The sequence below is a fragment of the Pleurodeles waltl genome, chromosome 1_2, assembly GCF_031143425.1.
Source record: "Pleurodeles waltl isolate 20211129_DDA chromosome 1_2, aPleWal1.hap1.20221129, whole genome shotgun sequence".
Lineage (NCBI taxonomy): Eukaryota > Metazoa > Chordata > Amphibia > Caudata > Salamandridae > Pleurodeles > Pleurodeles waltl.
The window spans coordinates 1,275,688,499-1,275,760,587 of NC_090437.1; the positions used below are offsets into that span (position 1 = coordinate 1,275,688,499).

Here is a 72,089-nt window from a genome sequence, read left to right on the forward strand (position 1 = left end):
CCATCTATGCACGTATGGTGTGCACACTGTGGACAGTCTACCTGTCTACACAAAGTTTACAGGCTAGCTGACAGAGTGAAGGTCAGCATCAAGGATGAGGTATCCAAGATGTTAGCTTTAGGGGTGGTTGAGACCTCCAGCAGTCCTTGGTCCTGCCCATTGGTTTTGGTACCTAAGGCTGCTGCGCCCAGTGCCATACCCCAGCTACAGTTCTGTGTAGAATACTGTGGGCTTAATGCCATCACTAAGACAGTGCCCACTGTAGGAAAGTACCATCTTTCTTAGCATGTTACCCCCAATTTTACATGTATGTCAGTATGTTTTTGCCTGTCTCACTGGGATCCTGCTAGTCAGGACCCCAGTGCTCATAGTTTGTGGCCTGAATGTGTATACCTGTGTAGTGCCTAACTGTGTCACTGAGGCTCTGCTAATCAGAACCTCAGTGCTCATGCTCTCTCTGCCTTTCAATTTGTCACTATAGGGTAGTGATTACATTTACCAATTTCAATTGGCATACTGGAACATCCTTATAATTCCCTAGTATGTGGTATCTAGGTACCCAGGGTATTGGGGTTCCAGGAGATCCATATGGGCTGCAGCATTTCTTTTGCCACCTATAGGGAGCTCAGACAAACCTTTACACAGGACTGCCATTGCAGCCTGAGTGAAATAACGCACACGTTATTTCACAGCCATTTTCACTGCACTTAAGCAACTTATAGGTCACCTATATGTCTAACCTTCACTTGCTGAAGGTGAGGTGAAAAGTTACTAAGTGTGAGGGCACCCTTGCCCTAGCAAAGGTGCCCCCACATAGTTCAGGGCCACTTCCCCGGACTCTGTGAATGCGGGGACACCAATACACGTGTGCACTACATATAGGTCAATACCTATATGTAGATTCACAATGGTAACTCTGAATATGGCCATGTAACATGTGTAAGATCATGGAATTGTCCCCCCATGCCAAATCTGGTATTGGGGAGCCAATTCCATGCATCCTGGGGGCTCCACTATGGACCCCCAGTACTGCCAAACCAGCTCTCTGGGGTTTTCTCTGCAGCTACAGCTGCTGCCACCACACAGACAGGGTTCTGCCCTCCTGGGGACTGGGCAGCCCAGTCCCAGGAAGGCAGAACAAAGAATTTCCTCCTAGAGAGGGTGTTACACCCTCTTCCTTTGGAAAGAGGTGTTACAGGCTGGGGAAGGGTAGCCTCCCCCAGCCTCTGGAAATGCTTTGAAGGGCACAGATGGTGTCCTCCTTGCATAAGCCAGTCTACACCAGTTCAGGGAGCCCCAGTCCCTGCTCTGGCACGATACTGGACAAAGGAAAGGGGAGTGACCACTCCCCTGTCCATTACCACCCCAGGGGTGGTGCCCAGAGCTCCTCCAGTGTGTCCCAGACCTCTGCCATCTTGTTTCCAGAGGTGTGAGGGCACACTGGAGGCCTCTGAGTGGTCACTGCCAGCAGGTGATGTCAGAGACCCCTCCTGATAGGTGCATACTTGACTAGGTGGCCAATCCTTCTCTGAAGGGCTATTTAGGGTCTCTCCTGTGGGCTTTTCCTCAGATTACAACTTGCAAGAATCCAGCAGTACTCCTCTGCACTTCTCTCTTCGACTTCTGCCAAGGATCGACCGCTGACTGCTCCAGGACGCCTGCAAAACTGCAACAAAGTAGCCAGCAGACTACTGGCGACATTGTAGCACCTAATCCTGCTGGCTTTCTCGACTGTTTCCTGGTGGTGCATGCTCTGGGGGCTGTCTGCCTTCACCCTGCACTGGAAGGCACGAAGAAATCTCCTGTGGGTCGACGGAATCCTCCCCCTCCTTTAGCAGGCACCAAACTTCAGCTTCACCATTACTCTGGGTCGCCTCTCATCCTGACAAGCGTTGCCCCTGAGAACACAGGTGGTGGACCCAAGTGACCCAGACTGTCCAGTGGTCCAACTGTCTGAATTTGGAGGAGGTAAATCCTTGCCTCCCCTCCCCACATAGTAATCCTGTGCACCACGTGATCTGCAGCTACAAGGTCTTCTTTGGACATTTCTAAGAAATTATGCATTCACAGCCGAGCCTAGGTCCCCAGCACTCCGTCCTGCGATGCTCAGCTCCCTCAGTTGATCTTCGGTGTCGTGGGACCTCTCTTTGCAGTGTTGAGACGACCACCATGTTCAGACTTCTTGAACCCATGTTCAAGGACTTCTGCGGGTGCTTCCTTCCTGTCCAAGGGCTCCCTACATTGCTGAGGGCCCCCTCTGTCTCCTCTCGCAAGTGGCGACATCCTGGTCCTTCCTGGACCCGGGCAGCACCCTTTTTCTCCAACCTCGACTCTTGCAACTAGCAAGGCTTGTTTGCGGTATTTTGCCAAGGAAACAACTCTGCATCCTCCAGCACACAGTGGGACATCTTCTGCACGAAGAAGAACTTCCTACCTCCTTTCATTGTTGCAAAACATGCAGCTTCTTCCAACCGGATGCAGCCATTTTGCATCTTCATCCAGGGTTTAGTGGGCTCCTGCCCCCCTGGACACTTTAGAGACTCTTGGACTTGGTCCCCTTCCTTTGCAGGTCTTCAGGTCCAGGAATCTGTCTTCAGTGCTTTGCAGTCTGTTGTGGTCTTTGCAAAATCCTTTATCACAACTTTAGTCCCATATTTATACTTTTTTAGCGCCACATTTGCGTAAAGTTTTTACGTAAAAGTGGCGCAAACTTACAAAATACAATTGTATTTTGTACGTTTTTGTAAGTTTGTGCCTCTTTTGCCTTAAAAAGCGGCGCAAATGTAGAGCTAAAAAAGTATAAATATGGGCCCCAGTGTTTTCTTACACTCCCAGCGACCCTCTACACACTACACTCACCTAGGGATCCATTTGTGGTTCGCATTCCACTTTCTTAGTACATGGTTTGTGTTGCCCCTAGGCCTATTGCATCCTATTGTATTCTACAGTGTTTGCACTACTTTCTGACTGTTTTACTTACCTGATTTGGTTATTTGTGTATATTTTGTGTATATTACTTACCCCCTAAGGGAGTATATCCCCTGAGATATTTTTGGCACATTGTCACTAAAATAAAGTACCTTTATTTTTAGTAACTATGAGTATTGTCTTTCTTATGATATAGTACCTATATGATATAAGTGGTATTTCATGAGCTTTGCATGTCTCCTAGTTCAGCCTTGGGTGCTCTGCTATAGCTACCTCTATCAGCCTAAGCTGCTAGAACACTACTACACTCTACTAATAAGGGATAACTGGACCTGGCATAAGGTGTAAGTACCCACTACAATCCCCAGAACTTGTGAGCTCATTGATCTGTTAGGAGCTGCCAAGTTCATCAGCACATTTGATTTAACATCTGGGTACTAGCAGATTGCCTTAACTAATGGGGACAAAGAGAGGTCAGCAATCTTAATGCCGGAGGGGCACTACCAGTTCTGAGTCATGCCCTTTGGGTTGAAGAACACCCCAGCCACCCTTCAGAGGTTGGTCAACCAGGTCTTGGTTGGGTTGGAGGATTTCAGCGCCACCTATCTGGATGAAATTGCTGTGTTCAACTCCAGCTGGGAGGATCACTTGCGTGACCTCTGGAAAGTGTTGAAAACCCTGCAGAAGGCAGGCCTCCCTATTAAGGCCAGTAAGTGCCAGATAGGGCAGGGGTCGTGGTATACTTGGGCTACCAGGTGGGGAGCGGCCAGGTGGCACCCCTATAACCCAAGATTGACAACATTTTGGCTTGGCAACCCACCGGGACCCAGACAGACGTGAGACCCTTTTTAGGTCTCACTGGTTATTACAGGAGATATGTCAAGGGCTATGGCACCATTGTTGCCCCTGACATCCAAGAAGCAGCCCAAAACAGTGATCTGGTCTGAGGCTTGTCAGACTGCTTTTGATGACCTGAAGGCAGCCATGTGTGAGACATCCGTGATGAGGGCACCCGACTTCTTCAAGGAATTCGTTGTGCAGACGACGCTTCCAAACATGGTGTGGGGGCAGTTCTAGCACAGCTAAATGAAGAGGGCCTAGACCAGCCTGCAGCCTTCATTAGCAGGAGGCTACTCCCCAGGGAACAGAGGTAGAGTGCTACTGAAAGGGAGGATTTTGCACTGGTCTGGCCACTGAAGAAGCTAAGACCTTACTTGTTTGGGACTCACTTCCGGGTTCAGACAGACCACAGGCATCTCAGATGGTTAATGCAGATGAGGGATGGGAACCCAAAACTTTTGAGGTGGTCCATTTCCCTACAGGGGATGGACACCACCCTGGCACCGAACACGCCAACACTGATGGTCTGTCCAGGTTCTTCCGCCTTAGTGAGGAGAACTCCCAGGAGGTTGGGTAGTTATCCCTCCTCTCAGCTGGAGGGAACATGTGTTAGACCTGGCATTGTGTGTGTTTTCCCAACCTTTTTGCTTTCTGACCTCCTGTTCTTATGACATGCTGGACTTCATTTTTGCTGGTTTCTCATCTCTGCTCACTTTACCACTGCTGACCAGTGCTAAAGTGCATATGCTCTCTGTGTAAATTGTGATTATGATTGGTAATCCCTGATTGGCATGTTTGATTTACTGGTAAGTCCCTAGTATAGTGCACCAGGTGTGCCCAGGGCCTGTTAATCAAATGCTACTAGTGGGCCTGCAGCACTTATTGTGCCACCCACATGAGTAGTCCCAAAGCCATGTCTCAGACCTGCCATTGCAGTGTCTGTGTGTGCAGCTATAAACGGCCATGTTGACCTGGCAAGTGCACCCACTTGCCAGGCCCAAACCTTCCCTTTTAGTACATGTGAGTCACCCCTGGGCAGGGTGTAGTGTATTTGAAAGATAGGACATGTACTGGTGTGTTGTACATGTCCTGATAATGAAATACTGCCCAATTAGGATTTCACTGTTGCAAGGCCTATCTCTCCCATAGGTTAACATGGAGATTGCCTTAAGGCATCTCTTAAGTGTAATTTACCATTGGGAGCAGGTAGAGGTATGGAGTTTGGGGTCTCTGAACTCACAATTTAAAAATACATGGCAAAGGTTTTTTTTAAGTTGCGAGTTTGAAAATGCCACTTTTAGAAAGTGGGCATTTTCTTGCTTAACTATTCTGTACCTGCCTGTGGAATCCAAATCAGTGTAGCTGACAGCGAGGGCCTCCTGCATACACTCTAGACAATCACACAAAAGGAGCTTAGGTGTGCCTTGCTTATCCTGATGGGTCTTCCTGAGCTAGAGGGGTGGGAGGAGCTGACACTGGCACCTGCATAGGGCTAGACCTGTCCTGCACAAAGAAGTCTTCCCCTCCTGGAGAGTGTCTGGGACACAGCAGGAAAGAACTTGATCTTGTGAGGAGAGGTGACTGCATTTGAAATTTGCCTACTTCAAAGGCCAGAACTAGTATAAGTAGTGGGGCCCTGACCCCAAAACTTCAAAAAAAATTGGAATAAGGAACCAGCCAAGAAGAAGAGCTGGACAAGCTGACAGGAGGGACTTCCACTTTGCTACGTTGGCCTGCTGTTTGCTGCTTCCGTCTTGGGCAATGAAAGGACTGGACTGAACTTTCTGCATCTTATTTCTGGAGTTTCTCCAGGGGCTTGAAGTAGAGCTTGCCTCCTGTTGGAAGTCTCAGGAACATAAAAGACTTCAAGTTAATCTGCCAACAGCACTGGGAACCGTGTGTTTTGTGCTGAAACAGAAGAAAAACAACTATGACGCCGCCAACTACATGGCTGCATGCACAGTGACCTAACGGCACAACATACAGAATCGCCCCACTTCACAATGCAACCCTGGTGTCACCGTCGCCGCTGCCTGATGCCATCACTGAGCCACTGCTTGCACCCTGACCTGTGGGCACCGCACATTGCTTTTTCTGGCTCCACACCGCAGCCCTGGTATCACCGACGCTGCCGCTCCACGCTGACGATGGTGCTGCTGCCTGCACAGGGACTTGTGGACACCGTTCATGAGGTGCACGAAGCATCGCCCTGTCCCACACCGCAGCCCTGGTCCACCGACGTCAGCGACATCGACTCCAGCCTGTTCAACCAACGCCGCTGCTTGCACCGCAACCTGTGGGCACCGCAGGAAGCATTGACCTGCCTCACCGCAACCTTGGGTCAACCGACGACAGCGCTTCAGCAATGATTGCACTGCTGCCTGGGACCTGTAGACACAGCACATCGAATTGCCCCTATTCACACCACAGCCCTGGTTTCACTGACGACACCGGATGCCATTACCGAGCTACTGCCTGCACGTGACCTGTGGGCACTGAACGTCACATTGTCCAACTTCGCAACACAGTCCTATGCCGCCGATGCCATCTTTCCTGACTTCACCCTCACTGAGTTTGATCTGAAACTCGTGTGACTTCAAGGGCCCAACGACTCCTGCACCGACCTCCTGAACCGCCCTACTGAACTGATGCCTGGTGACACTGGCGATGCCATAACTTTGGATCTCATCACAAGGTCCACAACGCCATGCATTTCCAAGGTACTGTTTGTGGGTCTTCCAGACATTGTAGATGGCCCGTGACCTTATGGTCGGCCTTAACTGTTGGATTTGTTGTTCATGACGCTGTGATAGCCCCAGACGGTGCTATTGACTTCAAGGAAATGTATTTTAAACTGATTCTTACAAAATGTGTATCTTTATTACTGTATGTTAGATTTTTATCATGTTGGTCTCGTTTTACACAGCTGAATATTGGCTATTTTTCTAAAACTGGTGTGGTGTCAATTTGTAGTGTTTTCACTGTGTTACTCTGTGTTATATGCAAACGCTTAACACATTGCCTCTGAGATAAGCCTGTCCGCTCCTGCCAAGCTACCAAAGGGGTGAGCAGGGGTTATTGAGGTGTGTAACTCCCTTTTCATGACTAGAAGGAAGGGTCCCTACTTGGACAGACAAGCCACTGCCAACTAGAGACTCCCATTTCTAACAAATATCAATATGAAAAATGTCCAGACATGTCTTTGTGTGCCATCTGGTATTGCTGTCCACTCTCCTGTCCCATAACTAGCACTAGGGCCCACATTTATACTTTTTTGCTCCACATTTGCGTTATTTTTTTATGCAAAAGCGTTGCAAACTTACAAAATACAATTGCATTTCATAAGTTTGCGCCGCTATTGCGTTAAAAAATCACGCAAATGCAGCGCAAAAAAAAGTATAAATATATGCCTGGATGCCCTGTAATTACCTCATCTTTGCCTTCAAGACAGCAGGACAAGCCCATTGGTCTCAGCCAGTAAATGTATTTTACACCTTAACAAAGACTTAATTACTGCCACTGGAAGAGGAAGATCTCATCATTACTGAATTAATTAGTGTCCAGTCTTAAAGGCAGATAAAAGCAAGTTTTAATAAAATCCTATTTAAAGCCTATTTAACAAAAGCCTAAGTTTACCAATGAATTAGATATTTGATGAACATTTCAACTATGTGGAGATGATTGATATAGCCATTTCATATCTCAGCTTATAAAATTGTGACTTTTGTTCCCAGGTAGGCTTACATTACATGAAATCCACTATTGCAAATGTTAAGCATGCCCTACATGCCCTGCAGGTCTTGTGGGCTTCCAGACACTTCTTAGAGATGATTCAGCCTATGTCAAACAGCCTTTCAGACATGTTAAATTGGTTAAGATAGACAGTGGGATAAGCATTGTTATCAGATGGATTAATAGCACAGTGAATTAAGAATTTGCTGTCAAAACCTGTGAAGAACACACACGTATGAATCTTGGTGGCGCTGACTCAGCCAGCTGTTTTTCATGGTTAATTGACCACAGACCAAATAATTTATCCGCTATATACAGAACGTCAAGATGTGTGGTAGTAAGTGCTGTATAAAATACAAATGATTATATGTAAATAAAAGTTCACATGAGAAACTTGCACACAACTCCTAGAAACAATCCTTAAGATCTCCGATATATATGACCAATAAGAAAACAGGATAAAAATGTCCAATGTTCTTATCTTAAGAATATCCCTTGACAGTCTGTATAAGATTCTAACCTGTTCTCCTATTGAAAATTCATAGCTTATTCCATACTAATACATGGAATTGTGGATTTGAACATAGAAGATACAGGTATGAGAATGGCTGTGACATACACCCTTGGGTACAAATATATTCTACTGACAACCAAGCTCAGATGTAGTCTACATCATAATGCCAGTGTCACCACACAGTAACAGACTCAACCACCTGCATCCCCAATCTCAAACCTGGTGCACCACCACAGATCTTGCGTGTGTCCCAGGTCCAAGCTTGAGTAACTCTTCTACTCCGGATTTTTCTTTTCATCCAAGTACTTGTGATCTTGATTTGATAATGAAGATGAAAGAATGCAAAGTTAAAAAACCTGGTCGAAAGTGGCCATTCATGTGTAGATCTGGGGATCTTGTGCTCTCAACTCCCACCTCCTAGGCACAACATCCGACCCACATCAGGCCACGAGAAACTTCTCTCAGGGGATCACAGAATGCGCTGACACAATCGCCCCTGCCAAGCCTGCCAAACCCAAAGTACCTGCCAGAAGAACAATACAACCACAGCACTCAGTTTAACAAGACAACTGACAATCATAAGGTCATATGAGTCTCAGACCAGACCTTCTTGTACTCCAAAATCTTCCTTTATTGTGAATTGTCAATCCCATTCATATTCCTATACAATTCTTCTTTTCAATTATTCACACTCGACAGCCAACACGTGTTTCGTCACCAAGTGACTTTCTCAAGGCTGCAAAGTACAAAAATGAACATGTGTACATAAGCCTAGTATATTTAATTTTCATCAACCAAATATATCATGTTTTGGCAAAAAGGTGGAATGCCTACAACAAGGGCGACCAAATATAATATTCCAACAAGATAGTCAAATGCTTACACCAAGTGCGTACATCAGCGTCATCCTATGTTTATAACTTAATAAACACCCATATTGCCAACTTTGCCAAAAGAATTGTGAGATCAACCAAGTAAACAGAATACCTAGATCCACCAAACCCCTGTGATATAGAGCAGAGTAAGAGTATCTCCAGATCCAAATTACTAACTAACTTACTAACCAGCAAATTGTCAAAAGACCATTATCATATGTTCACATCCATAATGTAGCCCCCCTGTACGTCAATATATGCGTAGAATCAATTATTTTTGAAAAGCGAGTCCAAAACTGTTTACCATCAAAGGAAATAGTGCCTCCAAAGTTCATAATTCAAGGGCCATGATATGCCCAGTGACCTGTCAATGAAAAAATGTGTATATTACTGACCACCAACACCTAACGTTAGCATATACTACATATCATAAACCCCAGAGTAACTGGTAACTGGCATGATTCTAGCAAAAACATAACCAAATAAAAAGCCTCTAGTAATGAGCAGAGAACCCCTATCATACAGTACATACACAAGTCATTGTGTGAGTTCGTGCGGCCCCACATGTATCTAAACATTAGTATGCTATCCTTCACATATTCTAAGCGTACAGATGCCCTGTCTTACCGTGTGTTAGTCTTCCTGTCAAGTTCTACCGCATCTTTCGGGAACCATTACAAACCAGGGTCCCGGTATGTGCTTAAATAGATTCATCCACTGAAATTGAAATAGGACTAATAATCATATCAAGAACGGTGGCCATCTTCAAGTGGGGAAATTACACACAGTACCATCAAAGCGTTTTCATTAACTACACCTGTCTTGGTGTAAACAACCAAAATCGTGAATGTGCTGCAAATTCTATTGCATTTAATTGCGAACCATTATGAACCGGGTCCACGAAGCGTACTTGGGTAAACATGTCTGCGGAAATTGAAGTAGGACTACTGATCATATCATAGTGGTGGCCATCTTAAAGTAAGAAGAATGTACAAAACATCACCAAACACTGTTACCGTAGGTGTGTGCAGCATGCAGTAACTAAGTGCTATATTATTTCTATACAGTGATGTGATACACTCCAAAGAAGTCCCAAGATCACTATACAGCATTATATATATAGATCTTACAAACTACAAATATGTCCTTGTTAGTGTACACTAAAAAGGGGGCACATTGTCACAATGTTACAAACATATTTCAGGAGAGCAATATCGTGGAGCATTATGAATGTTCACTTTGGCATATAAATATATTGACGTAAACATTAGCAATCCACTTAATTGCAAATTCATATACCTAAAACATAAGGTTACAAAGTTCACTCAATAATAAGGTTACAAAGTTCACTCAATAAACATATGGTATCTCTTGTCAGTTCACACTGAATAGAACTTTAACATTTTCTTACAATACTAGGGAGGTCCATCATGTTAAACAATTCATCAACTTCAACACTAGGTTTACTGTCTATTGTATTATCTGCCTATGCAGAAAAATATATGTGGGTAGCACCATCCGTCCACTCAAGGAACGGATTCAAGAACATGTAAGAGCGCTGAACGCTTTTCGGGACAGAGGAGGCGGGCAGCAGCTGTGTGCTGTCTTTCCAATTAGGGCAGGAGCCCTTTAAAAACCTGTGAGCGCTCCCGCTCCGCGGGACGCGCTGAACGCTTTTCGGGACAGAGGAGGCGGGCAGCAGCTGTGTGCTGTCTTTCCAATTAGGGCAGGAGCCCTTTAAAAACCTGTGAGCGCTCCCGCTCCGCGGGACGCGCTGAACGCTTTTCGGGACAGAGGAGGCGGGCAGCAGCTGTGTGCTGTCTTTCCAATTAGGGCAGGAGCCCTTTAAAAACCTGTGAGCGCTCCCGCTCCGCGGGACGCGCTGAACGCTTTTCGGGACAGAGGAGGCGGGCAGCAGCTGTGTGCTGTCTTTCCAATTAGGGCAGGAGCCCTTTAAAAACCTGTGAGCGCTCCCGCTCCGCGGGACGCGCGCGGGCGGCGCCCGGGCGAAGCCCGGGCCAAGGGCGGGCCCGTCCTTGCCCGTCATTGCCAGGAAGAGGCAGGGCAGGGCCACCCATCTGACATCTACTTCAATCTGTGGTCCCAGATAACCATTTTGCATTTGACTGCCCGAAGGACAAATTCAAGCTTATTTTTATTGCGTAGGGGTAGCTTTTCCCACCAAGCACCAGGCCTCCATCAAGCTAGCGGACAACTACCAATATTAATCAGCTTTTGCTCGCCCGCTGTGTTTCCTGCTGAATTTCCCACTAATTCCCCATATATTCTCTATCCGAAATATGTCTTTTGGTGGGTGGTAGGTGGTCAAGGGGTTGGAACCCACCATTCATTTCCCTCCCTGTGTTTGCTTGCTCATGATAAGTGGTTGGGCCAAACCACATATACATATATGCATTTGGGTCTTTGATTGCAGTTTTGTCCGTGAGATCCGCAATTAGCAGGGTTTGAGAAGTTTATTTAACGCTTGCTTGGGGTAGAAGTTGGGTTCCAAAGGCCTCAGTACTACTATTAATCAGGAGCTTCTTAAAGGCCCCTGGTTTTTAGTAAAATGGGCAGACGACGTGGGGGGGGCTTAGATGGGAAACAGCATTCTAATAAAACCCTAGACGGTTTTTTACAAAAGGCCGTTGGGGAACTCGAAAGAGAAATAGAATTAGTGCAACGACGCCTTGCTGCCCCTCCTTCTGCATCTATTAGTTTAGCCCATGATAGCCCAGTCTCACAGCCCCTCCCGCGATTAGAGCTTCAGTCTGTACCGATTATCCCTTCCCCTTCTCCGTCCAAAATTCCTCAAGAGATCCTAGACGATACTTCAATTGCAACTGCCATTTGTGCCGCACCTTTTTTGTTGGCCCAGCATCCTTCAATAGAAGGTTCCCTTACTTTAACTGAATCTAATACTAAAGGGAAAAGGAAGCGAAGGGAACCTGTTCTTAAGAATAAACGATCTAGGACCTTGAGTCCCTCTAACTCGGCCCAACCCTCTATTAAAGATATGGCATCAATTCCCTCACACAATACCAACATCCCCCATGCAAACGAGTTTATTAGGGATCTCATAAGAGATGAGCTCTCAAAACTACTTCTCCCTATTTCCAACCGTCTTCAAATAATCGAGGACAAACTTGATAGTCTTACGACCAAGCAAATACCAACAATTTCTTTACCTGTAGAAATTCAACCTAATCATGACTCTATTACTGCCAATAGACACACTGGCCAAATACCCAAAAATTTTCCTCCCATTCTAAATCACGACTGGCCCAGTTCTGCTAAAACTTCCAGTACCTTGATGAACAAACCTCATATGGCTTTAGCTTCCCTATCAAAAGGAACCGCCTTATGGAACAATCCAGCAACTATTTCGGGAGATGGCATCCCTATCAGGGAATTTCCTCATCCAGTATACCAAAAGAAGGTTATGAGCAGGGACTCCCGAGAACCAAAAGCGCTCCATTTACCACCAGAATCATGCCCTTATGTCCTCATCATATCAAATGTTCCTGAACTCAAACCTTATTTTTCTGAATCTTTTATCGAACTCAAAAACAAGGTTATTCACTGGTTGCATGTGAATGCGGGGTTCGCTTTTTCCATGTCATCCTCAATATTGATGGTGAGAAGGGTAGGGTGGGTGGGCCCGTGGGCCCTCTAGCGAAGATCGGTTCAGGGGACTGTATTGTCATTAATTTTAATTCCCCCGATCTTGTCCAACGTCTTTTTTTAAATGCTAACAGACCTTATCCTACAACGGGCAAAACTTCTCTTTGCAGGCTACAAGTGTTTTATCCACCTTTTATGTCGTCTTGGAGTACTCAATCGCCACCATCATACGGGGCTGGTCCGGTTACTCACACACTGCCTACCCCTGTAATTGGTCCTAGACGTCCTCTATCTTCTCTCTCTGAGGCAGACTGACTAGGAGATGCTTTTCCGGATGTGGTATTGCCTAATTGTGAAGCTGAGACCATTTGCCCTATTGTTCTTAACATCTCTATTCCTCCTGCCCCCCTTATCTTGGCAGATTTTGTTGTCCCGGGATCAACCAAAAATATAACATGTCAAGCGACTGACGAATGCATTTCTAATCTGTCAAACGCTCCCTATACCTTGGGGCCTATCCGTATGGTCAATCCACCAAACTCAAACACTGTTGGGGTTACATCCAGCGAGGTTTTAAAGATACAGAGCGAGAAATCTCTTGGCCCTAATCCACCCGAGGGAAGTTCCATGGTCTTTAACAGTTCCCCCCCTAGTACGCTATATTTCCAGAATAAAGCTGGGTCCTCATGCTCAGAGGATCTCGATAAGGTACTCAGCTGGAACATAGCTGGATTGGAAAGCAAATTACAAAGTCCAGGTTGGGGTAACCTTATAGATGATCACTTGATCTGTCTCTTTCAAGAAACTTGGGCATTGGAACCCAAATATAGACTCGGTTTCAAAAGCTATTGGGTTTCGGCCCGTAAGTCATCTTCTGGGAGACCTTCGGGAGGGTTGCTTGTGTGGCTAAATACTTCTCTCAGGTGCAAGATAGAAGAAATAGATACAGGTTGCCCGGATCTGCAAGCACTATCGCTAATGATTTCTGAAGGAAAACCTCTCCTTTTAATTAATATCTATAACAGGAATGCGAGTCCCCACTCCGAGTCGGACGTTCTGTCTAATTTGGACTATTTTCTAAAAAGTAATCCCTCCCTCCTTGTCTTAATTGGAGGAGACTTCAATGTTACTTTTGAACCTAATCCTCTAGTCCAAGGAATTTGTAAAGAAGAGGATGCCTATTGGGGCATCCCCCAGCTAGTCTCCAACAAAAAACCAAGATTGAATAAATCTGCGCGCTTATTGGCTGACATTGCACTAGCCCATGGCCTCCGAGCCTGTAATGGCCGCTCACACTCGGATGCTATTTTGCGTCCCACTTTTAGGCGCGGAGAACATAGTAGTCGCATTGACTACATATTTCTTGATATCCGTCTTTGGCGTTACATGGTAGATATGAGGGTAGATGAACAGCCCGTGAGCGACCACGACCCTCTGATTTTATCAACCAGAGGTCTTTTTCCTTCGTTCACAGCGCCTCACTCCAGGACAAATGCCTCCCAACTGGCCTTAACTAATAATAGATGCAATCTCAAATGGGAATCCGTTATCTCCTCCCCAAAACACCTGGCATCTATTTACAGTTTGCTCGCAAATCAAATGGAGTGTATGACTCGGTTCATTGAGTCTGAGGAGGGCGACAGCCTTCTTATAGCCCACACTGATCTGTTTCAATCTTTAAAACAACTTTTTACAAAAGAGACTCTTAACAACTTCAACAAAAAGTACAATGCCCCTTGGTTCAATAAATCTTGCAGAATAGCACAACTAGCACTAGCTCTCCTGGATGCAATTAAAGAAGGCCATGCTGTGACGTTGAGAACAGCCAGGGGGGCTTATAAGAAGGAATGTTTAAAGGCACGTAGAAGCTGGGAGGAGGCCAGATGGGCCACTATTTTGGATTCTGCCTTATCCAATAATACATCCAGGTTTTGGAAACTAATAGCTGATAATGACAGTGATTCCCCTGCCGCGCCTGGCTCCACAATCCTCTCAGCAACATGGGTAGAGCATTTTGGGCAACTTTATGGAGGTCCGCCTGAAGTTTCCTTGTGGCCCCCCAATGATTTAATAAACCAAGAGATCATTCCAATTTCATTTTCCCTATCCGAAACTCGAGTAGCTATAGACTCCCTGAAATGGGGGAAGGCACCTGGCCCAGACAAAATCCCAGGTGATCTATTTAAATCTAGACCTGACATATGGGCTCCTTACCTCAATTCTATCTGCAATGCAATTGCAGCGGGAGCTCCAGTTCCATCCACTTGGAAAGGGGCTGAAATTGTACCGATCTTTAAAAAAGGAAATCCAAACATTCCGGCTAACTACCGCCCCATTAGTCTCCTCGATAACTTCCAAAAAATCTATGCGAAACATCTTCTGTCCCATCTTGAGGAATGGATTATTGCTCTCTCTGATTTACAAGCGGGTTTCAGACCCGCAGTGAGCACAGTTGACCAAGCTTTAAGATTTATGTCAATAAAATGGAAGAATGTAGACCTGGGGAGGGGTAACCTTTATGTGGTTTTTATAGATCTAAGAGCCGCATTTGACCTGATCCCCAGGAATCTCCTGTGGTCAACATTATTAAATATGGGAGTGCCATTTGGCCTCCTGAAACTTATAGCTCAATTGCACCAAGATACCTTTGCCCAAATCAGGTGTGGACAGGGGGGCGAGCTGACTGATCCCGTAGCCATTAAAAAAGGAGTTAGACAAGGTTGTGTTCTGGCACCTACTCTTTTTTTGCTCTACATTAATAATTGTATCCACTACCTAGAGAACTGCTTAAATGATTCTCCGAAACTGGGTGGGATAAAAATCCCTTGTCTGCTATATGCAGATGACACGATCCTACTATCAAAATCGCCAATGGGAATTCAACATCTGATCAACCAGTTCTGTGCTTACTGTAGCGACTATGGCCTAGATGTAAATATCAAGAAAACCAAATTTATGATATTCACTACCTCCAAAAAACGATTGCGTGTTAATATCGAGATGAATTCGACCCCATTGGAGAAAGTAGAAGAGTTCGATTATTTGGGTTTCAGATTATCTACATCAGGCAAATGGAAGGCAGCTATTGACAAAGGGGCTCTAATCATAGGCCAAAGAGGTGGGGCCTTAGTCCGTAGATCTAGAAAGGCTCCGAGCCCCCCTCTGAACATTCTTGCGGAGATTTATAACGTTCAAATTAGAGCAGCGGCCTTATATGGAGCGGAAATTTGGGGATCCCACAAAAACCTGGACATTCTGCAAACCAAGGAAAATATTTTCCTTAGGCAGGTGTCCAGGCTTGGTACGGGTACACCAATGACCCCTTTAAGGCTTGACCTTGGTTTAAATAGTATTAAAACCATAGCGGCCTTAAGACCCCTTTCCTATTGGATCCGATTATGGAAATCGGCTGAACTTGAACCATATAGGCTGGCTATAAGAGAGTTGATAGCCGCCCCTAAGGCACTGGAGAAAATCCCCTGGCTGAAAGAGATGAAAATTGCCTGGGACAAAATGGGTCTTCCCCATTATTGGAAATACCCGGACCAAATCCCTGATAATGCTAGGAAATTTGTTATAAGCAGATATTGGGAGAAAGTTAACGAATATTCCATGCACCAAAAGGGGGCGGGTAGGTTAACAATGGATTTTCTTCAAATTAAGCATGAACCCTGGGCTGAGAATTTCCTGAACCTCCCTATCCCTCCATATGCCCGCGCTTTATACCTGCAGTTAAGATATGGTACATTGCCTACTAATGGTTTCACGGCCCACTGGTCATCTAACATCGCTTCAAACGACAGGTGTATCCTTTGCCAACACTGTAAAGAAACAATAGAGCATGTATTATTTTTCTGCCCTTTGTATAAGATACCCAGAAAGAGGTGGATTATCCCCCTTTGCAAAAATATGTCATCTCAGGATAGAGTGACTGCCATTAGAATCTGCACGCATGATTCCTCTCCCAGGGTAGCCATTCCAGTCACTAAATACTTATCGGAGGCCTGGTACATCCGTCGTAAGTCCATTGTACCCAAAGGCCCCTGAGTTATTTTTATATTAGTATTTAGAAGGATTTTAATCTGCTTTTTTTATCTTCTTTGCATTATTTTTAGCAGGAAATTTCCTTTAGGAACTTGTTGCTTTCTATATGATCACCAGAGATTGCATAAGCTTATAGAGTCCTTCCCTATAGCTTTTACTGTTGTTTTTTTGATTGGTATTCTGATAATGTTTCTTTTAGTCAAATGGGAACTCTATTTTTGTCTTTTTGTCTCCTGGTTGTGCACACTGGTCCTCTAAACAAAAAGTCTTATATTTTAGCTTTTATCTTCTTCCCTTTTTTACCATATCTATTCATGTTGTATTTATTGCATTTTTATTTATGATCAAATGCTTTGTCCTGCTGTTTTTACTGTTTCAATGTTCTGATGACTATTGGTTTTATATTGTCACTATGCTTTTACCACATTCCTTTCTTTTATGTACGATTGTTATTATTACGTCAAATGGTCTAGACTTCTAGACCGAATTAATCCAATAAATAAATATTTGTAATAACAATCATAATTATCCCACAGCTGTTCATCACAATGTGATGCATCAGAGTTCGGAAGTCCTTAACATTAGATTTCATGGAACTACACATGTTTCTGGCCATCCGAGAGCTGCTGACTGAAATAAGGAATTTAGGAAACAGGAAGCTAGATGGATTACTAAATTGCAGGCTGTGGATCAGGGGTTAAATGTGAATAGGGAATTGCATGTATTCCTGGAATAATTGATTGTGCATTCTGGACATGTGGGTTCCATATGTTTTTTGAGTGAACTTTGTAACCTTATGATTTGGGTATATGAATTTGCAATTAAGTGGATTGCTAATGTTTACGTTGATATATTTATATGCCAAAGTAAACATTCATAATGTTCCACAATATTTCTCTCCTGAAATATGTTTGTAACATTGTGACAAAGTACCCCCTTTTTAGTGTACAGTAATTGACATATTTGTAGTTTTTAAGATCAGTATATATAACACTGTACCGTGATCTTGGGACTTCTTTGGAGTGTATCACATCACTGTATAGAAATAATATAGCACTTAGTTACTGCATGCTGCACACACCTATGGTATTTTGGTGGTTAACACCAATATGGGGTTAGTTAAAGATAGTGTTTGGTGATGTTTTGTACAATCTTCCTACTTTAAGACGGCCATCATTATGATATGATCAGTAGTCTTACTTCAATTTCTGCAGACATGTTTACCCAATTATGCTTCGGGGACCCGTTTCGTAATGGTTCGCAATTAGATACAATAGAATTTGCAGCACATTCACGATTTTGGGTGTTTGCACCAAGTCAGGGGTAGTTTATGATAGCGCTTTGATGGAACTGGTGTAATTTTCCCACTAAACGTAGAATGACACTGATGTACGCACTTGGTGTAGGCATTCCACCTTTTTGCCAAAACATGATATATGGTTGATGAAAATTAAGTACACTAGGCTGATGTACACATGTTCATTTTTGTACTTTGCAGCTTTGAGAAAGTCATGGGGTGACAAAACACGTGTTGGCTGTCGAGTGTGAATAATTGAAATGAAGAATTGTATTGGAATATGAATGGGATTGACAATACGCAATAAAAGAAGATTTTGGAGTACAAGAAGGACTTGTATGAGACTCATATGACCTTATGATTGTCAGTTGTCTTGTTAAACTGAGTATTGTGGTTGTGTTGTTTAGATGTATCATGTATTTGTGAATACATGTTTCTACCTTTCGGTAGTAAAGTAGTTAACCACAGCACCACTGGTAGGCATACTGAAATAAGTCTGTCCGACCTCATACTGTTGGACACTTAGAGGAGGTGCATTTTGTTTCACCGTTGCTACCCTTTATTGGAAGAGGTACCTGCCAGAAGAGCCAGCTTGTTCACCACTGAATTGAAATCCAACAGAAGCAACTGCAGGCAACTTGAAAGAAAGTGGTGTGCAAGCAAAAAGACAGAAGACCACACCACCTTCAAAACAGCTCTCAATCAGTACTACTGTCTCATAAAAGAAACTAGGAAGCGTGCCCTGACAGACAGACAGCAAAAACCACAGCAAGGAACTTCTTGACATCGTAGAGGAATTCTCCAACTCCGCAGCCATTGGGAACAATATCAATCCCTCATACGAACTGTGCAACACCCTGGTGGACGTCTTCCACAACAAGATCTCAACCATCTACGAGAACTTCAAACCCCAACCCCCCACCCTCGACAGCATAAGCCTACTGACACCCACAAACATAAGCCCCACACACCTTTTCACACATTGGGACCCTCTCACAACTCAAACCACTATATCCATCATGAATTCTATACTCCAAGGAGCATCTACGGACCCACATCCCCACCACATCTACAACCTTGGGAGCAAGACAACTGACTAACAGATCAAGAAAGTCCTGAACGTCTCCATCACCATGGCCTCCTTCCCTGAGGACTGGAAACATGCTGAATTTAAGCCCCTCCTGTAGAAATGATCTGTCAACCCAGCAGAACCTAATAACTACCAGCCCATCTTCCTGCTCCCCTTTCCTGTGAAGGTTCTTGAAAAGGCAATCAACCAGCATCTCACCGAACACCTAGAACACCACAATCTCCTGGACCCCTTTCAATCCAGATTCAGGATTTGTGTTACTCCAGATTTACCAAGCCACACAGGGCCATGCAAGGTGGCCTTGCGTTGCTTGGTAATTCTGAGTTTAGTATTGCTTTGTCTTTGTGACACCATTGCATGACGCAAGGGCAATGCAATACTATGATAAGTCTAGCCCACAGTTTCAGCCCCTATGTGTACACTGCACAGAGACAGCCCTCATCACAGTCACTGACATCAGGACCCTCCTAGACCATAGCAACACAGCAGCCCTCATCCCCTTGGATCTGTCAGCCACTTTCAACACCATCTACCACCACATCTTGGTCAACAGACTTCACCAAATTGGAATCCAAGGAAACACTCTCAAATGGATTGCCTCATACCTCACCAGAAGAACCCAGAGAATCCATCTTCCATGGAACACCTCGAATCCCAAGAAAATCATCTGCGGCGTCCTACAAGGATCATCCTTCAGTCCCACCCTATTCAATATGTACATGACCCACTGGCCAAAACTGTCCGATCGCACAGACTCAACATCAACTCCTAAGCTGATGACACCCATCTCATCCTCTCGCTGTCAGAAGACCTCTCAGCCACTACAGCCAACTTCCACAGATGCATGATAAACGTTGCCGACTGGATGAATTACAACTGTCTCAAGCTCAATACAGACAAGGTTGAAGTCCTCATCTTCGGGACCCACACTTTGACATGGAATGATGTATGGTGGCCTCCGAAACTCAGACTGACCCACCCGACAGACAACGTCCACAACCTCAGCATTATACTGTACAGCAAGTTATCCATGCAGAAACAGGTCAATGCAGTTTCATCCACCTGCTTCCACACCCAACGCATACTGCGTAAGATTTTCAGATGGTTACCTACCAACAACTGAAGAACCATCACTCAGGCTTTCTCGCCAGCAGGCTGTAATACGAAAACACTCTATATGTATGAATCACTGCACACCTCCTGTTGAGACTACAAACAATACAATATTTCATGGCAAGACTCTTCCTTGACCTCCCCAGATGGACTCACATCACCTCTACATCTCAAGGAACTACACTGGCTTCTGATTGAGAAGAGATGCCAGTTCAAGATGCTGACCCATGCATACAAAGCCCTGCACAACGAAGGACCAGCATACATCAACAAACGGATGACCTTCCACCAACTGACCAGACACCTGTGATCTGCATCCCTATTCCTCGCAGACACCTCCAGGATCCACCAAGCCAACAGAGGAGGATGCTCCTTCTCTCACCTGGTGGCCAAGGCCTGGAACGATCTTCCACTGCACCTCAGGACCACCTCATTGCTCCCAGAATTCAGGAAAGGTCTCATGACCTGGCTATTCAAGTGAACAGAGCACAGACAGATTTTCCAGCGCCTTCTCGGCTGATTTGCTGCACTTTATAAATCCTGATTGTTTGATTGATTGATTTGATTGACTGTGGAATCAGTCCCAGCAATGTACCCCTGGCAATCACGGGACAGCAAATACAATAGAGTTCAGCTGAAAAGGGGAGGGGGATGGAGGGTGAAAGAGAGATGGCTCACAGAAAAGAGAGCACAGTGAAAGGTTGCTAAATGGAGGAATGTCAAAGAAGAATAGGAGATAAAATAGAAACTGAGTCATTTGATATTCCATTCTGTTTATTGACCCCACCTTCCTCGTCTGCAGGTACATTATGTGCTGGTCCTATTATTGTTTTGAGTGGATGATGTGTGTATTCCACTTATATTGGCGTCTATTTCAAGGATTTGTCCTTGATACAAGAACAATGTACACAGCATGTTGGGCGGTGAGTGGGCACACCCCAGGGGTCACACTGGATGCATTAAGACGTGTTGCATCGTGGACTTAACCCTTACTAGTAGATTGGTCAGTAGGATGATGGGGGGTGGAGGAGCTTCAGATCTCCCAACAATCATGCTGGTGTATAATGTCAAAATACATTAGACGACAAGCAGGGCACATGAGAGGGGCTAAAGTGGCAGTGAAAAAGGAGACAAATGCGGATTCGCAGGGGTGATAAGTGAAGAAAACAATATTTTGTCAAATAACCAACATTTTTGAAGACTTTCAAAGCAGAAAGGGAGAGAGAGTGTGTGCGCTTTCGTCTGTGTTTATGTAATAATTTCTTGTGAAATCCGACTGACACCTCACCAGCCCGACTGAAAGCACCTGTATCCAACTATTTTCTAGAAAATACATTTATTATGGGGGTGTAACACAGCAAATTCCCTCAACCCCGCCCCCACCCCCCCCACTGAAATTATACCCATGTGAAAACGCTTTGAAAACTCAGAGGGGGGAGGATCTAGAAAAAGTGCGCACAGGAAGTGAGAAAGGGTGTTGGGGACAGTTCCAAAGCCAACATCAGATTACTTTAGTTTGCAGAATGCTGGTCATCCTGTACATGAGCCAGCAGCCTCCTGCCATGATGGAACTGGAAGTAGACATCAGATGGTACCAAGAATATGTGGCCAGCCTGAGTAGAACAAGTGACACCATGAGTACAAGGAAGTACATGACCAGGGGCTTCGTTTCGGGAGGTGTTTGGGGTGTTTCACCCCCGTAATAAATGTATTTTGTGATAAATAGTTCGGAGCAGGTGCTCAGTCGGGTATGGTGAGCTGTCTGTCAGATTTCACCAGGAATTTTTACCCACAGACAAAAATGCACAAACACTATCTCCCTCTGTCTGTTTGGAAAGACTTAAAAAATGTTGGTTATTTGATCAAATAAAATAATGAGCTTTTTCTCACTTTGTACCCCAACCAACATGCATTCCGCTCCCTTTTCACTGCCCTTTAATCTTCTCTTGTGTGCCCTGCTTGTCCTATAGTGTATTTTACTATTATGGGCCATCGTGAAAGTTGGGAAGTCTAAGCTCACACCCCCCAGTCTTACTGACCAAGCCACGCCCCTGTACATGACACTTAGCAAACGCAAGGATCCACCTGTAGAAATCAGCAATGAATGCAATGTGGAGAGCGCCATACACAAAATGGCATGTCATTGTGAGTACACATGTAAGTATCTATGCGAATACACGTTCAATAAGTCGTCTTGCCGCTAATACATCGCTTATAACCACCAATTTGCCACACTCCCGCAGTATGTGTGTGTGTGCACATTAATGGGCAGATTTATCATGGTATGGTCTTGCCATTGCGCTGCACATGGTGTCACAAGGGCAACGCAATACCTAAGTTAGATTTACCAAGCAACGCAAGGCCAGTGCAAGACATTACTCGGCCCTGGGAAGGCATTCCACTGTGGAGCGTGGCAGTTCCCATCCATGGATTTTGGTGCATTCCAGGATTAACCATTAGTGGTAGACCTGGGAATGCATTTTTATGACAATATGCCAAAGTATCTTAGAGTGTACCCTCAGTGAGAGGATAGGAAATATACACAAGATATATATACACAATAGCAAAAATATGCAGTATAGTCTTAGAAAACAGTGCAAACAATGTATAGTTACAATAGGATGCAATGGGGAAACATAGGGATAGGGGCAACACAAACCATATACTCCAAAAGTGGAATGCGAACCACGAATGGACCCCAAACCTGTGTGACCTTGTAGAGGGTCGCTGGGACTATTAGAAAATAGTGAGAGTTAGAAAAATAACCCTCCCCAAGACCGTGAAAAGTGAGTGCAAAGTGCACTAAAGTTCCCCTAAGGACAAAGAAGTCGTGTTAGAGGAATAATGCAGGAAAAACACAAACCAGCAATGCAACAACTGTGGATTTCCAATCTAGGATACCTGTGGAACAAGGGGACCAAGTCCAAAAGTCACAAGCAAGTCGGAGATGGGCAGATGCCCAGGAAATGCCAGCTGCGGATGCAAAGAAGCTTCGACTGGACAGAAGAAGCTGAGATTTCTGCAGAAACGAAAAGGGCTAGAGACTTCCCCTTTGGTGGACGGATCCCTCTCGCCTTGGAGAGTCGTGCAGAAGTGTTTTCCCGCCGGAAGGACGCCAACAAGCCTTGCTAGTCGCAAATCGTGTGTTTGGCGTTTTTGGACGCTGCTGGGGCCCAGGAGGGACCAGGAGGTCGCAAATTGGACCTGAAGAGAGAAGGGACGTCGAGCAAGACAAAGAGCCCTCACTAAAGCAGGTAGCACCCGGAGAAGTGCCAGAAACAGGCACTACGAGGATGCGTGAAACGGTGCTCGCCGAAGTTGCACAAAGGAGTCCCACGTCGCCGGAGACCAACTTAGAAAGTCGTGCAATGCAGGTTAGAGTGCCGTGGACCCAGGCTTGGCTGTGCACAAAGGATTTCCGCCGGAAGTGCACAGGGGCCGGAGTAGCTGCAAAGTCGCGGTTCCCAGCAATGCGGCCCAGCGAGGTGAGGCAAGGACTTACCTCCACCAAACTTGGGCTGAAGAGTCACTGGACTGTGGGGGTCACTTGGACAGAGTTGCTGGATTCAAGGGACCTCGCTCGTCGTGCTGAGAGGAGACCCAAGGGACCGGTAATGCAGCTTTTTGGTGCCTGCGGTTGCAGGGGGAAGATTCCGTCGACCCACGGGAGATTTCTTCGGAGCTTCTGGTGCAGAGAGGAGGCAGGCTACCCCCACAGCATGCACAAGCAGGAAAACAGTCGAGAAGGCGGCAGGATCAGCGTTACAGAGTTGCAGTAGTCGTCTTTGCTACTATGTTGCAGGTTTGCAGGCTTCCAGCGCGGTCAGCAGTCGATTCCTTATCAGAGGGTGAAGAGAGAGATGCAGAGGAACTCGGATGAGCTCTTGCATTCGTTATCTGAAGTTTCCCCAGAGACAGAGACCCTAAATAGCCAGAAAAGAGGGTTTGGCTACTTAGGAGAGAGGATAGGCTACTAACACCTGAAGGAGCCTATCAGCAGGAGTCTCTGACGTCACCTGGTGGCACTGGCCACTCAGAGCAGTCCAGTGTGCCAGCAGCACCTCTGTTTCCAAGATGGCAGAGGTCTGGAGCACACTGGAGGAGCTCTGGACACCTCCCAGGGGAGGTGCAGGTCAGGGGAGTGGTCACTCCCCTTTCCTTTGTCCAGTTTCGCGCCAGAGCAGGGGCTAAGGGGTCCCTGAACCGGTGTAGACTGGCTTATGCAGAATGGGGCACATCTGTGCCCAAGAAAGCATTTCCAGAGGCTGGAGGAGGCTACTCCTCCCCTGCCTTCACACCATTTTCCAAAGGGAGAGGGTGTCACACCCTCTCTCAGAGGAAGTTATTTGTTCTGCCATCCTGGGCCAGGCCTGGCTGGACCCCAGGAGGGCAGCTGCCTGTCTGAGGGGTTGGCAGCAGCAGCAGCTGCAGTGAAACCCCAGGAAGGGCAGTTTGGCAGTACCAGGGTCTGTGCTACAGACCACTGGGATCATGGGATTGTGCCAACTATGCCAGGATGGCATAGAGGGGGCAATTCCATGATCATAGACATGTTACATGGCCATATTCGGAGTTACCATTGTGAAGCTACATATAGGTAGTGACCTATATGTAGTGCACGCGTGTAATGGTGTCCCCGCACTCCCAAAGTTCAGGGAATTGGCTCTGAACAATGTGGGGGCACCTTGGCTAGTGCCAGGGTGCCCTCACACTAAGTAACTTCGCACCTAACCTTTACCAGGTAAAGGTTAGACATATAGGTGACTTATAAGTTACTTAAGTGCAGTGTAAAATGGCTGTGAAATAACGTGGACGTTATTTCACTCAGGCTGCTGTGGCAGGCCTGTGTAAGAATTGTCAGAGCTCCCTATGGGTGGCAAAAGAAATGCTGCAGGCCATAGGGATCTCCTGGAACCCCAATACCCTGGGTACCTCAGTACCATATACTAGGGAATTATAAGGGTGTTCCAGTAAGCCAATGTAAATTGTAAAAAATGGTCACTAGCCTGTCAGTGACAATTTGGAAAGAAATGAGAGAGCATAACCACTGAGGTTCTGGTTAGCAGAGCCTCAGTGAGACAGTTAGTCACTACACAGGTAACACATTCAGGCACACTTATGAGCACTGGGGCCCTGGGTTACCAGGGTCCCAGTGACACATACAACTAAAACAACATATATACAGTGAAAAATGGGGGTAACATGCCAGGCAAGATGGTACTTTCCTACACAACCCCCCCCCAAACGAAGGACAATAAGACTAGCCATGACCTGATGAGTCTTCATTGTCTAAGTGGAAATATCTGGAGAGTCCATCTGCATTGGAGTGGCTACTCCCAGGTCTATGTTCCACTGTATAGTCCATTCCCTGTAGGGATATGGACCACCTCAACAATTTAGGATTTTCACCTTTCATTTGTTTTAGCCAAAGTAGAGGTTTGTGGTCTGTCTGAACAATGAAGTGAGTGCCAAACAGGTATGGCCTCAACTTCTTCAGAGCCCAGAGCACAGCAAAGGCCTCCCTCTCAATGGCAGACCAACGCTTTTCTCTAGGGGTCAACCTCCTACTAATAAAAGCAACAGGTTGATCCTGGCCCTCAGAATTAAGTTGTGATAGGACTGCCCCTACTCCTAATTCAGATGCATCAGTTTGGACATAGAATTTTTTAGAGTAACAAGGGCTTTTCAGGACAGGTGCAGAGCACATGGCCTGCTTCAGCTCCTCAAAAGCTTTCTGACAGTTTGCTGTCCATAATACCTTTTTAGCCATTTTCTTGGATGTGAGGTCATTAAGAGGGGCTGCAATGGAGCCATAGTTCTTAATGAACCTCCTGTAATACCCAGTGAGGCCTAGGAAGGCTCTCACCTGAGTCTGAGTGGTAGGGGGAACCCAATCAATAATAGTTTGGATTTTCCCCTGAAGTGGTGCAATCTGTTCCCCACCAACAAGGTGTCCCAGATAAACCACCTTACCCTGCCCTATCTGGCACTTTGAAGCCTTGATAGTGAGGCCTGCCTTTTGCAGAGCCTCCAAAACTTTCCATAGGTGGACCAGGTGATCATCCCAGCTGGAGCTAAAGACAGCTATATCGTCCAAATCTGCTGCACTGAAAGCTTCCAGCCCTTGCAGGACTGTGTTCACCAACCTCTGAAAAGTGGCAGGTGCATTTTTCAAACCAAAAGGCATTACAGTAAACTGGTAATGTCCTCCAATGGTAGAAAATGCAGTCTTAGGTTTAGCATCTTCTGACAATTTGATCTGCCAATACCCTGCAGTCAAATCAAAAGTGCTTAGATACTTGGCAGATGCCAGTGTATCTATGAGCTCATCTGCCCTGGGTATAGGGTGAGCATCAGTTTTGGTTACCAAGTTGAGACCTCTATAGTCTACACAAAACCGCATTTCTTTCTTTCCATCTTTAGAATTGGGTTTTGGTACCAGTACCACAGGAGAAGCCCATGGACTGTCAGAGTGCTCAACCACTCCTAGTTCCAACATTTTCTGAACTTCTTGCTTTATGCAGTCCCTGACATGGTCAGGCTGCCTATAGATCTTACTTTTGACAGGTAAACTGTCTCCAGTATCTATAGTGTGCTCACACCAAGAAGTGGTGCCTGGCACAGTAGAGAAGAGTTCAGAAAATTGTCCTAGGAGATTTATGCAATTATCTTTCTGCTCAGCAGTAAGACAATCAGCCAAAACTACACCTTCCACAAGAGCATCTTGTTCTGTGGAAGAGAAGAGATCAGGTAGAGGATCACTGTCTTCTTCCTGTCCCTCATCAGTTGCCATGAGCAGGGTGAGATCAGCCCTGTCATAGTAGGGTTTCAGGCGGTTGACATGGAGCACCCTAAGGGGACTCCTGGCAGTGCCTAAGTCAACCAAGTAGGTGACTTCACCCTTCTTTTCAACAATTGTGTGGGGACCACTCCATTTATCTTGGAGTGCTCTTGGGGCCACAGGCTCCAAGACCCACACTTTCTGCCCTGGTTGGTACTGAACCAAAACAGCCTTCTGATCATGCCATTGCTTCTGGAGCTCTTGGCTGGCCTGAAGGTTTTTACTGGCCTTTTTCATGTACTCAGCCATCCTTGATCTGAGGCCAAGTACATAATCCACAATATCCTGCTTAGGAGCTTTTAAAGGTTGTTCCCAACCCTCCTTTACAAGTGTGAGTGGACCCCTAACAGGGTGTCCAAAAAGAAGTTCAAAGGGGCTGAAGCCCACTCCTTTCTGGGGTACCTCCCTGTAGGCAAAAAGGAGGCATGGTAGAAGGATATCCCATCTCCTGCGGAGTTTTTCAGGGAGACCCATAATCATGCCTTTGAGAGTTTTATTAAATCTCTCCACCAGTCCATTTGTTTGTGGATGATAGGGTGTTGTGAACTTGTACGTTACACCACACTCCTTCCACATGGCCTTTAAGTATGCAGACATGAAATTGCTTCCTCTGTCTGATACTACTTCCTTTGGGAAGCCCACCCTGGAAAATATTCCCAGGAGGGCCTTTGCCACTGCAGGAGCTGTAGTGGTCCTTAAAGGAATAGCTTCAGGATATCTTGTGGCATGTGTAGGAGGCTGGACTGGCTTGTAGTGAGTACCAAGGGGTACTTGCACCTTGCACCAGGCCCAGTTATCCCTTATTAGTGTATAGGGTGTCTAGCAGCTTAGGCTGATAGATAATGGTAGCTTAGCAGAGCAGCTTAGGCTGAACTAGGAGACGTGTGAAGCTACTACAGTACCACCTAGTGTCATATGCACAATATCATAAGAAAACACAATACACAGTTATACTAAAAATAAAGGTACTTTATTTTTATGACAATATGCCAAAGTATCTTAGAGTGTACCCTCAGTGAGAGGATAGGAAATATACACAAGATATATATACACAATAGCAAAAATATGCAGTATAGTCTTAGAAAACAGAGCAAACAATGTATAGTTACAATAGGATGCAATGGGGAAACATAGGGATAGGGGCAACACAAACCATATACTCCAAAAGTGGAATGCGAACCACAAATGGACCCCAAACCTATGTGACCTTGTAGAGGGTCGCTGGGACTATTAGAAAATAGTGAGAGTTAGAAAAGTAACCCTCCCCAAGACCCTGAAAAGTGAGTGCAAAGTGCACTAAAGTTCCCCTAAGGACAAAAGAGTCGTGTTAGAGGAATAATGCAGGAAAGACACAAACCAGCAATGCAACAACTGTGGATTTCCAATCTAGGGTACCTGTGGAACAAGGGGACCAAGTCCAAAAGTCACAAGCACGTCGGAGATGGGCAGATGCCCAGGAAATGCCAGCTGCGGGTGCAAAGAAGCTTCGACTGGACAGAAGAAGCTGAGGTTTCTGCAGGAACGAAAAGGGCTAGAGACTTCCCCTTTGGTGGACAGATCCCTCTCGCCTTGGAAAGTCGTGCAGAATTGTTTTCCCGCCAGAAGGACGCCAACAAGCCTTGCTACACGCAAATCGTGCGTTTGGCGTTTTTGGACGCTGCTGGGGCCCAGGAGGGACCAGGAGGTCGCAAATTGGACCTGAAGAGAGAGGGGACGTCGAGCAAGACAAAGAGCCCTCACTGAAGCAGGTAGCACCCGGAGAAGTGCCAGAAACAGGCACTACGAGGATGCATGAAACGGTGCTCGCCGAAGTTGCACAAAGGAGTCCCACGTCGCCGGAGACCAACTTAGAAAGTCGTGCAATGCAGGTTAGAGTGCCGTGGATCCAGGCTTGGCTGTGCACAAAGGATTTCTGCCGGAAGTGCACAGGGGCCGGAGTAGCTGCAAAGCCGCGGTTCCCAGCAATGCAGCCCAGCGAGGTGAGGCAAGGACTTACCTCCACCAAACTTGGGCTGAAGAGTCACTGGACTGTGGGGGTCACTTGGACAGAGTCGCTGGATTCGAGGGACCTCGCTCGTCGTGCTGAGAGGAGACCCAAGAGACCGGTAATGCAGCTTTTTGGTGCCTGCGGTTCCAGGGGGAAGATTCCGTCGACCCACAGGAGATTTCTTCGGAGCTTCTGGTGCAGAGAGGAGGCAGGCTACCCCCACAGCATGCACAAGCAGGAAAACAGTCGAGAAGGTGGCAGGATCAGCGTTACAGAGTTGCAGTAGTCGTCTTTGCTACTATGTTGCAGGTTTGCAGGCTTCCAGCGCGGTCAGCGGTCGTTTCCTTATCAGAAGGTGAAGAGGGAGATGCAGAGGAACTCGGATGAGCTCTTGCATTCGTTATCCAAAGTTTCCCCAGAGACAGAGACCCTAAATAGCCAGAAAAGAGGGTTTGGCTACTTAGGAGAGAGGATAGGCTACTAGCACCTGCAGGAGCCTATCAGCAGGAGTCTCTGACGTCACCTGGTGGCACTGGCCACTCAGAGCAGTCCAGTGTGCCAGCAGCACCTCTGTTTCCAAGATGGCAGAGGTCTGGAGCACACTGGAGGAGCTCTGGACACCTCCCAGGGGAGGTGCAGGTCAGGGGAGTGGTCACTCCCCTTTCCTTTGTCCAGTTTCGCGCCAGAGCAGGGGCTAAGGGGTCCCTGAACCGGTGTAGACTGGCTTATGCAGAATTGGGCACATCTGTGCCCAACAAAGCATTTCCAGAGGCTGGGGGAGGCTACTCCTCCCCTGCCTGGGTGCTGAATAATTAAGCTTCTACATTTGGTGGAGAATGCGGGAATTGCGGTCTCGTTCAGCGAATAGTTTCCTTCAGCCCGGCTCCTGTTTCGGTTGGGGCGACAGCTGACCCATTGGACAGGGCCCCTCCTGCGACGGAGTCTGGAGCTGTTGTGAGTATCTATTGCTGCTTCGTGGTCCTGCTCTCGCTGTTTGCTCTACTGTTTTTCCGGTGTAAATATTGTGAAATATTGCGTTGCCCAGATGTGAAATGGAATGGTAGAGGTCCGTTCCAGGTTCTATGTGTACATTTAAGAGGAACTGGCATGTGATTTCAGCTTCCTTGTGTTTATAGGAGTGATAGTGGTTCATTCCAGTAACTGGATGATTGTGGTTCATTCCAGTGGAGCAGGCAGGCTCTGTTTGTCGTGTTAAAAAATTGTTATGTTATCTGTTTCCTGTAATATTGCAGCTCTTTGAACAATGCTTATGGCATATTGAACTATCGGCTACTCATGTGAAATGGTGTAAACTGTAGAAGTGGTTTTTGAGGTATAAATCAATGTGTGTGTAAAAGTGGTTTTTGAGGTATAAATCCATGTGTGTGTAAAAGTGGTTTTTGAGGTATAAATCCGTGTGTGTGCGAAAGTGGTTTTTGAGTTATAAATCTGTGTGTGTGCGAAAGTGGTTTTTGAGGTATAAATCCATGTGTGTGCAAAAGTGGTTTTTGAGGTATAAATACGTGTGTGTGTCTGAAAGTGGTTTTTGAGATATAAATACGTGTGTGTGCGAAAGTGGTTTTTGATTGATGAAGGAAGGGTTGACAACAAGGTGGTGTACTGTAATTTATTTTGACTTCATGCATTTGCGATTTAGGATAAGAATTTTTAGAAAATTTAAGACTAGGTGGGTGGACTCATGGGCGACATAATACAGATTTTTATGACAATTGACTGATTTAATCTGCAAACATCACACAGTACAAACACCCCCCCTGCACTCACTACATATTGATACAAGGGTTGGGAGTAGGATCACCCCACAGGGCTAATTGTACTGTGACCCTTGTCTATGGTTCTGCAGTCACATGTGGTTGCTTGACTTGTTCACCGCTATTGCATTATCTGTGTGTCACTGGCCAAGGATCTGGTCCAGCTTCCAATATCATACAGCCGCACCCTGTCCCTCCTGACTATTCTGTCATCTCTTGATTCACCCCAAAGGACGCCAGTGTGGACGCCGTCACTAGCACCTTGGGTACTGTCTGATTTCAAACTTTTTGTGAGCTAAGGTGGACATGGCTGGCTGAAATTGTGGCATGGATGCAGACCGGCTTGCTTCCTGCTTTTACTAATCAATAATTGCGGCTGGCAAAGAGAGGCTGCGTGTGTGAATATACCCATTGTTATCCCTTCTGTGTCACGGGGTATGAGCGGTGTAAAAAAAATACACCGACATCCTACTGTTTTCTGGAACGATTGTAATTGTCTCCGTGTTATGTAACAAAAGGCTAGGGTAAGACAGTCACGAGGAACCCTCTTAGTAAAGGCAAAGTAGAGACACATCAACATAGCCCCAAGGACAGTCCAGCGTACCAAATAGAGGCGAAAGAAGGCCTATAGGCACTACTGTACTTAGACTTTGACTTTGCAAGGAAAATGTCAGTAGTGTTTCTGTAGCTTTGCGGACATGTGTGGTGCTTTACAATGCTGCCTACATGCTAGTTGCATATGGGATGTGCATTGAATGTGGGGCTGTCCTGTATGTGGAGGATAAAAAAATAAATCCATAGGGGCTTGTCAAGCTCTCTTCCTGTGACAAGTGCACAGTCACAGGAACAAAATATCGATTTTGTTTGAAGACATTTGGGAAATACACTACAGCGTGAGGGCACCACAGCAGGGACCAAACACTCTGAGCTGCCTCTACAACAGCAGGCAGAGACGGAACGTGAAAGCCGCACCCTGGAATGGCGTTTGATGGATGAGGAAGTGAAAAATAAAAGCAAAACGTAAGAGACCTTGTGAAAGAATTAGACAGTTATTCCATAGCCAGGGTAAAGAGGAAGTGGCTAATGCAATAAAAAAAAAATGAACAGAAGTACGAACAGATATCAAATTAAATGGAAAAATGTATTGGCAAGGGGCGAGAGGGATCACACAATTTACTATGGGATATGTCCACGTATGCACATCACACAATGCATAACATCAAGATGTGGAAGGAGGTGCTCAGCAATACAAACACACAGCTGGAGATCACAAGAGACAGTCTCTCGACGTACATATAAATGTACAGAGTTAAACAGAATAATAGCCATGGGAAGGGCTGCTTTGGAAGGATCTGGATACATTGTTTAGCATTATTGTACCATGAGATTGGTGGGAGGATTGTAAGAAGGCGATACACTGGCCTGAAATATGTGGCCACTACTCCAATTACTACACTATAATTTGACACTACACTGAGTATGGGAAAGGTTTGCAAGTAGACAAGGGATGGCTGTAACATGCTTACACACTGTAGAAAATTTAAGTTTAATTGTTAAGTTATCACACGTAATAAGACACAAAATTCAGACTTTATTACTTGTTATTTGCTTTAAAAGTACTGCAAAGAGCATTGTACAGCAAAAAAAATAAAAGCGTCAAGATAACTCCAGTGATTAATGTACCTGCTGGGGAGGAATGAGAGTTTTGGACAGTGGCAGTGGATGGCACAGTGGGTTACTGCTTTTGTCACAGAGATTCTTTAGTTACTGTACAGTTCATAATAGTAATCTAGCACATTGAGCTATGAACAGCAATTAAGGAGCTGCATGCCAACTGCATAGCACACATTAGAAAGCTGTTTTTTCCCAGTCTTTCATTTTAAAGTGCTGTAAAGTGCTCCAACACCTACACTGGTATGAGAGATGCTATAATAAAAATTAATTAAATGTGACAAAAAGGATAGGGAGAGAAGAGAGGCACTTATGGTTAAAAATTGAAAAGTTGGTCGCCAAGATGCAGCACCAACATTTCCAATAAAATGTTTAGATTTTTGCATATTTTTTCAATATAAAAAGAATGATTTCATGTTTGAAATTTAAATTGTGCAAATTGCTTGGGGGTACCTGGCTTCCAGTAACGTTTCACTGGTGGTCCCCAGGAGTAAAAAGGTTAGGAACCACAGGTGTACAACAAATGAGAACTTTCTTATGTAGGGATTACATTTAAAAATATTTGACCCATGCAAAGGTTGCCAAAATTCTTACAGTGAACAAATTTAGTCTGGAGGGAACAGAGGATTCATTTGCAGCAGTTAACAATATGTTGTCAGGAGTGTGGAATTTTATAAAATGTCTAAATTGTCCATGGGACAGTTTGTGTCATCAGTCTACTTGTCCTGTAAAAAGACATGCATATTTTCCTCCTGCTAAAATGGTGTTTACAAATATTGTCTAGGAGTTCGATTTCCTGGTCTGCCTCATTAAATGCTAGCTCATGTATAAAAGCTGTAAATTTGCACTAATGCAGGAACAGATACCATGGGTGTACTTTGTGATTTTCTTTGAGAATTCTGCCATAAACTGGTTATCACAGATCTTTTGTTATTTGAATTCTGTCTCTCTGTTTATTGGCTGGCTTCAGTGGTAGTGACACCATTCTGCTCTTCCATACGAAGAATATTGGCACAAAGTAGTTTTGGCACAAAGTAGTTTTGTTCATGCCAGGAACTACTATGGCAATGTGTAACTTTGATGAAAAGGTTACATTGATTTTTCCTGTTATGAATATAAATGTTGGAAATACCACCATGCATCCGCACATTTTACTAAATGATGCTTCAAAGAAATGACACCTAAAACATCATGGTAGTTTAGCAGAATGTTTCTTTCCTAGTTACATTGTTTGTGAAGGTATTTTGAAAGCAAGGAATAACAAAATTTTGCTTTTATTTGTAGTTCCATACCCCTGGTTGTGTATTTCTTCATAGCTCTATAGAGTACATACTAATAATTTAGTCATGTTCAATGAAAGAAGAGATATAGAAATTAAAAGAAGTGTTAAATGTGATGAATTGTAAATAATATAAGTAAATAAGAGATATATAAAAATGTGGGTTATTGTTGGGGTGTAGAGTGAGTTAATGAAGTGATAACAAACTTCTACTAAGGTGTATTGATATTTAAAATAAACACATTAGTGCAGTAATAATTATTACACATGACGTGTTAGTGACTTATCTATTTCACTTAATGAGAGGCTAAAAGAAAATAACACAAGTGGATGTTTAAACATCTGCAGTACATGTAGTATGTTGAAGTCATGTGAGTGCAACAAGGGTGTCAAAAGGGCAATGAATGGGTATAAATGCAGCACATTTGTCACAAATGTGTTTTATTTTTATGGTATTTTATTTTGTGCATTTATCTGCCAGGTCCCGTCCCTATATTAAATTGTAGCAGTTAAGATTACCTTCCCCATTTCTGAAAACCACAGACTCTGGGCATGACTCCAAGGGCAAAGCCACGGATTGTTGCGATATGTTACCATGACGTTCCAAGTAGAAATGTAAAATAAATGTACAGCTGAATGGAATAGGATTTTTTTTTTATATACACCCTGGACGCAGGATGTATGTATCTACGTAGGAGTATTTTTCTATCCATGTTTTTCCCTAGGTTTCAGAACATGGACGAGAAGATGTGGTTTCTGTATCCGTCTGTCTATGTTACGTTTTATGTTTTCATAATTAATGGGAGTCTTCCGTGGTACATCTTAAATGAGCGCAGTGAAATGGATTGCCTTCATGTGTTGGTAGATTGCAACTAAATATTCTCAAAAACTGGTTTTGGGTATTGAAAATACCTATATTAGGATAGAGTTATTACTACCTTAGGATGTGCTATGTAGTACTGCAATACAGCTATGAGTAATATACCTCTGATGATGAGGGTGCCAAATATAAATAAATAAAATAAATATAATATCTTAAAGGAACATCAGCATTTCAGAACATCACACTTGTACGAGAAAGGGGAAGTGACTTCTGATGGCAGTGATGCCTGCAAAGTCCCAACCCTTCCAGTATTGATGCAGATATTCAGGGTGTTGAAATAGAATAATAGGATACAATGCTATGTTAAAAAATTATACTGGCTGTATACCAGTGTAACATGTGTTTTCTCCTGACCTTTGGATCACCATTTGTTTGGTGAAATAGTTTGTGTGAATATTCCACTGTTACTGAGTGTAATTGTTATTTATTTTTTAGTGTTTATTTGAGTTTAAGAGTGTGCTAGTTACCCCATAAACAAGTCAGATATGTCCCTTTATAAGATTTTGTGCATCTGCTGAGCGGTTCTAGATTGATGCAATACCGCTTGCTTCATTGGTCAAGAAAGGCACCCTTGACAAAGTTGTCAAAGTGAGCACCGACTGAGATACTGTTTGACTGGCCTATGAACATGTCTGGTGCTGAGAAGTTATTATCTGATAGGACATTTTGACAGCAGTTTGCCTTACCTTCAGCATTAGGTGCTGCAGGCCCTTCCTGGCTGGACAGCACTACCTGGACATGATCTCCAACAGGGAGATTGGGCTTGGGTCTCCTGAAAAGTAGGAGGGAATGACCTCCTGGATCCACAGCTATTACACCAAGAAGGTACACCACCGGAACACAACTGCATCCTGTAGACTGGGTGTGGGTAAAGGCCACACCAGACGTCACTGCCTTCAACTACGGTGGAGGGGACCATACCAAGTCCTGTTGACAACAGCCACAGCAGTCAAGTGTGAGGGCATCACATCCTGGGTCCATACCTCACACACCAAGAAGGCCGCTGGACCAAAGGACGACCAGCCGCCAATGAGAGTAATGCCACCTTCACCACAGCGGTACAACCTTCGTTCGACAAGCGCCACCAGTCAACACTGACGGAACTGCTCGTGCTACACTCCCACAGGAGTCGGAGAGTGTAAGCGGGTTCCCCAGTACACCAGAGCATTGTTCTTGGACTGCTCGTGCTGCAACCCCACAGGAGTCGGAGGGTGCAAGCGGGTCCTCAAGACACCAGGATATTCTTTCAGAACTGCTCGTGCTACTCTCCACAGGAGTCGGAGAGTCAAGCAAGGCCACTTAAGTATTAAAGACATCAGGATATAAATGAACAGAATACTAAAAGTCCGCTAGAAAAATTTGCGCCAAGAGGTACAGATCCCAGTCCTACGGAAGCGGCTGGTCACTAGGATCAGTGCGGTTTGTAGCCCCATTGGGAGGTGCCTCTTCCAATTAGGAATATAGCAAAAATAGGACAAAAGGGCCATCCCTCGGGACTATCGCATTCAACTCCCTTAGAACTGGACACTGGGATTCATCCCTTTATACTCTGCATAACTACAAGTGTCAAATAGCATTCAACGTCGCCCCGAAAATATACAGAAGGAATAGACTACTCGTGTGGCACTCCTACAGGAATAAGGAGGTACCAAAGGTTACATACCAATAGAACTGGTTTCAAGTGCTAGCCACATCTGACCACACCCTATAAGGCGACATGGATTTAAGATTACAACATAAGAAAAAGGAGCAGAAGAAGTGGCCTGTGGTGGTCACAGCATTACTCACCCCAGTAGCAGCTATAGTAATAACAACAATACTGATAGTATATAAAGACGACATACACATTCCATGGCTCGACCAGGAACACTACATCCCCAAAAATGGCCAAGGTGAAAGAACAACAGGTGGTGAGAACAACAATATCTCAAAATAACATGAGAGGGTGGAGGATAAAACAAAATGGGTGAAATATACAAAATGGAAAGAAGATCGAGAAGATTATAAGGACAATACATTTGTGCAAATGGTATCAATGTACAAAGAACTAGCAAATGTGTCTGATTGTTATATAGGTACCCACCTACCGACCACTAGCCAGGAGAAAAGAAATTACACTTAAATGCCCCTCACAGAATTCGTGGCACGTAACATATTAGATAATATGTTAGGGGGAAATTTAAAAGGAATGAGTACAGGGAAAAGAAAAAAAAAAGGAGAGAATAAGAGAAAATATAAACAAAGGAGAAATGAGGAGAAAAAGGGATGAGTATGGTTTGGAAGATGAACCTTATGTAGGTGATATGCAAGGAAAATTGGTAGAAAGAGTGTCAAATAAATTGAAGGAAGAAGATAGAAGGAGAAGAAAGAAGTGTAGGAGATTAGAATTTAAAAAAAAGAAGAAGAGAATGTATTGAATGCATTTACAACAGAAAGAGGGAAGGGTTACACTGAAAGGGATCATGGCTCAGAACAACGAATACCATGCCTGGCCATAGATACAGAAATAAAGGCACCATGGTGTTTCAAATGCTCAAGAGGTAACGCAGACACTAGCAAACACGGAATTGATGTGGGACATAGTATTTGCAATACAACATTGAGCCTGGACTACAAAAGAAATGACACAACAGGCTTGTCCATAGGCCTGACACCTCCCAAAGGAATATTTATTATATGTGGGACATCTGCATTTTTTTAAATTGCCAGCAGGTTGGCAAGGTACCTGCTACTTAGCATTCGTGCTACCAAAAATGGCACATAGAACAGAATTACAGAAGGGGGAAAAGAGAACACTTGGCGGGGTGCGCAGGAAGAGGACACCAACGTGGGGAATATAAGAAAGGAAATAGAGGATATAAAAAAGGAAGAAGAAGGAGCTGGGAAAGTGGCAGATGGGACAGACGTCAGAGGAATGCTGGATCGAGTAGCAGCATGGTTCAGGGGTTGGGGTACCTGGTTGGTAGAGGTACTAGCGATAGGGATCGTGGCACTGATAACGATATGTGTGCTCATACCAGTTTGTCCATCCTTCCTGGCCCTACTCTTGAAAAAAAAAAAAAAAAGAAACTGTCACCAGTAAGAGGTATAAATGAGAGCAATACACCATGACCCTTAGATTTGTCATTGAGTATCAGAGGGCGGAATGTGGAATCGCATTTTACAGTTCCTAGGTATGCTATGCCTAGTGGCCCCTGTGATACACAATGACAATCTCTGCACAGGCCTATCATTAAGTAAAGAGGCCTACAAATGTAATTCGCTACTGCTAGGAACGCATTATGTTGCAAGGATTGCCCTCTGAACAGACATCATGAAAGATCCTCGTCATTGCATGCTAGCTGAAGCAATCTCCCTTCTGGAAAGTACCAGTCTGAGTACGTGATGTTCTCAAGTTCTGTCACAAGATGGACCATGTGATATTAGGCACGTAGGCCACCTTGTGTAAAATCCTTTTCTATGCTTTTTGTTACTATATATAGTATGATAGGAAAAACGACCTCAGCCATAATGGAGAAGTAGTCATGCGTCAATCATACGTCAAAGCCAAAGAACCAATAAGACGTTGAATTATGTTTGTGGTTTAATACTATAAAAGATCATGTATTACTTCCTTGTATTAGGCTGCTCGAGTGTACACTAGTACAGAGCATCCTCCATGTACATGTCTTTCTATTCTATCCCTAATAAATTGATATTATGTTTATCTAGAAGAGCTGGCTAACGGTCGTTTGTATCCTGAATGGGTGCTGAATAATTAAGCTTCTACACCTTCACACCATTTTCCAAAGGGAGAGGGTGTCACACCCTCTCTCAGAGGAAGTTCTTTGTTCTGCCATCCTGGGCCAGGCCTGGCTGGACCCCAGGAGGGCAGCTGCCTGTCTGAGGGGTTGGCAGCAGCAGCAGCTGCAGTGAAACCCCAGGAAGGGCAGTTTGGCAGTACCAGGGTCTGTGCTACAGACCACTGGGATCATGGGATTGTGCCAACTATGCCAGGATGGCATAGAGGGGGCAATTCCATGATCATAGACATGTTACATGGCCATATTCGGAGTTACCATGGTGAAGCTACATATAGGTAGTGACCTATATGTAGTGCACGCGTGTAATGGTGTCCCCGCACTCACAAAGTTCAGTGAATTGGCTCTGAACAATGTGGGGGCACCTTGGCTAGTGCCAGGGTGCCCTCACACTAAGTAACTTTGCACCTAACCTTTACCAGGTAAAGGTTAGACATATAGGTGACTTATAAGTTACTTAAGTGCAGTGTAAAATGGCTGTGAAATAACGTGGACGTTATTTCACTCAGGCTGCAGTGGCAGGCCTGTGTAAGAATTGTCAGAGCTCCCTATGGGTGCCAAAAGAAATGCTGCAGCCCATAGGGATCTCCTGGAACCCCAATACCCTGGGTACCTCAGTACCATATACTAGGGAATTATAAGGGTGTTCCAGTAAGCCAATGTAAATTGGTAAAAATGGTCACTAGCCTGTCAGTGACAATTTGGAAAGAAATGAGAGAGCATAACCACTGAGGTTCTGATTAGCAGAGCCTCAGTGAGACAGTTAGTCACTACACAGGTAACACATTCAGGCACACTTATGAGCACTGGGGCCAGGGTCCCAGTGACACATACAACTAAAACAACATATATACAGTGAAAAATGGGGGTAACATGCCAGGCAAGATGGTACTTTCCTACACAACCCCCCCAAACGAAGGACAATAAGACTAGCCATTACCTGATGAGTCTTCATTGTCTAAGTGGAAATATCTGGAGAGTCCATCTGCATTGGAGTGGCTACTCCCAGGTCTATGTTCCACTGTATAGTCCATTCCCTGTAGGGATATGGACCACCTCAACAATTTAGGATTTTCACCTTTCATTTGTTTTAGCCAAAGTAGAGGTTTGTGGTCTGTCTGAACAATGAAGTGAGTGCCAAACAGGTATGGCCTCAACTTCTTCAGAGCCCAGACCACAGCAAAGGCCTCCCTCTCAATGGCAGACCAACGCTTTTCTCTAGGGGTCAACCTCCTACTAATAAAAGCAACAGGTTGATCCTGGCCCTCAGAATTAAGTTGTGATAGGACTGCCCCTACTCCTAATTCAGATGCATCAGTTTGGACATAGAATTTTTTAGAGTAACAAGGGCTTTTCAGGACAGGTGCAGAGCACATGGCCTGCTTCAGCTCCTCAAAAGCTTTCTGACAGCTTGCTGTCCATAATACCTTTTTAGGCATTTTCTTGGAAGTGAGGTCATTAAGAGGGGCTGCACTGGAGCCATAGTTCTTAATGAACCTCCTGTAATACCCAGTGAGGCCTAGGAAGGCTCTCATCTGAGTCTGAGTGGTAGGGGGAACCCAATCAATAATAGTTTGGATTTTCCCCTGAAGTGGTGCAATCTGTTCCCCACCAACAAGGTGTCCCAGATAAACCACCTTACCCTGTCCTATCTGGCACTTTGAAGCCTTGATAGTGAGGCCTGCCTTTTGCAGGGCCTCCAAAACTTTCCATAGGTGGACCAGGTGATCATCCCAGCTGGAGCTAAAGACAGCTATATCGTCCAAATATGCTGCACTGAAAGCCTCCAGCCCTTGCAGGACTGTGTTCACCAACCTCTGAAAAGTGGCAGGTGCATTTTTCAAACCAAAAGGCATTACAGTAAACTGGTAATGTCCTCCAATGGTAGAAAATGCAGTCTTAGGTTTAGCATCTTCTGACAATTTGATCTGCCAATACACTGCAGTCAAATCAAAAGTGCTTAGATACTTGGCAGATGCCAGTGTATCTATAAGCTCATCTGCCCTGGGTATAGGGTGAGCATCAGTTTTGGTTACCAAGTTGAGACCTCTATAGTCTACACAAAACCTAATTTCCTTCTTTCCATCTTTAGAATTGGGTTTTGGTACCAGTACCACAGGAGAAGCCCATGGACTGTCAGAGTGCTCAACCACTCCTAGTTCCAACATTTTCTGAACTTCTTGCTTTATGCAGTCCCTGACATGGTCAGGCTGCCTATAGATCTTACTTTTGACAGGTAAACTGTCTCCAGTATCTATAGTGTGCTCACACCAAGAAGTGGTGCCTGGCACAGTAGAGAAGAGTTCTGAAAATTGTCCTAGGAGATTTATGCAATTATCTTTCTGCTCAGCAGTAAGACAATCAGCCAAAACTACACCTTCCACAAGAGCATCTTGTTCTGTGGAAGAGAAGAGATCAGGTAGAGGATCACTGTCTTCTTCCTGTCCCTCATCAGTTGCCATGAGCAGGGTGAGATCAGCCCTGTCATAGTAGGGTGCAGGCGGTTGACATGGAGCACCCTAAGGGGACTCCTGGCAGTGTCTAAGTCAACCAAGTAGGTGACTTCACCCTTTTTTTCAACAATTGTGTGGGGTCCACTCCATTTATCTTGGAGTGCTCTTGGGGCCACAGGCTCCAAGACCCACACTTTCTGCCCTGGTTGGTACTGAACCAAAACAGCCTTCTGATCATGCCATTGCTTCTGGAGCTCTTGGCTGGGCTGAAGGTTTTTACTGGCCTTTTTCATGTACTCAGCCATCCTTGATCTGAGGCCAAGTACATAGTCCACAATATCCTGCTTAGGAGCTTTTAAAGGTTGTTCCCAACCCTCCTTTACAAGTGTGAGTGGACCCCTAACAGGGTGTCCAAAAAGAAGTTCAAAGGGGCTGAAGCCCACTCCTTTCTGGGGTACCTCCCTGTAGGCAAAAAGGAGGCATGGTAGAATGATATCCCATCTCCTACGGAGTTTTTCAGGGAGACCCATAATCATGCCTTTGAGAGTTTTATTAAATCTCTCCACCAGTCCATTTGTTTGTGGATGATAGGGTGTTGTGAACTTGTAAGTTACACCACACTCCTTCCACATGGCCTTTAAGTATGCAGACATGAAATTGCTTCCTCTGTCTGATACTACTTCCTTTGGGAAGCCCACCCTGGAAAATATTCCCAGGAGGGCCTTTGCCACTGCAGGTGCTGTAGTGGTCCTTAAAGGAATAGCTTCAGGATATCTTGTGGCATGGTCCACTACCACTAAGATAAACCTATTGCCTGAAGCAGTTGGAGGGTCAAGGGGGCCAACTATGTCAACCCCTACCCTTTCAAAGGGAACCCCAACCACAGGCAGTGGGATAAGGGGTGCCTTTGGAGTGCCACCTGTCTTGCCACTGGCTTGACAGGTTTCACAGGACTTACAAAATTCCTTTGTGTCCTCAGACATTCTAGGCCAATGAAAGAGGGGAACAAGCCTGTCCCAAGTTTTCATTTGTCCTAGATGCCCAGCTAAGGGAATGTCATGTGCCAGTGTTAGGAGGAACTTTCTGTACTCCTGAGGAATCACTAATCTCCTGGCAGCTCCAGGTTTAGGATCCCTATGCTCAGTGTACAAGAGGTTGTCCTCCCAGTAAACTCTGTGAGAGTCACTGACATCCCCATTAGCCTGTTTGACAGCTTGCTGTCTGAGACCCTCTAATGTGGGACAGGTTTGCTGTGCCACACTCAGCTCCTCTCTGGCAGGCCCCCCTTCACCCAAAAGCTCAGCAGTGTCTGCTTCCAGCTCCTCTGGTGTAGGTTCTGCACAGGGAGGGAATTCTTCTTCCTCAGAAGTTGAATCCACTGTAGAGGGAGGGATAGTAGGAAGTGGTTTGCTTCTACTAGCCCTAGCTTTAGGGAGCACTTGGTCCATTGTTCCAGGATCCAAGCTTCCCTGTCCTTTTTGCTTTTTGGCCTGAGCCCTTGTCAAAGCAAAAATATGCCCTGGGACGCCCAGCATTGCTGCATGGGCCTCCAACTCCACATCTGACCAAGCTGATGTCTCCAAATCATTCCCTAATAGACAGTCTACAGGTAAATCTGAAGCTACCACAACTTTCTTTGGACCAGTTACCCCCCCCCAGTTGAGATTTACAACAGCCATGGGGTGGCTTTGTGTTATGTTGTGAGCATCGGTTACTTGGTACTGGTGTCCAAGTATGTGTTGTTCAGGGTGCACCAGTTTCTCAATCACCATTGTGACACTGGCACCTGTGTCCCTGTAGGCCTGGACCTCAACACCATTTATTAGGGTTAGTTGCTTGTACTTCTCCAAGTTATGGGGGCAAGCAACCAAAGTGGCTAAATCAATAGCCCCTTCAGAGACTAAAGTAGCCTCTGTGGTCTCCCTAATTAGACCAACCCCAACTAAATTACCAAAAGTGAGCCCAGCTACTCCCTTGGATTGGCTATTAGTAGGTTTGCTCCCACCACCACTGCTATTAGTAGGGACACTAGGTGTAGCAGTAGGGGTTGTAGTGGTAGGAGCAGTGGTGCCTTTCTTTGGACAACTGGGATCTGTTGTCCAATGGCCTTTTATTTTACATAAATAGCACCATGGTTTCTTTTCCTTGTTCTGATTAAAGGAGGATTTGGACCCACCACCCCCACCAGAGTGTTTTTGTGGGCCTGATGAAGACTCATTTTTAGATTTGTCCCCACCCTTGTCAGAAGACTTACCATCCTTCTTTTTGTTGCCATCTTTGTCACCCCCTGTATGAACTTTTCTGTTCACTCTTGTTCTGACCCATTTGTCTGCCTTCTTTCCCAATTCTTGGGGAGAGGTCAGATCAGAGTCCACCAAGTACTGGTGCAACAAATCAGACACACAATTATTAAGAATATGCTCTCTCAGGATCAAATTATACAGGCTGTCATAATCAGTAACTTTACTGCCATGTAACCACCCCTCCAAGGCCTTCACTGCCTGGTCAATGAAATCAACCCAGTCTTGTGAAGACTCCTTTTTGGTCTCTCTGAACTTTATCCTGTACTGTTCAGTGGTTAAGCCATAACCATCCAGGAGTGCATTCTTAAGAACTTGGAAATTATTAGCATCATTTTCTTTCACAGTAAGGAGCCTATCCCTACCTTTTCCACTAAATGATAGCCATAGGATAGCAGCCCACTGCCTTTGAGGGACATCCTGTACAACACAGGCCCTCTCAAGTGCAGCAAACCACTTGTTAATGTCATCCCCCTCCTTATAAGGGGGAACTATCTTGTGCAGATTCCTGGAATCATGCTCTTTTGCAGGATGACTATGGGGAATACTGCTGCTGCCACCATGGGTATCTAAACCCAACTTCTGTCTTTCCTTCTCTAATTCAAAAGACTGTCTATCCAAATCCAGCTGTTGCTTTTTAAGCTTCAGCCTGGTTTGTTCCACCCTCAACTTATTGAGTTCCCTCTCTAACATTCTGTCATCAGGGTTGGTGGGAGGGACATTTCTAGAAACAGAGCTATGGTGGGAATGAACAGAAGGAGACCTGTCCCTTACAGAAGGCACCCTAACAGCTTGGTTTACAGAAACATTACTACCAGTATGGTGAGAATATATGCTTTTGCTATGATGTGAGACAACACTATTTATTTGGTGTGGCTCATCATCATTACCATCTATGCTAGATTGTCTAGTAATGGGCAGGCTAGGAAGTTTCTTTCCTGAATCTTTTCCTGGGGGAGTCCCTGAATCAGATTGGGAACTATTAGGTACTTTTTCAACAGATGGGGCACCTATGGCCTTATCCTGTTCTCTAAGCATGTTTAGTAACAGTTCCAAGGAAGGATTCTTCCCTACACTCAAACCTCTCTCTATACAGAGACTCCTTGCTCTTTTCCAGCTAAGGTTGTCATATGCAAGTTTGGACAGATCAACACTTTGGCCTGTGCCAGACATTTTTTAGAGAGAGTTAAAGTGATAGAAAAAGAAAAAAAAGTTTTCAGAACTTTTTGGAAAGACAGAAAAAACTTTTTAAACTTTTAAGAACTTTTTGAAAGTTTAGGAGTACTTTTCAGCACTTAGAAAAGAGTGAAAAGAGGAAATGCAAAACTTTTTGGCTATGTGTATATACACTGACCTTGTTTTGTATATTTTTCTCTTATGAAAAGTACAATGACAAGAGTGGTAAGTAGTCTCAAGCACTTATCCCACCACTGCACAACCAATGTAGGAGGCTGGACTGGCTTGTAGTGAGTACCAAGGGGTACTTGCACCTTGCACCAGGCCCAGTTATCCCTTATTAGTGTATAGGGTGTCTAGCAGCTTAGGCTGATAGATAATGGTAGCTTAGCAGAGCAGCTTAGGCTGAACTAGGAGACGTGTGAAGCTACTACAGTACCACTTAGTGTCATATGCACAATATCATAAGAAAACACAATACACAGTTATACTAAAAATAAAGGTACTTTATTTTTATGACAATATGCCAAGTATCTTAGAGTGTACCCTCAGTGAGAGGATAGGAAATATACACAAGATATATATACACAATAGCAAAAATATGCAGTATAGTCTTAGAAAACAGTGCAAACAATGTATAGTTACAATAGGATGCAATGGGGAAACATAGGGATAGGGGCAACACAAACCATATACTCCAAAAGTGGAATGCGAACCACGAATGGACCCCAAACCTATGTGACCTTGTAGAGGGTCGCTTGGACTATTAGAAAATAGTGAGAGTTAGAAAAATAACCCTCCCCAAGACCCTGAAAAGTGAGTGCAAAGTGCACTAAAATTCCCCTAAGGACAAAGAAGTCGTGTTAGAGAAATAATGCAGGAAAGACACAAACCAGCAATGCAACAACTGTGGATTTCCAATCTAGGGTACCTGTGGAACAAGGGGACCAAGTCCAAAAGTCACAAGCAAGTCGGAGATGGGCAGATGCCCAGGAAATGCCAGCTGCGGGTGCAGAGAAGCTTTGACTGGACAGAAGAAGCTGAGGTTTATGCAGGAACGAAAAGGGCTAGAGACTTCCCCTTTGGTGGACGGATCCCTCTCGCCTTGGAGAGTCGTGCAGAAGTGTTTTCCCGCTGGAAGGACGCCAACAAGCCTTGCTAGTCGCAAATCGTGCGTTTGGCGTTTTTGGACGCTGCCGGGGCCCAGGAGGAACCAGGAGGTCGCAAATTGGACCGAAAGAGAGAGGGGACGTCGAGCAAGAGAAAGAGCCCTCACTGAAGCAGGTAGCATCCGGAGAAGTGCCAGAAACAGGCACTATGAGGATGCGTGAAACGGTGCTTGCCGAAGTTGCACAAAGGAGTCCCACGTCGCCGGAGACCAACTTAGAAAGTCGTGCAATGCAGGTTAGAGTGCCGTGGACCCAGGCTTGGCTGTGCACAAAGGATTTCCGCCGGAAGTGCACAGGGGCCGGAGTAGCTGCAAAGTCGCGGTTCCCAGCAATGCAGCCCAGCGAGGTGAGGCAAGGACTTACCTCCACCAAACTTGGGCTGAAGAGTCACTGGACTGTGGGGGTCACTTGGACAGAGTCGCTGGATTCGAGGGACCTCGCTCGTCGTGCTGAGAGGAGACCCAAGGGACCGGTAATGCAGCTTTTTGGTGCCTGCGGTTGCAGGGGGAAGATTCCGTCGACCCACGGGAGATTTCTTCGGAGCTTCTGGTGCAGAGAGGAGGCAGGCTACCCCCACAGCATGCACAAGCAGGAAAACAGTCGAGAAGGCGGCAGGATCAGCGTTACAGAGTTGCAGTAGTCGTCTTTGCTACTATGTTGCAGGTTTGCAGGCTTCCAGCGCGGTCAGCAGTCGATTCCTTATCAGAAGGTGAAGAGGGAGATGCAGAGGAACTCGGATGAGCTCTTGCATTCGTTATCTGAAGTTTCCCCAGAGACAGAGACCCTAAATAGCCAGAAAAGAGGGTTTGGCTACTTAGGAGAGAGGATAGGCTACTAACACCTGAAGGAGCCTATCAGCAGGAGTCTCTGACGTCACCTGGTGGCACTGGCCACTCAGAGCAGTCCAGTGTGCCAGCAGCACCTCTGTTTCCAAGATGGCAGAGGTCTGGAGCACACTGGAGGAGCTCTGGACACCTCCCAGGGGAGGTGCAGGTCAGGGGAGTGGTCACTCCCCTTTCCTTTGTCCAGTTTCGCGCCAGAGCAGGGGCTAAGGGGTCCCTGAACCGGTGTAGACTGGCTTATGCAGAATTGGGCACATCTGTGCCCAAGAAAGCATTTCCAGAGGCTGGGGGAGGCTACTCCTCCCCTGCCTTCACACCATTTTCCAAAGGGAGAGGGTGTCACACCCTCTCTCAGAGGAAGTTCTTTGTTCTGCCATCCTGGGCCAGGCCTGGCTGGACCCCAGGAGGGCAGCTGCCTGTCTGAGGGGTTGGCAGCAGCAGCAGCTGCAGTGAAACCCCAGGAAGGGCAGTTTGGCAGTACCAGGGTCTGTGCTACAGACCACTGGGATCATGGGATTGTGCCAACTATGCCAGGATGGCATAGAGGGGGCAATTCCATGATCATAGACATGTTACATGGCCATATTCGGAGTTACCATTGTGAAGCTACATATAGGTAGTGACCTATATGTAGTGCACGCGTGTAATGGTGTCCCCGCACTCACAAAGTTCAGGGAATTGGCTCTGAACAATGTGGGGGCACCTTGGCTAGTGCCAGGGTGCCCTCACACTAAGTAACTTCGCACCTAACCTTTACCAGGTAAAGGTTAGACATGTAGGTGACTTATAAGTTACTTAAGTGCAGTGTAAAATGGCTGTGAGATAACGTGGAAGTTATTTCACTCAGGCTGCTGCGGCAGGCCTGTGTAAGAATTGTCAGAGCTCCCTATGGGTGGCAAAATAAATGCTGCAGCCCATAGGGATCTCCTGGAACCCCAATACCCTGGGTACCTCAGTACCATATACTAGGGAATTATAAGGGTGTTCCAGTAAGCCAATGTAAATTGTAAAAAATGGTAACTAGCCTGTCAGTGACAATTTGGAAAGAAATGAGAGAGCATAACCACTGAGGTTCTGGTTAGCAGAGCCTCAGTGAGACAGTTAGTCACTACACAGGTAACACATTCAGGCACACTTATGAGCACTGGGGCCCTGGGTTACCAGGGTCCCAGTGACACATACAACTAAAACAACATATATACAGTGAAAAATGGGGGTAACATGCCAGGCAAGATGGTACTTTCCTACACTGGTGTACGTGGTTTTTTTACACGCACACCAGGCAGCGCCGGTCGGCTAACGCCGGCTAACGTCATTCTATAAATACGGCGCCCGCATGGTGCTTCAGAATGGCGTTAGCCGGCGCTAATTTTTTTGACGCAAAACTGCGTTGGCGCATTTAGCGTCAAAAAGTATAAATACGGGCCTTAGGGTGTTAGCCCAAAAGACAAGCTACAAAGGTGAAGCCACCCTTGGAGGGCAAATAACAGTAACACTCCTGAGGGGCTGCCCTTTGTTCAGGTAGATGGGCTGGCGACAGGAACAGAGAGGGGAAACCAGTGCCCAAACTGGTTTTCCCGTGGGCATGAGCCCACAGGTCTCCACACCTCTAGGGTGGTCTTCGAAACTCTTAACATGCGAGGGAGGGTGCCCACATCTTTGGAGTGGGGAAAATAGTGCACTCTGAGATTGTTAGGTGCTATATTTTGCTGGAAAGTCATCTCCAGACGGCAGGGGACCTAGTAGCCCACTGGCTAGTCATTGCATTACATGGCCCCCTCAGGGCACTACCCTGGCATATATATATAGCAGCCCTGGCACCCTGAACCTCAGATCACTTCAGTCCTGGGAGAAGGGCAATAGAGGGACTGCCCTGCTGACCCTTGGACCGCACAAAGAGAGGCTGCACCATCTGCTGGACTGTACTTGCTGCATCTCAGGCTAGCTAAGTTGGAACTGTGCCTATGGCTCCTGGCTTGGGGAAAGTCATGTCCCAGCCTCAGACTAAAGCAGTGACTCAAAGGATCAATTGGCTGATCCCATGGAACCAGCCCCAGGGAAAAAGAGCTGAAGAAGCCCAAATAGGCAAGTTGGTAGCTACTTCCAAGAACTCGCCGCTGACTGCCGCTGGGTGCCTCAAGAGACTGATCCTCGATGGCCAAAATTTACACCTAAGTCAACAGGATTTGAAAGTGTCATCAGAGACCAGATTGGTTGCCCAAGGGGGACACTAGGCTACACTACGGATTTCGCTCTGACATCTGTTTCTGGAGATCAGTAGCCCAGTCAGAGCTGGCTTTCTACTGTCTCACAGAGGACTTTGTGGGACCCCAACCACTGTGGCCAAAGTCACCTCACATCACCCGTGGACCAAGGAATCACCACAAAGGCACCCCCATTGACGGCACAGCAACAGGAGCATCTTTGAGCATCTTTTCATCCTGTATCCCCAGCATCAGGACCACTTCATTATAGCCTATGGCAGTCCTTCCTTAAAGACAGGAAAATCCTCTGGTGGCCAAGTAACTGTCAAAATCTACCCCATTGGCCTCCCCAGACGTTCATCCTGTTGAATTTGGTTGCACAAGCTAGGCGAACTTTTACAAACTTTTGAAAAGTTTCCAAACTTTTGATTGACCAAAGCTTGTTGGCAGTTGAATTAAAAAGTGATAATCCCTTTAAAAATTCATATCCCCAGAACCCTCCAGTGGATTGTGCTCATATTGTACTCTAAAAATTCACAAAATATAATCTAGTTTTATAAATTGGTGTTGTGATTCTTTCATGTTGTGTGGCTTTCTTATTTAGTTGTTTGGTTTACAGTAAGGCCCATATTTATGGGTCTTGTGGTGCAGGGCAGTGCAGCAAGTCAACTTGCTGCACTTTCCTGCGTCACAGGGAAAGGGCAGGAGTGCACCAAATTAATGCAATATGGCACATTTCTGGCCTTTCCTCCTGCTCCGATGCCCCTTTGGCAGCCTAGAGCAAGGGTGCCCGCACTGCATGCAGGATTGTTTTTGTGCAGGAAGGGAGAATCCTGAGAGGCTTTTTCCTCTTTCTATGTGTGCTGCAGAATGCAGCACAAATAAAAATAGAGAAAATGAGAAGAAATAAAGTTATTTCTTCTTGTTAAGTCTCTCCTGGGGAGGAATATTCTTTTGGCGCATTTCCTGGTTTGGTAAATATGGGGATGTGTCAAAAACATGGAAATTGCACAAGAACACCCATGGAATGCCTCCCTTGTGCAGAGTAAAACAACACAGGGATTTAAACTGCATTGGAGTACTCCAGATTTTTTTAACCCCTTCACCGCCATGGACGTAACGGTTACGTCCTCGGCTGCGGCACTGAGTCACCAAGGACATAAACGTTATGTCCATGGACTTTCTCATGGGGGGAGCGCTAGCACTCCCCCCATGAGCCTCCCTCCCCCTCCCATGGGCAGGGATGGAAGGGGAATCGCTTACCCTTCCACCCCCTACCCCCAGTGACGTCTGATGACGCCAGTGCGCTATCGTGTGCTGACCTCATCAGAAGCCGCCCCCACCGCACTGGAAGCATGGCTTCCAGCGCGATCGGAGAGAAATGCTTTGAATTTCTCTTCCAATCCTGGGGCAGGCATAGAGACATGAAAGGAAAGGAAAGGAAAGGCCTTTCCTTTCCTTTCATGTCTCTTTGAGCATTTCTGGGCAGCAGAAATGCCCACTAGACACCAGGTATGTTTTGTTTATGTTTTATTTTTTTTCTATTTATGCATAAGGTAAGGTTAGGTAAGGGCCGCACCCCAGGGGGGCAATATATTATTAGGCCTTTTCTGCCCCCCTTGGGGGCAGATCAGCCTATTTTAATTAGGGTGCTCTGCCCCCAGGGGGGGCAGAAGCCACTAGACGCCAGGGATTTTATTTAACGTTAGGAATGAAGGGGAGCGACCCATTGAGCAAGGGTCGCTCCCCTGGAGCGCAATTTTTTATTAGGCCATTTCTGCCCCCCCCCCCCCGGGGGCAGATTGACCTATTTTAATTAGGGGCAATTACCCCCGATCCACTCCCCGGGAGGGGGGGGAGGCAGAAAGCCTACTAGATGCCAGGGAATAAAAAAAAACAAAAATAGTGGGGTGGTGGCTACCAACCAGTATGGGCATGGTTATGCCCCCACCCCAACTGAAGGGGGAAACAGTCTTTCAGCTCTCCCTCCACACACTAAAACATCTTATTCAAGAGGACATATGATTATTTTGGGCTTTAGTTTGACATTTGGGCCATGAGAACTTGTCTAACTCTCAAAATCGTCCCACTTGGAATGGTGAGGGCTGCACTTTTTGGACTTTGGGACGCTGCCATGTAGAAAAATCTATGAGACCTAGACACATCTGAAAACTAAACATCTGGGTGAGTCCAGAGTGGTGTGCTTCACATGCACCCACACCATTTTCCTACCCACAATGCCATGCAAACCTCCAACTTTGCTTGAAATCACACATTTTCACACATTTTTGTGATGGAACCTTCAGGAATCTGCAGGAATCCACAAAATTCCTACCACCCAACATTGTTGCATCTATACCGATAAAAATTCTGCCCCACTTGTGAGCCTAAAACATTTTTTTTCAAACTGCCCTTTTGGATTTACTTTGGTTCTCCCTCATTTTCAACATGTTTTCGGCTCTTCCCTGTCACAGGGACTTGGCCCCCCTACACAAGTGAGGTATCATTTTTACCGGGAGACTGAGGGGAACGTTGGTTGGTAGGAAATTTGTGCCAGTGTGGTTTTTCCACACAGAAATGTGGGAAAATGTGATTTTTTTAACCTAAATTTGAGGTTCGCTGAGGATTCAGGGTAAGAAAACACTAGGGTATCCACGCAAGTCATACCTCCCTGGACTCCCTCGGGTGTCTTGTTTTCAGAAATGTTTAGGTTTGGTAGGTTTCCCTAGACGGCTGCTGAGCCCAGGACCAAAAACGCAGATGCTCCCCTGCAAAAACAGGTAGTTTTATATTTGATAATTTTGATGTGTCTACATAGTGTTTTGGGGCATTTCCTGTCGCGGGCACTAGACTTACCCACCCAAGTGAGGTACCATTTTTATTGGGAGACTTGGGGGAATGCTGGGTAGAAGAAAATTTGTGGCTCCTCTCAGATTCCAGAACTTTCTGTCTCCGAAATTTGAGGAAAAACTATATTTTTTGCCAAATTGTGAGGTTTGAAAAGGATTCTGGGTAACAGAGCCTGGTGAGATCTCCACAAGTCACCCCATTCTGAATTCCGCTAAGTGTCTAGTTTTAAAAAATATATAGGTTTGCTAGGTTTCCCTAGGTGCTGGCTGAGCTAGAGGCCAAAATCCACAGCTAGGCACTGTGCAAAAAACAGGTCAGTTTTGTTTGTGAAAATGTGATGTGTCCACGTTGTGTTTTGGGGCATTTCCTGCCGCGGGCACTAGGCCTACCCACAAGTAGGGGACTTGGGGAAGACTTGGGGAAATGCTGGGAGACTTGGGGAAATGCTGGGTGGAAGGAAATTTGTGGCTCCTCTAAGATTCCAGATCTTTCTATCACCAAAATGTAAGGGATTCTGGGTAAAAGAACCCGGTGAGAGCCCCACAAGTCACCCCATCCTGGATTCCCCTAGGTGTCTAGTTTTGAAAAATGCACAGGTTTGGTATGTTTCCCTAGGTGCCGGCTGAGCTAGAGGCCAAAATCCACAGCTACGCACTTTCCAAAAAACACATCAGATTTCAATGTAAAAATGTGACGTCTCCATGTTGCATTTCCTGTCGCGGGTATTAGGCCAACCCACGCAAGTGAGGTGCCATTTTTATCGGGAGACTTGGAGGAACACAGAATAGAACAAAAAGTGTTATTGCCCCTTGTCTCTCTCTACATTTTTTTGTTCCAAATGTAAGACAGTGTGTAAAAAAGACGTCTATTTTAGAAATGCCCTGTAATTCGCATGCTAGTATGGGGACCCCGGAATTCAGAGATGTGCAAATAACCACTGCTTCTCAACATCTTATCTTGTGCCCATTTTGGAAATACAAAGGTTTCCTTGATACCTGTTTTTCACTCTTTATATTTCACCAAATGAATTGCTGTCTACCAGGTGTACAATGAAAGCCCATTGCAAGGTGCAGCTCCTTTTTGGCTCTGGGTACCTAGAGTTCTTGATGAACCTAAAAGCCCTATATATCCCCGCAACCAGAAGAGTCCAGCAGACATAATGGTATATTTCTTTTGAAAATCTGACATGGCAGGAAAAAGTTAGAGTAAAACGTGGAGAGAAATGGCTGTTTTTTTACCTCAATTTCAATATTTTGTTTTAGCTGTTATTTTCTGTAAGAAAACCTTGTAGGATCTACACAAATGACCCCTTGCTGAATTCAGAATTGTGTCTACTCTTCAGAAATGTTTAGCTGTGCGGGATCCAGCATTAGTTTCACACCCATTTCTGACACTAACTGGAAAGAGGCTAAAAGCACAAAAAATAGTAAAAATGGGGTATGTCCCAGTAAAATGGCAAAATTGTGTTGAAAAATTTGTTTTTCTGATTCAAGGCTGCCTGTTCCTGAAAGCTGGGAAGATGGTGATTGTAGCACCACAAACCTTTAGTTGATGCTATGTTCAGGGGAAAAACCACAAGCCTTCATCTGCAGCCCTTTTTTCCCTTTTGTTTTTTAAAAATGAGATTTTAGCTGTATTTTGGCTAATTTCTTGGTCTCCTCCAGGGGAACTCACAAACTCTGGGTACCTCTAGAATCCCTAGGATGTTGGAAAAAAAGGACGCAAATTTGGCGTGGGTAGCTTATGTGGACAAAAAGTTATGAGGGCCTAAGCACGAACTGCCCCAAATAGCCAAAAAAAGGCTTGGCACCTGAGGGGGGAAAGCCTGGCAGCGAAAGGGTTAATCCATTCAAAGCCATGCAAAGTGTCTTTGCTGTGGCTTAAAAATTTTGACTTAAGGTTTGCGTCGCTGTTGCGTGGTGCAAGAGCAACACAATCTGGGTCATAAATATGACCCAGAGTATCTGAAGTCAAAGAAACAACTTCACCTACCTGTAACGTGACCCATATCACAATATAAGAACCTATAGGCGGACAGGAACACAAAAAGCATGAGATGGACGAAGCCACTTCGTTTTCCAGATAGGTTTCTGTGGAAAGGACCATATATTATTAACCATTCCAGGGACATTAACTGTATGATACCTGGTATTGGGGACAGAGATATTGGTTGGAATGGGTATCTCCAGCTCCGGTATCTCCACCCTTTATTACTATGTATCTTGTAATGGGGACCTTCAAAGGATACTCAAAAATTTGTTTAAATAGATTACCAATGTGCAGTGGTAGGATTGCGCTATGGGTAAATTTGAATTATACAAATAGAAGATGATGATCATCACTGTGAAAATCTGATGAGGAAAAGTTTGGATAAAATATACCAACTAGGTTTGATGTTTTGATTTTACTAAAATTATATGTATAATGTATAATATACTTACCTAAAGGGTCTTTCAGCCACCTTTCTTCATCCATTGGTCTGTTATTGTGTCATTCACATATCGGGTCCGCCCACTACAGCACACACCATGAGACAATGATCAGCCTACTTAAGGTACTGGCTAACGTCACTTTGAGTAACTGTATTTAGCCCTTTCACAAGGAGTTCCCTTCATTGCCAATGTTTTTGTTTTCAGTTACAGTTACTTTAGTGTTGTCTTTGTGTTGAGAGCCTAATGTGATAGCACGATTATTTTGATGTGACGAAGGACACCTTCTAGCTTTATCATATCCCATCTCCTGCTTCTGCTGTTGTAAATTCTCATGGAGTGGCCTGACTCCTACTATTTCACATCAGTTCACATGAACTCTGAACATAAACTAATCAGTGTGCTCTATCTATTTCTGCAATCCTGTATTTCTTTCTTTCTTTATCTTTTTCTTTCTTTCTCTCTTTCCTGCCTTCTTTCTTCTTTTCTTCCTCGTAACGTTCGCTTTCATTCTTTCCTTCTTTTTTCTTTCTTTCCTGCTTTTCCTTTTCTGCCTTTTCTTTCCTTCTGTCTTTCCTTCCTTCCATCATACTTTTTGGCTTTCTTTCAGTCTTTCTTTTTCATTTTTCCTTCTTCCTCTTTCATTCATTCTTTCTTTGTTTTCCTTCCTTCTTTGTTCTAACTTCAATTTTTCCTTTTTTCTTTTTTCTTTTTTCCATCTTTCCTTCTTTTCATCCTTCTGTTTTATTTTTTCCTTTTTTCTTTTGCCTTCAGTTTCCTTCTTTGTGTTTTTTCCAGGTTTCCTATTCTTTCTTTCTTTCTCTTTCTTCTTCCCTTTTTCTTTTTTCCCTTCTTTCCTTCAATCTTTCCTTTTCACTTTTTTCTTCTGCTTCCCTCATTTGCCTTCTTTCCCTTTCTTCTTTTTCCTGCTTTCTTTTTTCCTTCTTACCTCTTTTCTTCTTTCCCTTTTCCTTCCTTGCTTCTTTCTTGTTTTTCATCCTTTATTTTTCTTCTTTACATCTTTGCTACTTCTTCTTTTAGTTTCCTTTTTTGTTTCTTTCTTTTCTTTCATCTTTCTTTCATTCAGCTTCTTAATTTCCTTTTCTCTTCTTTGATCCTTATCTTCTTTATTTCTTTCCTTCTTTCTTTCATACTTTCTTGCACTTTTCCCACTTTTTCTTTTTTGCCGAGCTCCATTCCTACTTTTCTAATTTCCTTCCTCCTTCTTTTTCCCATTGTCTTTTTTCCCCTTGCTTTCATACTTCCTTTGTTTCTTTCCTTTTGTATTTTCTTTCTTTTTCCATTTCTTTTTTCTTTCCTTTTTCACTTTTTCCTTTACCTTCCTTGTTTCCTTGTTTTCTTCCTTCTTGCATACTTTCTTGATTTCTTTCTTGATTCATTTTCATCTTGGTTTCTTCTTTTTTCTTTCTTTCCTTATTTTTTCTTTCCTTCTTTGTAACTTTTCCTTTCTTCCCTTTCTCAATTTTTCTACCTTCTTTCCTTCCTTCTTTCTTTCCTTCAACTTTTCTTTCTTTCTTTCTTTCTTTCTTTCTTTCTTTCGTTCTTCCTTATCCAACATCCCTTCTTCCTTCTTTTATCTTTGCCATTCTTTTCATTGTTTTGTCTTCTTTTTCTTTCTTTCTTCTTCCTCTGTCCTTCTTTCTTACTTGTTTTCTTTCCTTCCTCTTTCTTTTTCATTTTTCTTTCTTTCCCCTTGCTTTCATCCTTCAATTGTTTCTTTTCTTCTTTTTGTATTTTCTTTCTTTTGCTGTTTCTTTCTTTTTTCCTTTTTCACTTGTTTCCTTTCTTCCTTCTTGCATTCTTTCTTGATTTTTTCTTGATTCTTTCTTTCTTTCTTTCTTTCTTTCTTTCTTTCTTTCTTTCTTTCTTTCTTTCCTTCCTTCCTTCCTTCTTCCATTTTTCTGTCATCTCTGCTTCCTTCTTCTTTCTTTGTCCTTCTTTCCATTGTTTTTCTTTCTTTCATTCCTTCATTCCCTTTCCTTCTTTTTTCCTATTTTTCCTTCCTTATTTTTTTCTTAATTTTCCCTCCTTTGACTCTTTTGGTCTCTTTGCTTGCTTGTTCTTTCTTTCTTTCTTTTTTGTTTGTTTTCTTTTCTTCCATTCTTTCTTTCTTCTTCTATTATAACTTTGCCTTACTTACCCTTGCTTTTCTATCTTTCCTTATTTCTCACTTTTGTGCTGTTTTTTCAAATTTTGTTGCTTCTATTTTCCTTCTTTCTTCCCTTCTTTTTCCTTGTTCCTTGCTTTTTCTTTATTTCGTTCCTTCTTCTTCTTCTTTTTTCTTCACTTCCTTCTTTTTGTTTCCTTGTTTCCTTCCTTTCTCTTCTTCTATCTTACTTTTTGCTTCCTTCCTTATTTTTTCTTCATATTCCTTCTTTCCTTCTTTTTGTCTCTTTCCTTGCTTGATTTTACCTTTTTTCTTTTTCTTTTATTTTCTTTCATGTGCTTCCATTATTTCTTTCTTCTTCCTGTTTCTCTTTTTTCTTTCCTTCTTTCTTTTCCTATAAGCTTCCATTCCACCTATCTTTACTTGTTTTCGTCTCTACTTTCCTTGTTTTCGTCTCTTTCTTTCCATCTCCATTCTTCCTTTCTTTCCTTCCTTCTTGTTTCCTTTTTCTTTTTTACTCGTTTCTCCTTATTTCCTTTTTATTCCTCCTGTTTTCCTGCTTTCCTTCTTCCTTCTTCTTTCTTTTCCTTTTCTTTTTCTTTTTCTTTCTTTCCATCTGTTCTTTCTTTCTTCTTCTTTCTTTTTCTACTTTTTTCTTTTCTTCCTTGTTTTTTCCTTTTTTCTTTCTTTCCTTCTGTTTTCTTTTCCCTTTTTTTAGATCTTTCCTTCTTTCTTTCTTTCTTGCTTCCATTCCTTTTTCATTTGATCTTTTACCCCCTTATTTCCTTTTATCCTACTTTTTACTTTCTTATTTTTCCTTGGTTTTTCCTCCTTTCCTTCTTTGTGTCCCTTTCCTTCTCTTTCTTTCTTTCCCATCTTTTCTTCATTCTGTCCCTTTTCCTGCTTCCTACTTTTTGTCCCTTTCTCCATTTTCTTCTTTCTTTCTTTCTTTCTTTCTTTCTTTCTTTCTTTCTTTCTTTCTTTCTTTCTTTCTTTCTTTCTTTCCTTCAATGAATACTTTTCTTTCTTTCTTTCCTTTTCGTTCTTTCCTTTTTCCTTCTTTCCCTTTTTTCATTTTTTTCCTTGTTGTCTAATTTTTGCTACATATTCTTTCCTTCCAAACATTTCCTTCATTTTACAGCCTTTCCTTCTTTTTGTCCCTTTACCTGCTTTACTTTTCTTTTTTCGTCCTTCCATGCTTTCTTCCATCCTTTAATTTCCCTCCCTCCTTCCTTCCCTTCTTTTCTCTTTTCTTTTTCATACTTTCCTTCCTTTTTCTTTTGTTCCTTCTTTTTAACTACTTTTTCCTGTGTTTTACCTTTTTGTCATCTTTCTTTCTTTCATTCTGTTTTTCTTTCTTAATTTCTTTCTTTCTTTCCCCTTCTTTCTTCTTTTTTCTTTTTTCTCCTTCCCTTTTTTCTTTCTTTCTTTCTTTCTTTCTTTCTTTCTTTCTTTCTTTCTTTCTTTCTTTCTTTCTTTCTTCCTTCCTTCCTTGAAAGAGGCTAACAGCCAATGCCAGACTTATTGGCTTTTTAGGTCTGTGTTAGCCAAGACCTTTTGATTTTACTAAAAGTATGTGTATAACCTACCTACTTATACAGGTTTTCAGACAGACTTCATCCTGTATTCCGTGATTATGTCATTCACATACTTCTTCCACCCATTCCAGAATGCATTAAGGGCCAGGGTGTCAGCCCAGTACAGCCACTGGCTGAAGCGTCACTATGACTTATGGTATACTGCCCTATCACAAGGAGCAGAACCACACACGAAGTAGTTCCTTCAGTGCTAGGGAGTAAAAATGATAGTATTTGCCTTTTTGAGAACAAAAACAAAAACATTTTTGCCATAAGCCATTTTTTTTAATTGATGAGGGCCTGGCGACTTTGACAACAATAAGGTTTTACAAAATCCATGACAAAACAAAACAAGAATTGCTAGAAGGTGTACGGCCAATGCTAGACCTACTGGCTTTGCCAATTCTTGTTTTATTCTTAGCCTCCTCTTCTCCAAATGCCTGTAAATTCCCCACTGTGACCCATTATTAAAGGCTAAATGTACCTGTAGGAAGCTAGCTCTATATATACCATATCAAAATTAGATATAGGCCCTCATTCTGACCTTGGCGCGCGGCGGAGGCCGCCCGCCAAAGTCCCGCCGTCAGGTTAACGTTCCGCGGTCGAAAGACCGCGGCGGTAATTCGGACTTTCCCGCTGGGCTGGCGGGCGGTCGCCTTCAGACCGCCAGCCAGCCCAGCGGGAAAGAGGCTTCCACGATGAAGCCGGCTCGGAATCGAGCCGGCGGAGTGGAAGCTGTGCGACGGGTGCAGTTGCACCCGTCGCGTATTTCACTGTCTGCGCAGCAGACAGTGAAATACATGTAGGGGCCCTCTTACGGGGGCCCCTGCAATGCCCATGCCAGTGGCATGGGCACTGCAGGGGCCCCCAGGGGCCCCGCGACCCCCCCTACCGCCATCCGGATCCCGGCGGTCCGACCGCCGGGATCTGGATGGCGGTAGGGGGGGTCGGAATCCCCGCGGCGGTGCAGCAAGCTGTGCCGCCGCGGAGGATTCAATGGGGCGGCGGTACACTGGCGGGACCCCGCCAGTGGTGCCGGTCCGACCGCGGCTTTACCGCCGCGGTCGGAATCCCCATTGGAGCACCGCCGGCCTGTCGGCGGTGCTCCCGCGGTCCTCCGCCCTGGCGGTCAAAGACCGCCAGGGTCAGAATGACCACCATAGTCTGCACAGAGTCTAGGGGTTCCCCAGAGGCTGGACAGAGGCAATAATAGATAATACTAATGCTCTATTTATGGTAGCGTGGTCGAGCGGTTAGGCTTATCAGAGGGCAGTGTTAAGCATTTGTTATACACACACAAGCAACAGAAGAAACACACACTCAATGACTTAACTCCAGACCAATAGGTTTTTATATAGAAAAATATATTTTGTTAATTTATTTCTAGAACCACAAGATTCAGTTTGCAGGTAAGTACATAAAATGTAAGGTACTTTGCTTAGGTAAGTTCAGGATTTTGAATAAAATCGACAATACATACAGTTTTCTTAAAAAGGGCAAAAAGCTATTTTTAAAAGTGGACTCTGCAATTTTCAACAGTTCCTGGGGGAGGTAAGTAAAGTACAGTTTCTGTTGTGAGTAACAAACTTACAGGTTTAGTCTCCGGGGCATAGGTAGCCCACCGTTGTGGGTTCAAGATAACCCCAATCACCCAGCACCAGCAACACGGGCCGGTTAGGTGCAGAGGTCAAACAAGAGCCCAAATAACATGTGCCCCTATGGAGGCAGGAGGTACTCTGGTTCCGGTCTGCTGGCAGGTAAGTACCTGTGCTGTCAGAGGGCAGACCTGGGGGGTCTAGAGGCGCACTGGAGGGGACCCAAGTAGGCACCAATCCCACACCCTCAGACGCACAAGGGCATACGGGTGCAGAGTGCAAACAGGGCGTGGGGTTTCCACTGGGACTCTATGGGGGGAACCTGGGTGTCACTTAGGCGCTACAAGCAGGGGACAGGGTGGCCTCTCGGGCAAGCCACCAACTGGATAGGGAGGAGGGATGCCTGTTGCTCGTAGCTGCACCGGTGGTCGGTTTCTCTCGAGTCTGGGGGCTGCGGGTGCAATGCTTCTCCAGGCGCAGATATTTTCGTCCCGCGCAGTCGCGGTCAGGGGGTCCATGGGATTCCCTCGGCAGCCGTCGTCATGGACAGGTGGAAAGGTCAGCCCAGGGTGGACACTCGGTCAAAATCACCTGGGGATCCTCTCTGGCTAGTTGGGCCACCTGGACACAGACCGTTGTGTGCAGAGTGGTTTACAACTCATCCTTCTGGAGTGAGGTGGGAGTCCTTTGGAAGAAGTTTCTTCTTCCTTCTTGTTGGACAGGTCTGCTGTCCACGGGACTTTCTTGGTCCTCTGTGATGCAGGCAGTCCACTGGAGGCTTTTCAGGGGTTGCTGGACCTGTAGAATGCGTCGCTCTTCTTTTGCAGCTTTGTGAAGCAGGAGACGGGCCGGTAGGGCTGGGGATGAGTCAGTTGTTGTCTCTCTTTTCTGCGGGGTTTTCAACTCAGCAGTCCTTCGTCTTCTTGTGAGTTTCTCAGGAATCTGGTGAGCTGGGTTCAGGGGGGCCCATAAATTCTAAATTTAGGGACGTGTTAGGGTCAGGGGGCTGTAGCCAATGGCTACTGTCCCCGAGGCTGGCTACACCCTCCTTGTGAGAAAAACTATAAAGGGGTTCCCTATGAGAATGCTAGTAGCTCAATCAGGGAAAAATACGAGTAGGAGAAACTACGACGGGAGCTACAGTAATAATATAATATCTGAAGATATAATAAACTTCAGGATTAAATCCCTATAGGGGCTGATAAATGCAGGCTGATAGATTGAGGTCATTCAAAAAAGTGATGCCAGACTGCTAAACAGAATCGAATAATAACAAGGAAAAACAGGGGACAAATTCACAATTAGAAAAACTTTAATTGAATAATATAAATAGACATATAATCGTGACATGTAAAAAATGTGAATTTATAAAACACTAGTATTCTAATTCAGACACACCACAGCCAGACTAAACGACAAAGGACAATATAATAAAATCAAACAAAATTATTTTCTTACACGTATAACAACATTAATAAGCTAATACATGGAAAGTACAATAAATACAGACGTATACGAACAATACTCAAACACTGATAGATATAAATCAATAATAGTCTGATACAGAAATAATCTATATTTGAAAGAGAGCGGATCAAAGTGGTGTCGCTACAGCAAGGATGTGCTGTGGGAACCAACGGCCTACGCGCGTTTCGGTGTTCCTAATGGTTATAGGTCACCTTCCTCAGGGCCATTCCTGTTGATAAGAGACGGCAAAAGTCTAATTTTAGCAGCCAGGTTCTCAGGTTAGTTAGATATTGGATACTTGATATGCTGAGGTCACATAGTCATGTCATCTAATGAAAAAGAAAATGTAGGATTATATACATTTATAGTGTTGTTGGCTTTCTTAAAGTTATCTTTTTTAACTTTAATATGCAGTTATATATGTCTACATATACAAATATATAGTAGACGTGCACATTATTAGTTCAGAATAAAGATTAAAGAGCAATCAAACCTGAAGTTTAGAGTGGAGATAAAGATTGGAAATAGGAATTGGAAAACTGAATGAATAAAAAGAAATAATAACTAAACAGACCCATAGGGGGTATATGTGTAGAAATCGAAATAGATAATTAGCAATGCTTATATTAATTATGTTAGTTAGTAAGGTAGTTAAAGTAAATGTAGTGGTTAGAATGTGATGAAGTGATACCTTATACGGTGGTACTTAGAGTTTTTGTCCCATGCCCGTGGGAACGTGCATCAGTGCATATTGTGAAATTAGTTCTGTTCAATAAGTATTGTCTAGCTTACTTAAGTTGTCTATGCTGGTAATTCAGACAATACTGTTATCACATAGTGGTTCCGATCCTTTATGTGGATATGACAACATCTAGTGTGACAGAAGAAGATGGTCTGGCTATAGGTAAAAACAGTAAATAAATATGAATACTAAAGTATATGCAATGCATAACCGATAAAAGTAGCTAACAAACGGTCTGTACAAGGTTATAATAATGTTAATTATAGATTCTAAAATCTGTTGTTCAGTAACGGCTTTGAGGCAAGAGTATAAGTGCTTATGATTACCTGCCAAGGTTGAAAATGCTTCGAGCTGATGTCCTATGTTTTGTAGTCTCTGTTAAAGTTTCGGGCTGATGAAGCTTTGAATGAGGAGTCCTACACCAATAAAGTTAATTAAGGTTACACTCACCAGAAGTGGTGGAAAATGATAACAAAGCGCCGCTCTTGTCTGATATAGTTTCTTAACAGAAACCGGGAGCAGTCCATAGGGGCTTTCTCCCAGGTCAAGTGGCAGAAGCGTGTTAAAAGATAAGAGAAGAGAGACTCACCGATTTGTCGATAAACTCTCCTTTGGTCGATAAACGTGGGCGGCCGCGGCTCCCGTCTGCTTAAATACTGTGATTAATGGGTATGTAGCATGAGGCTAGTCCGCGGCCTCTCATTATAATATTGCGGACTTATATAGCCGCCATATTGGAATTCCGCGATCTTGAATCTATCAATGCAGTGTGCGCCACAAAAGTGGGGAGGGGAATTTCTCTGGCTGTAAGGAGATGCTGTCGGCACTGGTACCTTGTGGGCATGAACGTGAGAGAAATGGCAAAATGGTTTGGCTGAATCAACAGCTGAGTGAAGACAGTCAAATTAATTACTAGTAGCACTCTATTTCGATTCCAGAAGATACTAAAATTCTAATATACAAAATAGCGCAAAAGGAAAGGGCATGAATAATCATGGGAATGAAAATAGGAACAAGAGCAATGAATTAGGATCGGACAGCTAAGTATACAGCTAGGGATGATGGGAACGGAATATGGAAGAATAAGAAGTAACAGTGCTTATTCAGGGAAGATGGATGTTAGTCAGATAATGGCGTTTTCCCAAGGGGTCAGCTCGTTCAGTCCTTTTGCACAGCTATCTAGGGTAAATATCCAAAAAACTTCTCGTTTTTTCCTTATTTTATGGTCATCTATCTGTCCTGCTTTCTTGATTTTTTCTATAACGGTCCAAGTAAGATCGTCTACTTGGTGTCCATGCTGTTTCCAATGGGATACTAGAGGGGCACTTTCTTTAACGTTTCTGATATTCGACATATGTTCTAATATTCTTACTTTGACTTCCCTTCCTGTCTCACCTATGTAAAGTAGGGGACATGTACACCTAATCAAATAAATACAATTGGCAGTTTTGCAGTTGGTCATATCTGTAAGTGCATAGTTATTACCTTTCCAGGAAAAGGAATCGCCCACAATTGCTCTGGGGCAAGCTTTGCAGTTGCCGCATTTGTGGTGTCCATTGATCGGTCGATCTCCACATATGGATTTTTGGCAAAAACTTTCATTTTTAGGTAGGGATGCCCTCACCAATTTATTGGAGATATTCTGGTTCTTCCTAAACGATAGGAGAGGACGTCTTAGTGGTACCTGGTTAGGATTGCTGTTAAGGATATTCCAATTAGAGAGGATAATTTTTCTGATTTTTTCATTCAAGTTAGAGTGTTGAATTACACAGGCCAGTGTGGACATAGGTTTTTTGTTGTTATTCCTTTGTTTTTCGAACATGCTGGTCCTGTTATAATACTTAGCTCTTTTATACGAGTCTCTAATCAGTTTCTTAGGATATCCTCTCAATAGGAATTTTTGTTGTAGTATGTTAGCATGATGTTCGAAGTCGGATATGCTAGAACAATTTCTGCGGACCCTTAAAAATTGGCTAAAAGGTATCCCTTGTTTTTGGCAGGAAGGGTGGAAACTGTCAAAATGGAGGATGGTATTTCTCGCTGTAGGTTTGATGAATAGGGACATTTGAAGTTGGAAGTTGTTATGGCCTATCCAGAGATCTAGAAATTCAACTTTGTTTCTATTGGTGTGGAAGGTAAACTTGAGATTGGGGTCACATAAATTTATCCACTGACTGAATTCTAGTAGGGATTCCTCTTCACCTGTCCAGATGGAGAAGATATTGTCTATAAATCGAGACCAGGAATGGATATTTTCAAAGAACGGTGCTATCTCGTTGTAGACAAATGTTTCCTCAAAGGAGCCTACATAAATATTTGCAACACTTGGGGCACAGGCAGCCCCCATGCTAACCCCTTTCTTTTGTTGGAAAATCTGGTTGTCAAATTCAAAGAAATTTTCTCGCAACACGATGTCTAGGCACTGTAGAACGAAGGCAGAATGTTCTGTCATGCCTTCTTTTTCAAATAAGGAAGCCACTGCTTGCCAGGCTTCTTGCTGGGGGATATTAGTGTATAGTGCTTCAATATCCATCGTGACTAATAGTTGAGTGTTCGGATTAAAAGGGTGTCCTTCTAGTTTAGCGATGATATGGCTAGTATCTCGAATATATGCTGGGAGTTGGGCTACCTTCGGGCTCAGAAAATTCTCCACATATTTGGACAAGGGCTCAGTAAGAGCTCCAACTGTGGAGACTATGGGGCGCATGGGGGGATCTGTTACGTTTTTGTGTATTTTAGGGACACCGTAGAATACTGGTGTCCTGGTCTTCACAGGGTTCGGATACTGTAGTTCTTGGTGACAGATAAGTCCACTATCGTATGCTTCATTAGTGATTTGAGCTATTTCTCTTTTTACCCGTTCTTGCCAATTTGTATTCGTTTTTTGGTAGTAATGGGAATCATTAAGCATAGTCTGGATCTTATATTTATATACTTCTGTATCTAATAGGACTATGCCGCCACCTTTATCGCATGGTTTGACTGTGGTGGTCTTATCTTTTTGTAGGTTTTGGTGAGCTTGGTATTCCCCTTTATTTAAATTAAAGCAGGGTTTAGGGACAAATTTCAGCAGCGATTGAATTTTCTCTGTAACAACATTTTCAAAGATTTTTACTTCAGGTCCTACTGCATCTAAATATGGTGTAAAAGTGGAAGCTGGTTTAAGGCCTGATTGATTGGGCTCCCTATTGTCTACTTTGTCCTCAAAAAATCTGGTAAGTCTAATTCTCATAAAGAAAGCGTGTAGATCAGAGAGAAGGTCAAATTTGTTAATAATAGTAGTGGGAATGAAGGACAATCCTTTCTTAAGCAATGATTCTGTATCTGTATCTATAGGGATAGCTCTAAGATTGAAGACCGGTACTACCTTTAGTCCCTCCCGTATTGTTGTCTCCGGGTTTGTAGGGTATGTGGCCCATTGTCCACATTCTGGTATCTGTTTCTCTGAAAATTCCTGTATCTTGTTCGGGGTCTTCCTCCCCTGGATAAAAAATGATGACTAGCTCGGTTGGGGCCTTCAGTGGAGCCCAATCTGCCACTGTATTGTTCTAACTGATTAGAGGTTCCTTCTCCTTCAGATTCGGAGGTATCTGAAAAAGTGAAAAAAAAATTGTGTGTCCAGAATTGTCGATCTTGCTCGGGCATATTCTGTTGTTGATTAGTGTAGTATTTATCAGATAAATACGGATATGCCCGCTCTGTCGTAAACCATCTGATGTCCTTTCTAAGCTTATCTGTCTTTCTTTTGATTAGATATTAATTAAATGATTCAAGCTCTTGATTGATGGTCTCTAACTGTTTTTTTGCTTCTTGTAAGGAGTCTTGTGATCTCAGTTGGTCTTCTAATGACTGAATCTCCTTCATCAGAACTTCCATAAGTTCTCTGGCTGTCTCAACTATAAGGATCATCCAATCCTGAGAGCAACGGTTGGAAATGAGAGACCATTTCTCTAGGAATTGTCTGATCTCTACAAAGAGGCCTGGAACATTTCTCACTCTTAGGCCTGCAGGGATAATTCCTGCTCTAAGATATTCAAGGATGTATTCTGCATGTAGCTCTGTACGTTTGGTTTTTTCCTAAGTTCTAGTAGTTTATACCAACCTTCTTTGGGTTGGTTGGCAGAGATTGATGTACCTACTCCTGATCTCGGTTGTTCTAATAGTTTGGCTAGATCTTCTTCATTGAAACCAAATGTTTTAATGGAGTCCATATTGAGTCTAAAACTGACGGAGAAAATGGAATACTAATCCTAAGTGTGGAAAGGATAAATCTTATTCTGGTACTAAGTGAATAGTGTAAGTAGAAAGAATATATGATATGTTCTCACCATATAAGTGTTAAATAGTGATTGAGAATGCAAATCTAATGCAGGTAAAGTGAGACTCAAGCTGATATTGGTTAGATAACTACGGGAGCTAACATCTACTGGTTAAAAGGAATAGAGGAAGAAAAGAATAAAGAGAATGGAAAAAGGGGAAATAGAGAAGAGACATGACTATGAATGAAAAGCTAAAAATGATATATAAAGATATATATAAGAGCAAAAATAGTAAGTAAACAACTGGGTAAACCAGGCCCCAACGACAAAGTGTCGTAACAATGAGAGAAAAACTATAAAGGGGTTCCCTATGAGAATGCTAGTAGCTCAATCAGGGAAAAATACGAGTAGGAGAAACTACGACGTGAGCTACAGTAATAATATAATATCTGAAGATATAATAAACTTCAGGATTAAATCCCTATAGGGGCTGGTAAATGCAGGCTGATAGATTGAGGTCATTCAAAAAAGTAATGCCAGACTGCGAAACAGAATCGAATAATACACCCTCCTTGTCCCCACTCCCTTTGGAGAGGGGGGTCACATTCCTATCCCTATTGGTCCTAAGCCTCCAAAGCAAGATGGAAGATTTCTCAAGGTGGGGGTCACTTCAGCTCTGGACACCTTAGGGGTGGTCCTGGCTGAGGGGGTGACTCCTTCTTGTTTTTCCTCATTGTCCCTCTGGACTTGCCACCAAAAGTGGGGCTGTGTCCGGGGGGGGCGGGCATCTCCACTAGCTGGAGTGCCCTGGGGCACTATAATCCAGGGCTTGAGCCTCTGAGGCTCACTGCCAGGTGTTACAGTTCCTGCAGGGGGAGGTGTGAAGCGCCTCCACCCAGGACAGGCTTTGTTTATGACCACAGAGTGCACAAAGGCACTCACCCCATGTGGTCAATAACTCATCTGAAAGTGGCAGGCTGGCACAGACCGGTCAGTCTTACACTAGCAGTTGGGCTAACATACAGGGGGCATCTCTAAGATGCCCTCTGTGTGCATCTTAAAAAAAATCCCACACTGGCATCACTGTGGGTTTATTGTGCTGAGAAGTTTGATACCAAACTTCCCAGTATTCACTGAAGCCATTATGGTGCTGTGGATTTTGTAATGACAAACTCCCAGACCATATTCTCAAATTGGCTACACTGCACTTACGATGTCTAAGAATAGACTTAGACACTATAGGGGCATATTGCTCAGGCAGCTATGCCCTCACCTGTGGTATAGTGCACCCTGCCTTAGGGCTGTAAGGCCTGCTAGAGGGGTGACTTACCTATGTCACAGGCAGTGATTTGTGGGCATGGCCCCTTGAGAGGGGTGCCATGTTGACTTTGTCTCTTTCTCCCGACCAGCACACACAAGCTGCAAGGTAGTGTGCACGGGCTGAGTGAGGGGTCCCTTAGCGTGGCATAATACATGCTACAGCCCTTAGAGACCTTCCCTGCCCACAGGGCCCTTGGTACAATCTGTTTCTTTTACAAGGGACTTAACTGTATGCCAGGGCTGTACCAATTGTGGGAATAAAGGTACAGTTTTAGGGAAAGAACAATGGTGCTGGCGCCTGGTTAGCAGGGTCCCAGCAAACTTTTAATCAAAGTTGGCATCAACACTAGGCAAAAAGTGGAGGGTAACCATGCCAACAGTTGCATTTTCCTACAGTACCTCCATCCCACAGGGATGGTGAGATTACATTTAGTACAATAGAGGAAAAGACAAATCTCAAGTATGTAAGGGGTGACCTACAGACAATCATGGGTGTTTGACCTACTCTATTAAGACTTTTCATATTCCACCTTAATGTCTCAAGTAGCGGGCATGAAGGATACCTAAATACATAACAGCAAGACAAAGCCAAAAGCTTGCTTTTAGAGCCTGAGAGAACACATTCCTCTAAAAACGCCATGGTATTGTGGCATCTGTATAGTGCCACACACCTGACGTGCCCTGAATCACTTTTTGGTGGAAGAGTAAAAGTCGACTTCATTGTTGTGCATGGCGAGTAGAATGTAGGTTTAAGCAGTGGCCTCTGTGGGAACACTTTTGGGGCCACATGTATCAAACTTTTTTTCATTCTCAAATGGTACGAATCGCAAAATTCGGCCGTTTGTGAATACAAAAATGTGATTCCTTAAAATTGCGATTCTTTAAATAGGAAATCGCAAATAGGGAATTCCTATTTGCGATTTCCAAAGCACATGTATCAAGTGGTTCCTAAATGCGAGTTGGGAATTTAGGAAATGCAATTATCACCAAATCCAATTTGGTGGTAACCATGTGCAATTTTTAAAAATGCATTATAAATGCATTTTAAAAAATGACATGTAGTGCACACATGTCCCTAGAGCATGTGTATGCTTCACATGTCCATCAATATTTTTTTGGGGTGCATCAGAGGGGGCCTTAGGCCCCCTGCACCCTGGGGTTTGCATTCCCTATTTTGAAAATTCCTAACTGGAATTCGCAAATTGGGAAATGCAAAACTATTTGCACTTATGGGCCGATAGGCCCATAGGGATGAATGGAGTCCCATTCTCTAATTGTGATTCGGTAATGGCAATTGCGAATTTTAAGAAATCGCTATTACCGAATCGCAAATTTCATACATCCTATTTTGCATTTCTTATATAGCGATTTCTTAAAATTCGCTATTTAAGAAATGCAAAACGGATCTTTGATACATCTGGCCCTTAGTGTCTAAAATTCGACTGAGGGCTTTTAAATACATTGCACCAAGCTTGTTGCAGCGCTTGAGCGTAGAGTGAAGCAGAGTGGTCACATTTTGCGTATACTTAGCACGTCTAGGTGATGGGCTACACTGTCCATTGTATGGGGTGTATGGAGTCAGCTATGTGGAAAGAGGTTTGGTGATGTGTGAGGTGTGTATAATTACGTGAAATGCAAATCTGCCATTTAGCACTCTGCTTCAGTGTGAAATGTGTTTTTGCGTCAATTTATAACAATAGGACAAAAAAGTGCAATAAAACATGAGCACTGTCAACAACATCTGCCCTTGATCTGTTGTTTCCATGTTTTTTGAGGTAACATTTTACAACAATTATAGATTTACTGCAAATTACGTGCAATGTGGTGTAATAGTGTAATTTCAGAAATTTCGCGAAACAGGTGTAACCCGAAATACCCCAAATTATGTGAATTACAGCAGCATAATTTACATTTCATCCAGGCCTACCTGAAATGTATGTTGACTGCCCGTGTTAAAGAGCTGCCTCTCACAATCGAAAAATACTGCCCCCGTTCATGCTGTTGGCATTGTTTCTACGCTTCTCACCATAGGATGTTTCCTCGAACAGAATTCTTATTACGTGTACGTAATGACATAATCTCGGATATTACGGGTACATTTTATTGCATGACATTACAGAAATTATGCCAAATTATAATTAGCAATAAAAGTTACGCCCAGGCATACTTAATCCCAAAAACAAGAATATTTCATTCATGTGACATTTTGCTGTCAATTGCAAACCGACGTCGGTCTATGACCTTTATTTCTTGCTTCAAAAACATTTCTGTTTGGATATTAAAACAAAGGTGCATGCCCTTCACTATGCACATTCTCCAGCGGCTGATGATTCTACAGCTTTTGTCATTTTCAGTTCTTTTCTTTGCCAATGGCACAGCCATTATTTGCTTCTAGTAGGCAAAGCTGGATTTTCTGAATACTTCTCCCTTTAAAAAAAAAAAAAAAGACAAACATTTGCAAAGCCAATGGCTTGTGTTATTTCTAAACATGTATTGCCAAAGCTCAGAGGTCTGGCTTGTAAGCGAATATGCAAGCCAGACCTTTCAGCTTTACTGATGCTTGTTATTAGAGATCCCTCTAACAAGACAAGTTTTTTCTGTTTTATAGCAGTACCATAGTTAGTTACTAAAGGTCAAGGGAGTGAGATACATATCCTTTTCTGTAGCAGGCTGTTACTAGAGGTCACTGGAGTCAGAAACAACTGCTTCCTGGTGTCAGACACAAATCCCTTCCAGTAGCAGGATGCCATCATTTGGCTGGTATTCACACCAACATTCTTAGCTAATACCAGTCACTTGTATCTATAAACAAGCTAGTGGGGAAAGACAGGGAGAGACAAGAGCAAAAGGGGTGGGGAAGTGAGGCAGAACCACTGCATGCACCACCATCTGCTAAACTAAAAAGATAAAGACCTGTGAAAAAAGAAAAATAAGTCTGACATCAGTACTGGACGGATACAACTCAACACTGTAAAGCACTGTCCCTGCAGTCAGGCGCGAGTCCTGTTTGGTAACAGGCTGCAGTAACCTAGGTAGTTAATAGAAGTCCCTGGATTCGAAAACAAATATTTTCAGTAACAGGCTGCAGTACTTTAGGTCATCACTAGAGGTCCCTTGTGTCAGAAACAAATCTTATGCAAACAAGGGTGCAGTACTGTAGGCTGTTACTGGAGGTAACTGGAGTAACAAACAAATATTTTCTGAAGCAGGATGCATTACCTAAAGTTGTTACTGGAGGTCTCTGCAGTCAGACATACTTGTAATCAGGCCAAATATCTTAGGTAGTTGCTAGAGGTACAAAGAGTCAGAAGCATTTATTTCTGTAGCAGGCTGTACCTTGGGTCATTACCAGAGATACATGAAATAAGACAGATAGGACACGATTTACAGATGTACCTAAGTGCCCTATCTGTCAGAATCTCGGTAGAGTTGGCTATACCATCATCTTTCCGTCAGCGGCGCCCCTGTTGGCTCCATCGACGTATAGCTTATGCCGACGGTCTGGGGCAGTGAGAGCCATCACACCACTTGTGCTATTGAGGCCTGATGGTCTAATATCCTTTTCCTCTGTCCACCGCCGCCTGAGAGAATCTGGCGATGAGGAAGAGAAAATTACAATAATGACCCCACCAAATCCAGAGAAAAAAACATCCTAAGTGTGTGGATCACTAGTTATTCATTTTTCAAAAACAAAACTCTTGCTTTGGGATTTGAAAAACAAACCAAAATTGGTAGATGCCAATCATAATTGACATTGGACATAGATCAAACAATTAGGCCCATATTTATACTTTTTTTGCGCCATGTTTGAGTCATTTTTTACACAAAAATGGCGCAAACGTACAAAATATAGGCCTGTAATTTATACCTTTTTAGCGCTGCATTTGCGTCATTGTTTGACGCAAAAGTGGCACAAACTTACAAAATACAATTATATTTTGTAAGTTTGCAATGCTTTTACGTAAAAAAATGATGCATATGTGGCATTAAAAAAGTATAAATATGGGCCATAATTGTATTTTGTAAGTTTGCACCACTTTTGCGTCAAAAAGTGATGCCAATGCGGTGCAAAAAAAGTATAAATATGGGCCTTAATACCTTCAAAGGAACCACAATGATGGCTGCACTGGAGATCTTTTGTAAATTTAGTGGGTGTAGCATGAACCAGGGCAATTTCATCTGATAAAACTAAGGTGAATACTAAGGCCCATATTTATACTTTTTGACGCCGCTACCGGCATTCCAACACGCCTGTCGGGCGTCATATTTAAGGAATGACGGTAGCCGACACTGCGGCCTGGTTAGTGTCAAAATAAATGACGCTAGCCGGGGAGTGGAGGCGTAGGGAAGACTAGGGGTTGTGCGGCAAAGAATGGTGCAAGTCAGGTTAGAGTCAAAAATATTGACTCTATCCTGACTAGTGTCATTTTCTGACGCACAACCCCCATGGAAATGATTCCTGTCTTAGCAAAGACAGGAGTCATGCCCCCCTGCCCAAGGGCCATGCCCAGAAGACTTCTGTCCCCTGGCCATGGCCATAGGCACAGTGGCATGTAGGGGGACCCAGGTTAGTCCCCCCATGCCACTTTAAAATAAAAATAAAAAATACTTACCAAAACTTACCTGGACTTACCGTAGATGGGTCCTCCCATCTATGGGTGTCCTCCAGGGGTGGGCGAGGGTGGCAGGGGGTGTCCCTGTGTGCAGGTACCTGAGGACTGCTTCCATGTTCGGAGGCCATGGAAATGAGTCCACAGGTACCCTAACTCCTGCCCAGACCCAGGTGTTCAAAAATGACTCTAAACAGGCTTAGAGCCATTTTTTAAGGCCCTCCTCCTCCCGTGCGTCATTTTTGCATGGGAGTATAAATAAGGCGCAAATGCCTTAGAGTTATTTTTTGTCCAGGAACGCCTACCTTGCATCTCATTAACGCAAGGTAGGTTTCCACAGTAAACAAATTACTCTAACTCCATAATTTTGGCGCTAGACGGGGCTAGAGCCAAAGTATAACTGTGGAGTTAAGTTTGTCAAAAAAAATGACGCAAATCCGGCACAAACAGAGTATAAATATGCCCCTAAGTTCATTGATTTTAGCATTGGTGCTGGCTTAAAAAAAGATAGCTAAAATTGGACTGCTGTGAATGCTCCACAGATTAAATCTTGTAGAGTGAGTTATACTACGAGGCAGGCTTGAAAACCTGGAGCTGACAGTCGGATGTAGGCAGAGAAGTCGAGAAGACATGAGAGTTAATGGTGCAGGTGACTATGAACAGAGATAACAATAGTCA

At 44.2% G+C, this 72,089-nt stretch overlaps 1 long non-coding RNA gene across 1 annotated transcript; it reads left to right on the top strand.

Annotated features, from left to right (window-relative positions):
* Positions 1–29,964: 29,964 nt before the first annotated feature.
* On the top strand, positions 29,965–36,858 carry LOC138250220 (uncharacterized). The gene is made up of 2 exons (XR_011194911.1): positions 29,965–30,254; positions 30,291–36,858. It is a non-coding gene; the product is annotated as an uncharacterized lncRNA (long non-coding RNA).
* The last annotated feature ends 35,231 nt before the right edge of the window (positions 36,859–72,089 follow it).